Consider the following 72,089-nt stretch of genomic DNA (forward strand, 5'->3'; position numbering starts at 1 on the left):
GTTGTCCAAATGTTTCTTGAACTTTGTCAGTTGTGGTGCTGTGATCATTTTTCTGTGGAGACTGTTCCAGAGCCCAGACACCCTGTGGATAAAAAACTATTCTCTAATATGTAACCAAAACCCTCTCTGATGCAACTTCAGTCCACTCCCTCAGATCCTGTCACTGGTCACCAGAGAGGAGAGATCAGTGTCTGCCCCTCCTGTGCCCCTCTAGAGGAAGCTGAAAACTGCAATGAGGTCTCCCCTCAATCTCCTCTTCTTCAGGCTGAACAGACCACATGACCTCAGCCACTCATGCAGCTTCTCCTCAAGTCTCCTCATCCTCTTTATTGCTCTCCTTTGGATACTCTCGCATAATTTAATATCTTTATTATGTTGTGGAAACCAAAACTGCCCCCAGAACTTGAGGTGAGGCTGCCCCAGCACAGAGCAGAGCGGGACAATCCCCTCCATTGCCTGGCTGTGGATGGATGCTGTCCCTGATGCCCCCAGGGCACAGTTGGCCCTCCTGGCTGCCAGGGCACTGCTGACTCATGTTCAACTTGATCAGGAGCTGCAGGTCCCTTTCTACAGTGCTGCTCTCTGGCATCTCATTCGCCAGTCTGTTTGTACATCCAGGACTGCCCATCCAGGTGCAGAATCTGGCATTTGTCTTTGTTAAAACTTTGTATGGCTGGTGATTGTTCAGCCTTCATATTTGTCAAAGCTTATCTTCAGGGCCCTTCTGCAGTCCCCCTCTGCCTTCAAGGAAGTCAACAGCTCTTCCCAATTTAGTATCATAGTCAAACTTTCTTAGTATTCCTTCCAGTCCTGTGTTCAGTCATTTAGGAAGATGTTGAAGAGAACTGGGCATAAACTGGAGTCCTGCAGAGCCCCACTAATGTGCATCCACCAGCCCAGTGTAACTCCATTTATTATAATCCTTTGCCCCTGACTCGTGAGCCAGTTGCTCACCCATTGTGTTAATCCAACTGGTTGTAGTCCAGTATCAGAAGATTTACTGAAATCCAAAAAGATTATATCAGATGGCTTCCCTTGTATATGGACACTTCTTTCAAGGGTGCTCTTCCTGTATGGCTAGTATTTAGAGTGCATGCCATGGAAGTTTGGTGAGAGGCAAAGGATTTTGGTCTTCTACCATTCAAAGAAGTGCTTTAGCTAACTATACAGGTCATTATTGATTGTCTTAGTATATGGAAACCAATGCAGGCTCTTAAGATTTTTTCTTAAAATAGAAACACTTTTAAAAAGTAAAAATGTGAATTAATGATCCCTAATATGAGAAGATAATTAATTTTGAAAATGAGTGATTTCTCAGTTTGTAATTTGGCTGATGACAAGCGAATGATGAAAACCAGGGAGTCAGAAGAGCTAAACCAGCTAGCATTTGTTATCAGTCAGTGCCCCCTTCTGTCTTACTGGGACACCCTGGTTTTGACCTTGGCTTCCGTCTACATACATATTTAACTTAATCCTCACTTTAGATCTATTTCAAAGAAGGCCAGTTTAAGAGCAGATAGGAGGTAGGGAAAACTTTGGCTCCTAGATTTAGTACCTTCTGATCATAGGTACAAAATAGCTGCAAACCACCTGGCTTTCTGGCTCTTGTCTTTCAGTTTCTGGAGCATCCAGAATACCTGCTTGCCTTACAGGTGATCACTGCAAACAAATGCCGCTGCTGAGCTCCAAACCAGCTGTCTCATTTTCATGCATAACTACAAAATGACATATTTGCGGAGGGAAGTGACTTGTTTGTCCAGAAGAGAATGGGACCCTTGTCAATACATGCTGGGACCATTCTTTCAGACACAGCTTTGCAGCTGGAGAATTGCCCAACAGTAGTATGATGAAAAAGACTGACACTGGCTCAGTAAATTAAACCAGCAGACGGCTCTTAATCTTAAACCAGCATGCATTCAAATAAACTAAGCTTCTGCATACAGCTCAGCATAGCTGGCTTCTATTTTGCAGGACTACATGACATTCATGTAGGATGTTATCAGGGGCATGAAGGGACATTTCAGTTCCTGCTCAGTCTTCCTTGGGCTTCCTCTCTCCTCCTCCCCATGCGTCTATGAGCTCCGTTTCTGTTCAGTCTTAAATCCCTCTCTGAACTGTCTTTTAGGTGTTCCCATCTCTGGTCCTGCCTCTCAGCTGGATCTCAGACCTATCCCATAGATATCTTGCCTCCTGGATGGGATGGGCCCATTGGTTCATACAGCTCTACCTGCCTGACAGATTTTGGACTCACATTGCTGCCTTCTCTTCAGTCTTGTTTCTGGCCTGGTGTTGTTCAGCTCCTGACAGGAACTCCCAGATGGACCATGGATCAGGTTCATTGCTTGTCATTTCAGGGACTGCCAAAGTGCCCTGTGACCAGAAGCTGGTCCTACCTTCAGAGAGAGAACAACACAGTTTGGGATATGCTGAGGATTTTTTAAGAAGAAAAGGCTCTGTTTCATTGATCCAGGGTCTGAAGGAAAAAGTGAACTCTTTTATCAGCCTTTTTAAAGGATGACTCAGTTTTATTCCCAGCAGGTAAGGATCTTCTGTGGGTATGTGATGTGGGAAAACCCACAGAGCAGATTTGAACCTGCTGCCGACTGTCCAAGTTGGAGTTGACAATGCTGCTCTACGTACTGTGCTGATGAACTATCCCTTGTCAGCAGGTGGGCCATACTAGATGGTTACCTGGGTGGAGGTTAAAAGAAGCAAAAAAAGGCCCCTCCTTGACTTCAAAATTTAGAGAGCTGAAATCCAAGCTCAGCCCTTCTGGCCCAAGGAGTCAAAGCGGAGTTACTCCACTCTCTTTGGCTGAAGTGTTGGCAGTTTCATTGTCAAATGTATGCATAGTCATTTGATGGAGAAAGCTTATATTTGGAGAAAGGTGTATAATTCAATGCTTGATTTTATATAGCTCTATAACAATACTAAAATCTTAAGTTACAGACAGTTTGTTGTTTGCAGGTATAGTAGGTAATTACCAAGTTACTCAGATATAATTATACCTGTAATCTGAAAGGACAATTATTTGAACCTTTGACATTTCTGTGGCTTGGTTTGTACTTCACATGTAAAGCAGTCATATCCACCAAATTTAATGTAAAATATTTGTGTTATAAAGAAGTATTTAATTTATAATGAAGACTTAAAAAATCCCTCCATGGAAATAATGCATGAAAATAACTGAAAGCCCAGTGAGATTTTAATCTCTAAATACTTGAATATAGTATAATACATATACTAGGAGTGTTAGGATAATTTTCTAGTACATCTTTTTATATGTCCTGTTTAGGGGAATATACTCTGTTTGGCAAGTCAAAAGATGTGCTGGTGAGGGAGCATTTAGATTCAAACTGCTGCATTCACTGCTCTCTCTTACCCTGTGGGTGTTAGGAAGCTGTGCCTATTGTGGCAGAAGGAAGGCAGAAGAATGAAAGTCATAAATCAGTTGTTAATTATCATTAGTGCCTTCAAAAATTTGGCTTTATTATTAGAATTGGACATTATACTCAGAAAAAAAGGAATTACTGTATGAATTCTACAAACTATGCTCCTTGTAATTGTTCTATCTTGCTGTAACAAACTCCTAGAAAGGTTTTGCCTTGCAAAAATTAGAAACCATGGTAGAGCCTCTGTCTTATTAAGCCAGTTGGCATTTGCTGTCAAGAAACTTAACATCACCCACACAGCTCACATTTTTCTCATATAAAATTGCAAAACCTTCAAGGTAAATTTTGTACAGTTTAAACTCTGCCTGCCAAATATTTGCTACTGTGCAACAGAGGGTAAAAAAATACTTGAAACCAGGGAAAACAAGCAACTGAGAACATGACCTGCTTAAGAAATTAAAATATTTTGGGGAATATAGCCTTTTAATTTTATCCACATTTTTTATTCATTTTCTCTCAAATTCTAGGCAAATAAGTATACAAAGCCTAAGAGGGGATATTTCTGTTTGGTAAGGAAAAAATTGACTGGGGAAATAAAGAGATGAAAAAGACATTAGAAATGTTAATGAAAGATGTCTATGACTTTATCATAAGAGGTCAGAAATTGTGCCAAGAGTCATCTCTACAGTTTGAGGTAGGATGAGATTTTGTGGCTTGATTTTATAATTTTTTCTGTATTTTTTTCTTTTTAATGAATTATCAAATTCAGATTAGAATGGATAAGAGAGGTGCGCTAAGTAGCAAAAACCATTTCTATTCATTAAAAAGTAGGAAACTAGGACTGGTTATATTTTAGCAATTATTTTTATAGTTAACTTCTATTCAAACATGAAACAGACACGTCTTCTCTAATTGATTTACATTAAGACACAAGATGGCTTCTAATATTTAAATTTCAAATTAGATAATCTGAAACTAGCACTAAAAGCCATTAATCTTAATATTATCCTAAACTGACTGGGTTTAGAATTGAAAAATCACTTAGCTTATCGTATTCCTGTAGCAATTAATGGGTTCAGTAAAAATCATTTTGTGTGTAAAATGATGGAATCATAAAATGCTTTGGATTGGAAGAGACCTTAAAGATCATCAAATCACTAAAAGAATATAAAAAATCTTCATAATAGTATTTTCTAATTTTTTGATATCATATAAAATCAATATAACACACTGAAGAAAAACCAGAAGAATTAAAAAATTTACATGGTCTTCAATATATATGGAGATCACACTCCAATACTATTGTTCAGTAGGACATCATTCATGTTTCAAAGCAGTCCCAAGATTTCAAAGCACTTATTTTGGAAGGGGAAATATACCAAACCTAAATTATTAAACAAGCTTTGGGGTGAATGCTAAAGTAACATTTATATTTATTTACCAATAATGTATACTGGTCACAAATTTGAATAGATTGATATATGCCTGGTAGTCAGCACAGATGTTGTGACTTATTAATGAGCAGTGTTGTTGGGTATTATCATAATCCCTGTTTCCTTTTAAAATTAAGTTATTTTGCCTTTTTTCAGTGAGTGTTTACTGTAAAATACAATCTTGCTCTCTGTTTAGAGAGAACTAAGTAAAAACACAAGCTGAGGTGACTGCCTAGCTCCTTTATTTACCTCCTTTTTGTACCTATCAACTATTGGCTCATTTGTAGCAATCAAGCAGACCTTTTACCAGGAGAAGTCAGGAGGATTTTCTCCCCATTCTGGATTTAAGTCTGAGGATTATGAGACTCTCCTGGATGTTTAGAGATATAAGATTGGACCATTCTCAGCTGAGTTGGAGCTTCAAAATTGTTTCCCATTCTTTTTGTTGTCAAAGTGCTGTAAGTGTCAGGCTGCTAGGCAAAGGCCAAACCTCCATCTGTGTGTTTTTTTAGAAAGATTGGTACTACATTTTTGGAAGTGACCTTAAGAGACTCCACACGTTTAATTAAAATGAAGCTATTGAACCTAAATTCTAGAAGGGAGAAATTGAAGTGAAATAAATATATGTATATGCTTGTGTGTACACTTTATTGTCTCTTTTGGCAGTGTAATTGTCCAACTGTGGCATTTGAAGTCATCATGATGGATTTAGATATATCCATTATAAGTGTCCATTCCCCAGATTTGGGGACATGTAGATAAGAAAGTGATCAATAAACTGCAGTGCAGGATTGTTATTCAGAGAGATTTCAATGGGCTGGAGAAATGGGTTGACAGGACTCATGAGGTTCAGAAAGATAAATGCAAAGTCCTTCACTTGGGGAGGTGTAAATCCATATACAAGTCCAGGCTGGGGACTGACTGCAGAAATCAGGTTAGGAGAAAAGGTCCGGGGGATAATGGTGGAAAACCAAGGTGAACATGAGTAGGCAATGTGTCCTTTCACCAAAGGAAAACATAGCATACAGTGCTATGTGAGCAGGACTGAAGGTAGCAGTTTGGTGATGGTGGTTATTCCCTTCTGTTCAGCTCTTGTTAGCTTCATCTGCAGTGCTGTGTCCTGTTCTGGGTTCCCCAGGCCACTTAGATGACTGGCATGTTTGAATGTATGTGATGTACAAGAGGCTGAGAGAATGACATATTCTTCTTAGGATGAGAAGGCAAAGAGGAGATGTTGCTACCTTCAGGTACTTTAATAGCAGGCAATGCTCTAGAACAAAAGTTGCAACATATGAAATTTTGAACGTTAGGAATATACATACACACACACACACACATATATTAGGAAAAATTATTAGGAAATTATTAGAAAAATTATTAGGAAAAAGAATCACAGCAGGGTACTGAAACACTAAAAGAGGCTATGAACTTTTCATCTGTGGGGATATTAAAAAATTCACAAGGTCTCAGGAAGCCTGATCTGAGTTGAACAGTGGGTTGGATCAGACATGATCTCCACCTCCCACCCTAAATTTCTCTGTCTTTATGACTCAGCAAACTCTCAAATTGTAGATTTATGTTTCCACAGTTCACATGTTAGAGAATACCTCATTTATCTGACTCATGATGTAAGAAATAAGATGCCTTGGCTCTTTTGAAAAATTCCTGTGGCTCTTTGCAAGTTTAGGCTTCTGAGTACTTTAAGGCATATTTCCTGCCTTTTTTCTCCTGAAACTAATGTGTGATATTTCTGTTATCATTTCTTTCTCAAAAAAATTTCCAGTAGGAAGCGTAATCCCCTCTATATAAATGCAGAGTAGCCAAAACCAAGGGGGACCTGTCTGTCTGAGAGCGCAGAGAACAAAACATTGGGGTTTTTCACAGTTAAACACCCAGATGACAACTGGAAATTCATATGTATGTTTTTGGACACATATCATGGAGAAATTTAATAAATTCTTAGATACAGACAGCCTAATATTTCTGATTTGACTGGACAAGATCCAGTGTTACACATGATTTAGGCAAACATCACATTTCCTAGACCAGCACGCTTGTTTCTAGCTGTTCTAGCATACGGAAAATCCTGGCTGTGATATGGAGAATAAATTGCTGAAGTAGAGTTTTAATTTTTATGGCATTTCCTCCCAAATCACTCTTTATAAAACCTGTTTTCTAAATGAAATTAAGCTCCATAGACAGTGTTTAAGAAAAAGGGTTGAGAGGGTTTTAAAATGATCCCTCTTTCATACAAAAATTTACTTGCTTTCCCTAGTGTGCTGCAGGAGATCTAGAAGAATCTGACACCTCAACAAAATTTCAGTCCGGGCAAGTTTCAAAGAGATAGCTCTCTGAATTTAAAGGCTATGGATATGCAATTACTGTCATGTCCCTGGAATATTTCCAAACCCCTTGACAGAAAGAAGATGTGCAATGCAAGTGACAAACTGTAACAGTATAGAGTATAGATATGTATATCTTATCTAGTCACCCTTGGGTCCTCTTTACAATCAATACAGAGAAACACACTTTTAAGTCACTGTTCTTATCTCAGAGCCAACATTTAAAGTGGGAGAGGTGTGTGTGTCATTACCATTGAAAGTTATGAGACACAAATCATACTGAAGATGAAAACTCTCATTTTGAAAAAACTTGTTTGGTCATATTCCCCCAAAGCTACCCATGAGTAGAGAGATGTAAGGACTACCCAGAAGTTGGCTTTCCTTTTGTACTCAGAATGTAGTAATGGGAATAAAAAGGCTTTCATGACTTCTAATTTGCTCTGCAAAAGCTACTCATTTTAGAACACAGAAAAAGACAAAATGTTTTTGTCAAGTCATTCTGATCTGACCCAAATACATCAAACTGGTGCCACTGAACAATATTTTTCTGTTCTATGTTATTGATAATTAATGTACTTGTCTGGAACAGAAGCTAGGTCCTGGTTCAGAGGCAAATGTACTTGTCTGTAATGGAGCATGTGGGCCACTTGATGGAGCCAAGAGAAACAAGGTAGCCAGCCCGGCTCTTGCGGCTCCTGATCGTCCCATTAAAATGGGAGCTTGCCTGGCAGTATCTAAATCACGGATATAAAATAGAGCAATGAATTTCAAGAGTGAGAAAACTTAGTTCTCCCACTGTCTCTTTTACTGTTTCAGCTCCAGCCTCCAGGAGCTCCACTGGACCTTGCTGCTGTGGCTGCCCATGCCTAGTTTTGCAACACACTGGTGTTTTCCAAGCTTCTCCCAAAACTCAAAGCCACTCATGAAGGTGTTCACCAATGATAAATAGTAATAGGGCAAAGCAGTGTTGAATGAAGTATCGTTTTGTCATGAGAATGATATTTCATATGTACTGTTTCTAAAAATCCTGACAAAATCTTGAAAGAAATATGCAGTTTATGTACAGAAAGGCATTTTTTTAATTCAATGAAGTGGATAAGGACTGAACCAAAAACTACAGGATAAAAGATATAAAACTGAAATATCTTAAAATACTGCAAATGGTATTCAAACATTCATTCAAGATAATTTTAAAACAACAAAACCGCTTTGAGGATTATTTACTGCAAAACTGTTCCCCTTTTGAAAATATTCATTTGAAGGCAGAACAGATGTTCTTTTTGATCTCCTGGTTAGGTTTTGGGATTTAATTTAGACTTTAATTGACATACTAACCTGAGACATAGAAGTGGATTATGTGAACTGATTCATAGTCTGAATTCTGTGTTACCAAAGAATCTGGCCAAAGAAAAGCTCCTCTTTCTCTATGACTGCAATGAGATATCTTAAGTCCTGTAATTTCTGCTTTGGAGTGCAGATGCTTATATTGAACAACAAATGTTGATCCTTAATGTTGGCTCATTCTGTAAATATTATCTCTTAATACTTTTCTATACTTTATAATTTTTATAAAATCCTTGTCATCATCATCACAAACTCAACATACTAATATATACAATGTAATTGTTCAATAGTTTATGTACTATTATTTGACAATTCATGAGGATAGAAAAGATTCAGTTATTGAGTAAAAGTAGGCAAAATTCAAGCCTACCTAAAAAACATTGGAACAATATTGCTTAAATATCACATTCCATACTGAGAAAGGAAAGCTTCCTTTTTTTCTGAAAGGTTTTCTTCACAGTCAAGAGGAACATAATGAAATGAAATATACATAATATAAAAGAACACATTAGGGAAAGAAATTTGTGCAGATGCAGAAATCTCAGTGAAATCAATTAAAAAGTCCAGTGCTATTGTTATGTTTTATCTTTTTCCAACCCTTCATCTGGTTGTTGTTTTTTTCATCACAATTCATAATCCTGCTCATAAGCAGGAATTTATTAGACAAATGAACTGTCTTCTGAGTTCTTTGCAAAACTTCTTGCCTTAACCTGATTTATAAGTGCATGTTTACTTGAGAGGAAGCTCTGTATTCTTAATAAGGAATATTCTGTGACATTCCATACATCCAAGATGAGGGTTTACAGCTATTATTTATATTGCATTTAAACAGCATGCAGCCAGATCCCATGAAGAGTTTTATCACAGTTTGGATTAATAAAATAAGTATTTCTAATTATTCCATGGCTAAACAGTCAAAGTAATGCATGGAAATTTAAAGCAGTTAGAGAAATAAAGTACATATCTGCTAGAAATATTTAATACCAGTTTAATGTCTAACATGAACTTGATAGTGAGGTAGTTTGATTTTTAAACTCATAAAAATTCTCAATCCTACACTTGAGTCAAGAACATAAAAGAAGTAATACAACAGTAGTTATGGATGTTGTTTAAAAATATTCCATGCTGGCAATATGGCATTTATTTCTGTTTTTCTGATGTTTTTAAGAAAGCTTGTTAGAAGTTTTTTCTTTCCTCATTTTAGGATCAATTTCTGGAGACTAAGAAAAGGTTTAGTTTACCTAATTTCTTTTTAAATTAAAAATATCTACTTTTTCCTTTAGGTGAACAAATCAAAATTAGCAAACTATTTTAACTTTGCTGTCTCTAAGTTCATTCCACGTGCGAAAAAGTTGTCCAAGAAATTCTGATGTAAGATCTGTGTTTACAGAGATCTGGACAGAAGTTAGCTTCAATCCCATGTGCTATGAGCAAAAGGGACTGAGAGAACAAAGATTTTCAGTATTCTGGGCACAGCAAAAAAGCCATTTGAGCTGAATAAACAGAGGTAGAAAATTGTTTACTTTACAATGAAAGTTTTATTTGTCTCGGATGACTCACAAGATACGGTGTTCTTGTTTGTATGGTAAAAACTGAAATGAAATTCCAGCCTGAGAGCTCTTCGAAGCTCTTTCACACAAGTATTGAGCTCTATCTGGAATCTCATTAGAGCTCGAGTAGTACCCCTAACACAAACTTGTACAGTGATCAGATAAAGAATGATAAATACCTTTAATAACAAAAATTTACTTTCCTTGTGTAATTCCATAAAAAACTTGTTCAGTGCTTTGATAGCAGGTATATTGTTCAGCTAAACATATCTTTATTTCCCCTACCACTAGTATGTTTTAAGGACTGAAATCAATCTTTTCTACTGTTTTTGCTGATAATTGGTCAAGAAATTATTCCTCTCACAGATATAAGGAAAAACCAGATTTTTCTGGGAACTTATGAACAATCCCAGAATTTCTCATAATGCAAATGCTGATCAGTTGTAAATGACTGTTTTTTAAAAGCCAGTTTCTCCTTCAAAAAAAATTGACTTTACACCTCAGTTTGTTGAAGCTGCTTTTGCTGATCATCCTCCATTTGAGTGAGGCTGTCTGTTATCTTTCTTTGCCACCCACCACCAATCAATGGCTACCATTTTATTGTTGCTTCTACCTACTCTGAAGCATCTATTTTCAGATGAAGAAGGCAAGAACTTCATATCTTTATCCCAATAGTTCTATTCACAGTCTTCTCCCACAGTCCATTCCTGGTTGTCATTCGTGAAGGGGTTAGTTTTTCTGGTCTGTAAAACTTATCTTCCTGTCTTTGGTGCCTTATTGACCCCTACACCATATGAAGCAACAATTTCTTTAACACAGTAATTGGTGCAAAAGGAGGTGTCTAGTTTCTCTAACCCTTCAGGGTAATTTCAAGGTATGATCACAGGAGCTATTTCCCTTTCCTTACTTTATGGCTTCTAAAAGCAAATACCCGGAGAACACCAGAAAAGCATTTTCAAAGATTACAGTGATTTTCCTGTAAGTAAAAATCTTGATTATTGTTAGACTGTGTAAAACACATGCTTTTTTTTTTTTTTTTTTTGAGACACAGCAAGTTAAGAGAAAGAGCCAATGGAAGAGTCCTTAAAATTCCATACCTGTACTGGTGGCAAACCTTAACATTTGTCTATGTGGAGTGCTGATGAACCTCTTAGATAGGAAGTTGGAGATTAATTGTACAATGTCTCAGCTTTCTTGAATACTATTAGGTTTTCCCCTGACAAAACAACAAGCTGGTACTGCTTAGTGCTTTATTTCCTATTCAGGGAAATTATTCAAGACATCAAATATTCAATAGTCAGTTTTCAAGATGATAAATTGTCGTCTCCATTCATATGGAGTTCAGCACTGTTCAATAAGGTTTCAGAGTAAATAAATGAGAACTCTTAATTCCTGGTGAGAATTAACACAACAAATAGAGTAACTGAAAGGTGGGAGGTGGAAGAAGAGCTGTGTTTCAAACTAAATAAGATAGACCAGCGAGCAACTCAAGTGAGAAAAAGTGTATTTTTTATTTCTTATTAGACAGACTTCCATTAATGTATACAACTTCATCACACTGTAGCATGAAGGACGTAATGGCATTCTTATCTGTTTCCTTTTAGGGAAGTGTGAGGTCTCAGCCTTTCTGAGTTGGTGTTCCTAATCACAGAAACAGTGGTTTATGACCACTGTAAATGATATGGTTATTTCCATAATATTTACATATTTAATATGTAAATGATCTTTTTTTATTCCTGGCTCTATGGCATAATGGATTTAGGATGATATCTCAGCTCCTTGAGAGGTTGGCTCTTGCAGCTCCTGATCATCCCATTAAATAAAATAAATTCTGCAGTATTAATTGTATTTTCATTAGTATTTTAAAACAACATATTTGAATTAAAAGAAAATGCTTGGGACATGTACAGTAAGTTTTACTTCTTCCTGATTTCTTAGGATATTTTCTCTTGCTTTGCCAGCTGTATTGAAGCTTTCATCATATTCTCTCATAGACACTTAGAACTTGCATGTGAGTACCTAGAATTATCCAGGTAGAAAAAAATCATTGTTTTCATTTATTTCTCCCAAAATCATGTAAAATGCTAAAATGACTATTTAGTGATTCTTCTAAGCAAAGCAATCAAAGGTTCTTTATTCCATCATGTTCATTTTCTTTGCAGAAAAATTGTATCATTACTGTATTAAAATCCAAAAGACAAAACTGGCATTGACTGTAATAAGAAAATTTAATAGGAAATAATGATCTTATACATATAATAAATGAATGTATAAAGAACTCTAGCTTCAATTGAAAATAATTTAAAAATTAATTACAGAAGTTAGTCTTAAATATGGTGTTAGTAAAAATAAATACTGTTCTGTGAACACAACTTTCTCTTTAATCTTCAGCTGACCCTCTCAAGCTATGGTCATTTACTGTAATTAATTATATATCAGATAATTTTTGGTAAACTACTGACATGAGATAATGTAGTATGCAATTGTTAATTTCTCTATGATTTTACAGAGACAATTTGTACAGCCAACTTTAACCATGCACACTTACTAATTTAATTTTTTATTAGAATGGAACAGTTTAATTAGAGAACCAATACCTAATACTCTGGTATCAAGGAAATGAAATGTCATCCTTTGGTAAGACTCAGCTGCAGGTTTCAGAACACAGGATAAATGATCCCTGAAACACAGTATAATTGGATGCTGCTGCATCTCTTGTTTCAAGATATTAATACATGCTTCGGGACATGATGGACTTTCCTTCTATTAGTGTCTCTCTGTTAAATAGTTTGGAAAGGAAATTAGTGTACACCCATTAGTTTTGAACTCTCCCCGATTTTTTATTTACTGTCTGGGAAATTTCTTCACTCCTGGTCACTACTGCAAAGACATAATAATGAAAATTTTCAGATTACTGAACTGCCTTTTAGAGATTTATGGTGGCTGAGTAGAATTTAGCCCTACATCTATCGGCCTAGAGTCAGTAGTTAATAAATGGATTTTGCTTATTGCCTATTCCCAAGACAGAGTTTGGGATTAAAATGACAGAATAAACATAAAACCTCATTTGAAATTAGTAGAAGGAAATTAAAAGAGTGAATGCTTATTAGGAACTCAACAAAAATGTGTGTGGTAGATGAAGAACAAGAAAAGAACCAAAATAAATTTTATTTTAACAGGAGGGGAACAAGTAGTGTTTTTTTTAACAATTAAGATTAGAGATGTACATTGGACCCCAACAAAAAGAAAAAAAAGTCAATCCAAAGGAAAGGAAAGCTCATCAGAAAGTTTATTGTAAACTTTCTTTCTTAGGAATTATCTTTTATGCTTTGTATAAAGTCTCCCTGTCTCAGTATGCTTAGAAATGCTGGGAAACACCTTGCCTTATGCCTTTGGCAAGATTTAGTGAAGCTTAAAACTTTGGTGGGTTTGTAGTGTAGTTGGCAGCAGGGGACAAGAAATTTAAGAAAGGAGGTGGAAATTGAGAAGTTCGGAGTTGGGATTGATAGCTGAAATAATGACTCCAGCTTTTAAGGTTTTAAAATAAGACATATGAAGGAGAGGTTTCACATTTCAGAAGCATTTGCATACTCCAAAGCAAAGTCAGAATATGGATTTAGCCAGTGAACAAAAGTTAAAAACGTTTGGGAATTCAGCAGGTGCAATTCCATATAGAAATTTGTGCAACCACCATGAAGGAGCAAGGCACAAATACCAGCAAATGGTTGATGTTTTCTAGGAAAAAGAAAACATGTTGAATATATGCATTGAGAACATAGCAAAAACAAGATGCAAAAACATGTACTATAGAATCTAGAAAATTTGCAATTTGCAACAATAAAAGACTCAGAGGTGAAAAAATTTAAATTCAGAAAGAGTTTGAAACAATGCAGAGCATCAAGTTAGGGCAATTTTTAAAGTGTTAAAATGGCAGGATAGCTTTAAAGCTTTTGACAGATTCATAAAAAAAAAAAAAAAGAAGTGGAAAGCTGTGTTCTGAAAAACACAAACAGTAGGGGGTAGTTTTTCTTCTGTTTCAGATATTTCATAATATCTATAGGGATTTTATGGATTCATGGGAAGGGGTGATTCAGCTTGTGTTATAGGAAATGTAAAATGCCCAGCTCAGTTTGTGTCATCTGCAGTGTTTCTGTGCATGTCTGACTTATGATGAGCTGTTACCAATGCTGAAGTGCCAATCCTACCTAATGACACATGTCAGGTTTTTGCAGAGCCTCTGGCTGCCTGGTAGTTTGGGGATCACACGTGGTTTTCATTAGTATCATATTCATATTTATACCACATATTTATGTACCTGCTTTGTAGCAAAATGCATGCTTCATTGAAACAGTTTCTGACAACAAAAACTTTTGTTTTTAAGAAACTGATCTACCTATTTGGCACTGGAAATGGTTATACACATTGAGTAAAAAGATGGAAAGATGGATAATCATGAATGGTTAGGAAACAGAAAGAGAGGAAACTCGAGGAGAGGAGACTCGAGGAGAGGAGAGGAGACTCGAGGAGACTCGAGGAGACTCGAGGAGACTCGAGGAGAGGAGAGGAGAGGAGAGGAGAGGAGAGGAGAGGAGAGGAGAGGAGAGGAGAGGAGACTCGAGGAGAGGAGAGGAGAGGAGAGGAGACTCGAGGAGAGGAGACTCGAGGAGAGGAGAGGAGAGGAGAGGAGAGGAGAGGAGAGGAGAGGAGAGGAGAGGAGAGGAGACTCGAGGAGAGGAGAGGAGAGGAGAGGAGAGGAGAGGAGAGGGAGTTCACACAACAGCTATGCTTTCACAAACTGAGCTACCTGTGAATAGAATGCTAGCTCTGTAGTAATTTTTTCCCTCCTTGCTTTAAAAAAGAAGAAAATGAAAAGGTCAGAAAGGTCAATACAGAAAGAGCCACAATAAGTCCTCAACAAGAGAGGGTCATTCAAAGAATCTAAACCAAAAACTATAAAGGACTGGAAGTATTACAAAATGAAGTTAAGCCACTGTGAAATAAAGGAAAGAGAAGCAAAGGTAGAGAATGACAGGAAGATCACACCAGAGGTTAAGATAAATTATAAGAAATGTTTCAAGTAAATAGAGAACAAAAGGTCAGCAAAGGAGAAGACAGGAACTCTAACAGATAAGAATAATTTATTGACATAAGGTTTGACAATGCTGGGAAGAAATAGATGAATCCTCTTTGCAGTGTTCACTGAGAAGGCCAGGGAGCAGAAGCTGGCAGAGATAATAGATGTGCTTCCACCTGTCTCCCACTGGGAAAGAAGAAGTGAGGACAGAAATCAGGATCCCTTCAGAACAGGTCACCAAATTACAGCTGCTACCTCCCTGGCCACTATCTCTCCAGCATTTGTGCTTTTCTTTGTATCTCCTGCCATGCAATAGACTCTCCCAAAGTTTTTCTTATCTCCATGTTGGCACAAGTCAGCTCTGACACATACTATGAATTCGCCACAGAGGCTCAAATCCCTTAAATTTGTAGTTGCAGTAGCTGTCTCCATCTGCCTGCATCTTACTTGTGACTTACAAAATAGTGACTACTTTCGTGAATTACAATCTGTCTTCATAGTAGCCATGTTCTGCTTTCAATGAATTTGGCAGAGTGCCTTGAAAGACACTGTTAGAAAGATGGCACACAAAAAAAACGATGTTAAAAACCAGCCAGGATTACAGACCAGATGAGGTCTGTTATTTAGAGCTGTTATTTATAGGGAAGAATGAAGAATAACCCCTGAAGTCAATGGTGATGATATGTGGTTTGTTTCAGTACATGTGTAAGGAGTTGTTTGTGATGGATTTCAGTACAGAAAGATGTAAAGAAAATGTCTACATTTCTTTGTTTCTGTTGGCATCAGGAGAAGATCAGAATTTTAAATATTTGCAAAGCTCTCATAGCAACCTTGCCCAAGCCGTAGAGATGCCAGTGAAATAGGTGCAATATAGTTGCATTAAATATCTCTTTCTTACTAAGGATCCCTGATCTTATTGTACTCTATTGTAAAAAAAAATCCCCAAAAAACCAAAAACCAAACTAAACAAAACCAAAACCAAAACAAAAAATCACTTAATGTTTAAAACATCAGGCAAACATTCAGCATGACAAGAAGTCACTCACAATTTTTTTAGTAAATGTGAGATTGGATTTTTCCTGGTTTTTAGGATCTTTTACTATAATTTTTGAGCTAAATAATTTTTTTGAAAAGTCATCATAATCAATACAGCATATATAGTTTACATTTTAAAAAAAATATTTTATTTTTTCTCTCACTTTAATGGTTCTGATAAGTCAGATAATTTTCAAACAGAAGAGCTATTAATCATTATAGAAGTTAACATTAGGAATTTACTTTTTAATAAATAACAAAAAAAAAAACTAGTGAAAAGAGAATGCATAAACTATTTAAGTATTTCAGCACTATTGGTATGTTCAGTTTTAGAGTAAATATGTAAACATTTATTTTCCCTGTTTTCTATTCATTTCTGACCTCCGTTCTCTCAACTACCCTTTGTTTTCTTGCTTATTTTTTATGGCACCTGTGTTTAGCTATACCATATATGTTGCCTATTAGATTGCAGAAATATTTAATTTGACTTCCAAGTAAATTTTAACTTTACTGTAAAGTAACTCTCAGACTTTTTGTTGGAAGTTCTGTTTTCTTTTCAGTTTTCTGTTGTACAGAATTACTGAAAACCCGTTACAATTACATAAAAACGGAAATGTAATACTGATATAACTGACAAATTTAAGGTGTGATTTAAAAAAACCAGTCTCTCTAAACCTTATTTGAAATTAGAAAAACATAAAAAAATAAAATCAGATGCAAGCATATCAGCACTTTTTTTTTCTTGTTTTCTTTCTTATTTAGGTACCTTCATCAATAGTGAACCTTGCAGCTGTCTTCAGCATATCTAAGAGCTCTTGAAGCTCTGTCTATAGCTTGGGATTTCCTTATACAAGGAAAATTATATATGCCTAAGTATCAGTGATCCTGGATTTAGCCTTCCAAAGATAGTCCTTGGTGTCTTCAAAGAGATTATGTTTGTAGATTTAGGGCATTCCAAAATTATGTTTACATCTTAACTTGAGTCAGTGCTCTCTGTTTCAGAGGGAAAGAACTCCTGGAGCAATTGCTTTCAAAAATTAAAATGAAAACCTACAGGAACTCAGAAAAAAAAACCAAACCTGTGTAAATATTTTTCAATTTACATTTAACATATCATGAAAAAAAATGTCTGCTGGGCATGACTTTATACCAAAAACCTGTGAGTCACAAGGTTAGTGGTTATCTTCTGTGCTGTGCTTAATCATGCTGCCCTGATGCTTTAGGGAACAGCAGAAGAGATTGCAGCCCACCAGAAGGAGGGGTTTAGTAGGTTTTGTACTGAATGCCAGTCAAAGGCAGTCAGACTGTGTCAAAAATGTATACTTTGACCTGGGATGTTCCACCATCTCTTTTAGACATATGACACAATACCCTTTTCCTCTTCTGTACCAGATCTTAGCTGAAGTTCCTGCTGTGGTTTTAGGATCCCCATTGCAGGAAGATTGTGGACAAACAAAAAACTCAATACAGAGAAATAGGATTAATCTGATTTTTTTTAAAAAAAGGAAACACATGGATAGATGCCTTTAGTCCTGAGATGATAAAACTCTGACAAGATCACAGCCACAGTGAGAGGGAATTGTTTTTAGTGCTGTTTAAGTCACAAATGGTCTGTGACACTTTTAAGTGACCATAAAGGAAGCCAGAACTCATCTCCACGCACACTTGGAAACTGGTGAAGTTGCAGGGTAGATACTGCTGAGAACCAGTAGGAGCAAGAGCTTCACTGGGAAAACCAGTGAGCCACAAGCAAAATCTCTCATATTACAAAGTCTTGCAAAGTTTCTGGATACCTATTAAATATTGCAAGGAAATAAGCTGATCTCCAAATCCACTGTGGATAAGATACAAAAATGAGGTAAACTTGTCAAAGAAGTGTGTTCTGACTGAACATAAACAGATAGCATTATTTATGTGTAGACGAGCAGATGTCCAGATAGACAGTAACAAATGTTTTCTAAGCAATAGAATGTACTGCTTAGTAGGCATCATGGAATTTTTTTCCAAGAAAAATTTTTAAAGGATAATTCAGAGAGAACTCTGTTTTGAATAGTGTAGAATTAATAATTGATGTTGCTTGGGGACAGGGAGATAGATTTAATGGCTTATTTTGATTAGAGTAGATATTCTATTGGATATATCCTGGGAATAATTCTATTGTTGCAAGGTAAGTGGCAAGAACTGATCTACCATTCTTTCAAAGTATTCTCCATTAAACATATCACTGTATGTTCAAGAAATGACAAGCTTTTTATTAAATACTTAGATATACTTTTTGTGTTTTGGTTACTTTCATGGTGTTCAAATTTTTAAATTGGGATAGATAATGCTATGTAAAGCAAACCACCTATGGTGAGAGTTTTTAAAAACATTCATCCCAATGGTAAATACCATCAACTATTGGTATTGTGGGGGAACAGTGATGATATCATATCAATTCATAATCATGGAATCAGAAAAAGCAGTGTCTGATTATCCATCCTACACATTTTAAAGCAGGCAATTTATAGATATATACACCAACACAAGAACTACCAGCCCTATATTTTACTAATGCTTTATTTAATATGCACTCACACGTAAACAACCTTTTGGAGAAAATTGTAACACGTTGTTTGCATGTGATTTCATTGCCCATTCTTTCTTTAGCATGATTAATTTGAAAGCAAAGCCAACAGAGGTATGCACTCAAATTAACCATATGACCAGATAAAACATTATTGTGCAGTTGTTCAATAGACTTGCACAGCCCATGTCCCTCTGGTGTAAATTTGATGCTGCACAAATTGCACACCTGCTTCTGTTAATGGTCTACCCGAATTTTAACCACAGAAAATCCATATTTTTGTTCAAGTAAAAGAATCACAGACCTGGATGTTGTTACAGAGCTGTTTTGTCTAGACTATCTCTCAGGAGTTCAGAAGTCTGTGGTTAAAAGATTTGCTGTTATCCAATTTCTCCCATCCACTTACTGTGTGTAGGAACTTAGTCTCTACCAGGATGGAGGTGGTGACCTCAGTGCACCTGGGTGCCTGAATCTCCCTTCCACCAGCCAAGGGAAGGGAAGGGAAGGTGCGGGAAGGTGCGGGAAGGTGCGGGAAGGGAAGGTGCGGGAAGGTGCGGGAAGGTGCGGGAAGGTGCGGGAAGGTGCGGGAAGGGAAGGGAAGGGAAGGGAAGGTGCGGGAAGGGAAGGGAAGGGAAGGTGCGGGAAGGGAAGGGAAGGGAAGGGAAGGTGCGGGAAGGGAAGGGAAGGTGCGGGAAGGGAAGGGAAGGGAAGGTGCGGGAAGGGAAGGGAAGGGAAGGGAAGGGAAGGGAAGGGAAGGGAAGGGAAGGGAAGGGAAGGGAAGGGAAGGGAAGGGAAGGGAAGGGAAGGGAAGGGAAGGGAAGGGAAGGGAAGGGAAGGGAAGGGAAGGGAAGGGAAGGGAAGGGAAGGGAGGGTGCGGGAAGGGAAGGGAGGGGAGGGGAAGGGAAGGAAAGGTGGGGGAAGGGAAGGGAAGGGAAGGGAAGGGAAGGGAAGGTGCGGGAAGGGAAGGTGCGGGAAGGGAAGGTGCGGGAAGGGAAGGTGCGGGAAGGGAAGGTGCGGGAAGGGAAGGGAAGGGAAGGTGCGGGAAGGGAAGGGAAGGTGCGGGAAGGGAAGGTGCGGGAAGGGAAGGTGCGGGAAGGGAAGGTGCGGGAAGGGAAGGTGCGGGAAGGGAAGGGAAGGTGCGGGAAGGGAAGGTGCGGGAAGGGAAGGGAAGGTGCGGGAAGGGAAGGGAAGGGAAGGGAAGGGAAGGGAAGGGAAGGGAAGGGAAGGGAAGGGAAGGGAAGGGAAGGGAAGGGAAGGGAAGGGAAGGGAAGGGAAGGGAAGGGAAGGGAAGGGAAGGGAAGGGAAGGGAAGGGAAGGGAAGGGAAGGGAAGGGAAGGGAAGGGAAGGGAAGGTGCGGGAAGGGAAGGTGCGGGAAGGGAAGGGAAGGGAAGGGAAGGGAAGGGAAGGGAAGGGAAGGGAAGGGAAGGGAAGGGAAGGGAAGGGAAGGGAAGGGAAGGGAAGGGAAGGGAAGGGAAGGGAAGGGAAGGGAAGGTGCGGGAAGGGAAGGGAAGGTGCGGGAAGGTGCGGGAAGGTGCGGGAAGGTGCGGGAAGGGAAGGTGCGGGAAGGTGCGGGAAGGTGCGGGAAGGTGCGGGAAGGTGCGGGAAGGTGCGGGAAGGGAAGGGAAGGGAAGGGAAGGGAAGGGAAGGGAAGGTGCGGGAAGGGAAGGGAAGGTGCGGGAAGGGAAGGTGCGGGAAGGGAAGGGAAGGGAAGGTGCGGGAAGGGAAGGGAAGGGAAGGGAAGGGAAGGGAAGGGAAGGGAAGGGAAGGGAAGGGAAGGGAAGGGAAGGGAAGGGAAGGGAAGGGAAGGGAAGGGAAGGGAAGGGAAGGGAAGGGAAGGGAAGGGAAGGGAAGGGAAGGGAAGGGAAGGGAAGGGAAGGGAAGGGAAGGGAAGGGAAGGGAAGGGAAGGTGCGGGAAGGGAAGGTGCGGGAAGGGAAGGTGCGGGAAGGTGCGGGAAGGTGCGGGAAGGTGCGGGAAGGTGCGGGAAGGTGCGGGAAGGGAAGGTGCGGGAAGGGAAGGTGCGGGAAGGGAAGGTGCGGGAAGGGAAGGTGCGGGAAGGGAAGGTGCGGGAAGGGAAGGGAAGGGAAGGGAAGGTGCGGGAAGGGAAGGGAAGGTGCGGGAAGGGAAGGTGCGGGAAGGGAAGGTGCGGGAAGGGAAGGTGCGGGAAGGGAAGGTGCGGGAAGGGAAGGTGCGGGAAGGGAAGGGAAGGTGCGGGAAGGTGCGGGAAGGTGCGGGAAGGGAAGGGAAGGGAAGGGAAGGGAAGGGAAGGGAAGGGAAGGGAAGGGAAGGGAAGGGAAGGGAAGGGAAGGGAAGGGAAGGGAAGGGAAGGGAAGGGAAGGGAAGGGAAGGGAAGGGAAGGGAAGGGAAGGGAAGGGAAGGGAAGGGAAGGGAAGGGAAGGGAAGGGAAGGGAAGGGAAGGGAAGGGAAGGGAAGGGAAGGGAAGGGAAGGGAAGGGAAGGGAAGGGAAGGGAAGGGAAGGGAAGGGAAGGTGCGGGAAGGGAAGGGAAGGTGCGGGAAGGTGCGGGAAGGGAAGGGAAGGGAAGGGAAGGTGCGGGAAGGGAAGGGAAGGTGCGGGAAGGGAAGGGAAGGTGCGGGAAGGGAAGGTGCGGGAAGGTGCGGGAAGGGAAGGGAAGGGAAGGGAAGGGAAGGGAAGGTGCGGGAAGGGAAGGTGCGGGAAGGTGCGGGAAGGGAAGGGAAGGGAAGGGAAGGGAAGGGAAGGGAAGGGAAGGGAAGGGAAGGGAAGGGAAGGGAAGGGAAGGGAAGGGAAGGGAAGGGAAGGGAAGGGAAGGGAAGGGAAGGGAAGGGAAGGGAAGGGAAGGGGAAAGAAAAAACATAAAGAAAGAAAAAGAAAAAGAAAGAAAAAGAAAGAAAGAAAAAGAAAGAAAAAGAAAGAAAAAAGAAAATGAGTTGCAAGGTAAGAGATTGGAAAAGGAGACAATATAGTAAATGAGGTTTCTGACTTTGATATGTCCACTCAGGAATAAATTTTCTAACTAGAAAAGACCTTGAACTATCGGGTTTCACAAATCAGTTAGCAATTTTCCTGCTTTTTCTCAGTAATTATATTACAGCTATTACTCTGTTCTTTCCATCCAATGATTGCAAGCACTGCCCATATATGAGCAAACAAATGTTCATCTATGCTGAACATTTCTGAAAAAAAATTCATATTTCACAGATGGGAAAATGGGAAAAATTAAAATACCTCTTAGGATTTTCCATGAAGTTTGTTGTAGAATACCAAGGGGAATCTGGTTTTTTCTAGTCTTTAGCCTTGCACAATATTTTCTGGGAAAATTTTTGGCAGACTGAGTGAGAAATATTGTCATCATACAAATGGATGGAAATTTCCAAGGAACAAGTTGTTTCTGTCACTATTACATAGGGGTAAATAATTACAAAAATATACAGCCTCTACACAGTTACAGTCTCATCTTTCTTGATTTTTTTGCTTTACCCCATCATTAATTCTCAAATACATTACTAGACCTAAAAGACCAATTCTAATATACAGACTAAAAAGGATGAATTAACATGATGAAAACCCTTGCTATGTTGCTGTGCTCTGACAGATATTTAACCTGAGGGGGAAAAAAATTAAATGGCAAACTAAAATAATTTTTCCAGTTTGAGTAAATCACACAGAGAGGAAATAATGCTTCTTGAAGACATAATCTTGAATGCCAATATTCATAAATGGAGAAATCCCAGGGTAAAATTTTTCCTCAGCATTTCAAGGGATGGAGGCCTTCCTGCTTCAAGTAAGGCCTCCATCCTTACTTGATGTTTCTGGGGAGAAACATCCTTACCTGGATGTTTCTCCCCAGAAAATCAAAACTATCTATTTGTGGGCCTTTTGCATTACACAAGCAAACTCCTTGTGTTTCAATGGGGATTTAATTGCTGCTGTCATTATGCTGTAACACTGAAGTTGTTGAAGTTTCTCTCCAGAAGCTGAGGGTAAATTGGGCTGATAGGATGACTCTGTGTGCACCTGGCAAGTGGATCATCCATTTCTTCACTACAGAATTCTTGATCATGCAGGCAAAGTTGTCTGTAGATGTCAATGTACTCATTTTCACTTCTATTAACTGTATGTATTTAGAAGAAATTAATTATTGTAGTAGTTATTTATTACTGCAAATGAAATCTTACTTAAGTTGGAGTTTGTCTTCCAGCATTCCAAAAACCAGCAAGCATTGAAGAAAAAAAATATCCTGACCAAACTATGATTGCTGGTACAGTCACCTTTTGTTATCTGAGTTCAGTCCTTACAAAAGATCTGCCCCAAAATTATAAGTGTGCTCATCGCACATGAATGTTAAAAACCAGCAAATAAACATTGCCAGAGGTGTCTGAACTTGCATTGGCAGTGTGTGTAAATCACAACTGTAACATTTGCTGAACAAGAGACATAGCAGAGTTCCTACCCTAGTATCAAAATAAGTAGCACGCAAACAGCAATTTGATTTTTGGAAGAGTAGTGCTTGATAGAAGGTTTATTTTTGAAGTAAAACCACTATGCTTAATTACACTTTTGCTTTCAAAATTAAATTCAGACATGAAGTTTGTATTGAATCATGTCTGAAAGGTCATACTTCAGACATACAATAGTTTAGTCTTTCGTTTAGGAAAAACATTAATGAACTCTTTTACCTTCTTCCCCATTTCCCAAAACACATAATGTCTTGCCTTTAAGGTCACTGATTTAGTATCAATTAGCATGGAAATCAGTCCACAGGTGCAAAAGTTATATGTAGAAAGGATGATTTTCAAATGGGTGTCTGCAAACAGAATGACCATGAATGTCTTGTTTCTACAGCTAACTGGTCTGAAAGTTGCTTAAATTTCATACAGCCTACTTGTTGTAGAGACATATTTGGGAGAAATGTTGATTTTTTCTTTACTACATACTCCTGCCAAGATGTAACTACTATTGACAGCAATGTAGAAGCAGATCCAAGGATACTCTGAGTTAAATATTAGATCAATATTGGATGGAAAAATGCAGAACTTAGGTATTTGCTGCAACATAGATAATCAAAATTACATAGGGCTTAAAATTCCTAGAAAAATGATGGAGAATTTTAAAGGTTTTACATATTGCTTGAATTAGGACCTGAATCCTTGCATTTTTCTTCCCATGCCATGATAAATTCAGAATAGTTTACTAGCAGCAATGACACATTTGTGTTGTTACACAAATAAATTTTAATTTAATTTTTTTTTCTGAAGTCACAATTAATGCTTTCTTTTGTAATGGCTTTTTGTCAGATTTCATGAGTCACCATCATTCAAATCTACCACAGAGTGATGGATAAAGCTGGTTAATCTCTATTACCTAGAAATTCATGGCCTGAATATAATAAAAACCATAACTTTCTCACACACTTCTGATAGATTTGGGTCTCCTCTGTGTCACGCTTTCTGAAATAGTTGATTTTTATTTTAAGATTGCTTACAGGCTAAGGGCACAGGAACAATCTATTTAACTAGATGATCTTTTAATATTGCATTGACAAAGAAGTTGCTCACTATTTAAATTAGCAAGCTACACTTTCTTTTTTGGAGCTGTCAATATGCTTACACAGAACAGCATTAATTGTGCCTGCATTGTGTTGGCAGCGTAGACTATCTTTAGACGCGTATACCTATCTGATGTTTTTATCACACAATGTGTGATAAAACAAAAGGAGCCTCTAAATCATACACCTTTGAGAATCACAAAGGATCCAAAATCTAGGCTTGGGAGCCTATGACCCCTGTGCAATACCTGAAGAGAGTTGCATGCCTGACAAGACTTTTGTGAGCTGCTGAGGGAGGACACTCCTATCAACAAGGCAAAGGGGAAACGTTAAGCCTGAGGTATTTCTGAAACTCCATCGTCTCTGGAAATGAGAGATAATAGAAGCAGGGCTGCAGATAGATTTCTCTCTTCCCTCAGGCTTGAAACCTGAATGTACATAGAGCTATTAATTCAGACAACAAACGAGTTGACTCTTTCTTTAAAAATGCAGTTATTGATGTTTACAGCTTTGAAGAGCAAATGGGAGTCTTAGATTTAATATATCCTTAGCCTTATAAGTATTCTAAGTTGTATCTTCTGGCACTCTATGTTCTATGTGGCTGGCTGTTGCTAGTGTTCTTAATAAAGTATTTTAACCAGGCAGCACAGAATAAGAAGTTTAGGAGGCTGAGAAAGCATAACAGGGGAAGTGAATGGAAACAATATCAAGCTTTCTAATGAGTGAACTTTTCAACATGCTAGTTGAATAAGTCTTGTGACCCCAGGATTCCCTGCATTCAGCTCAGGATTAGAGGGCATCAGCTTCTTCTGGCGGGGTGGAAATTGCCACTTCACTTAGTTCAACAAGTAAGGAACAGACCTGTGAGCAGAAGTTTGATTTGAATACCTAATTCAAATTGTGGCAAATTTGGCATAAAGAGAGGTAGATGCTTAAAGACAATGATAGATGATAATTTAGATAACACTACAATGTTAAACTTTTGTGTTTGTTCTCTTCTAGTTGTCTTGGTACTTATTTTGTATCTGGTATTCATTCTGTCCAAGTATCTGGCTGTCAGGCAGTAGGGGAAAAGTAGGAGAAAGTAGGGGAAAAATATGACCTTATTTTGGGACTCTGCTATTTGTCCTAATTTTCAACATTTAAAATTAATATTGGCTAAAATCATTGAATCTTGAGCAGAACTATCAAAACAGATGTGATTGATGTCCGCTCTGTATTTCTGTCCTACTTTTGGCTAGGACAGAGTTAATTTTTTTGCGGTTGCTGTGGGGGTAGGCCAGATCCTGGAAATGTGTGGGTACGCCTAGGCTGTTTTTCTAGATCACACTCTCACTGGGGGGCAGGGTGTGGCTTCAAGTGGAAATAAAAGGGAACTGCCAGCATTTTTGTTCCTTTTTTTTTTCCTGTGGAGTGAAGTGGTGAGCAGTGTGGCAGGGTGACAGAATGACAATGGTTCAACTTGGAGGGTTTGTCCATCATTGGTTTTTGTTGTCTCAGACTCAGGGAAAAAGCCACCAGCTGTGGTACTCTGCCACTTTCTCCTTTGTCTCAGGAAGTCACATGGCACTGGCCATGTAACAGCAGGGAGGTTGGACCTCCATAAATATTTTTTGCATGTAATCACCCTCTTTTATACAGTTTTCTCATTAATATTGTTACTGCTACTGCTTGTTTTCCTTATCTCATTACTTTTTTTACAGTAAATTGTTATTTCAACTGATAATCTTTATGTCTCCTTCTCACTGAAAGGAGTTGGGGGAAAGGGAAGTGGCTGCTCAGCCCTTAATTTCAAGGTGGTTTTATTCACAGGTACGTAAACAGCCTGCAGCTTTTCTGGTTATATGAACATGTGAGAATTCTCTGAAGTGAAGTGAGTCGGGGTGTGGGCAGCATCATCTGTTGCACAGGTCCTCTCTGCATGTGTATGGTTTTGCACAGCGATGTGAAGTGTCTAAAGACAATTTTTTACTGAATATTGTGAGGAAATCTTTAACCCAGATCAGTTTTGATGGTGGATTTTGTCACCTGAGAGCTCAAGCAAGTGGTCTCTTTCAGTGTAGTGCAGGAAACTAGTTGCTAAGAGGTCTGAGACCTATTCAGCTAGATAAATGAAACAGTCCATTAGTGACATTTGAGACACATTTTGATGGCCTCTCATCATCCTCACTTCCCTTCAGGATATGCTACCACACAGTGCATTGAAAGAGAAGCTTTACATAAGATCAGATGGACCTGGAGTATTGAAATGTAACATGCTGAGAGGGAATGATGATATCTGTGTACCTCATGCAGCATCAAACAATACAGCTGGATATATCTAATGTGATGTGACAGCAAATATGGAGAGAGTGCAGCAGAGTCAGTAATGCCACCTAAATTATACTTGCCTTTGGAAACACATGAAGTATCTCTAGTGACTTCTAGAAAAAATTAGATCAAAAAGACGAGGCAGATCGACATTCCTGGAGCAATGATGTATAACCTTGAAGCACAGTAGCAGTTAGTAGACTTTATTATCCAAACTAGCCACAGAATAATAAGCATGAATGGAAGTTAAAGAAGATTGGCAAAGCGCTATGTCCAGTGTTACGTCATACAGATGAATGAGTCAGTACTTGTGGCGCTTTTTCTCTTCACAGAAATTTATTACTCTTCAATGCAAGCCAAAATAGGTATCATCTGAAACAAAGCTATAATATAATTAAATTAGAATAAAAGGGTTATTTTATCAACATGATGCTTTGTCACGAGAGAAAGCAGTGTTGAATTACAGGTGGCATGCTCCCAAATATATTGAACCAAGAGATCTTGACAGCAGAACAATGTTGTTTATGAAAACACAAAATCAAGGGAGGTGTGATTAATTATGCCTGTTCTTGGAAGATGTCAGAATTGATTAGCAGATAAATGGCTGAATGATTCACCTCCTGCAGGTCAAACTGATTGCACAAAGCTGAAATTAACATACTTAATGCAGGGGTTGCCTCAGCAGTTATCCCACTGCAGGAAAAAGCATGGGAAGGTGATATAAACTACTAGCAACCCCTCTAGCTTGGCTTGTGCCAGGTCTTGATTTCATGGGAGATCAGAGTTCAAGGAACATTATACCAATCATCCTTCATGCAAAAAGATTTTGATTTTGATTTTTTTTTTTTAATTCAAGAATAAAAGTAATTTTGGGTGCCTCCTTTTACATCTTTGCTATTCTTTCTAACCCAAGTCTTCAAAAAGTCAAAAAGTTAAGTTAATATAAAAATGCCGAAAAAAACCTATTTAAATGAAAGAAAATGGGATATTTGGGAAGGTAAACAGCAGATAGACCAGTATATCTGGAGATTACTCATTCTAATGTAGAGTAAATAGTATATAATAAATGTTTAGGAAATAATGCATGAATGTGTTGAATAGTAAGGGTTTTGGAAAAACCTTGGAAGTATGAGAAGATCTATAAACTTATAGAAAGATCAAGAATTGTACCAGTCTTCCAAAAAATATTATTTCAGTCAATTTTATATAATTATCAATTATCAATTTTATATCATTATTAATCGTAAGTTCTAGCTTATAATATCAGTCATGATAGAATTGGAAAAATACTGCAGTTACTTCTAGTTATTTCCACTTTCTTTTTTATAGAAATGCATATGGCAATCCGTTTTCCTGATTGTCGTGGTTTTAAACCAATAACTAAGAAAATTACTTATTTCTTGCTGTGAGATATGGATTAGAACAAGAGCAAAACAGGCATAAAACTTAAAAGGAAAAAAAAAGAAAAGTTTATTGACAAACTACAATAAGAACACCAGAATAAACTTCCAGAAAAACCTTTTCATCCTTTGTCTACCCACTATTCCCTTGTTCACATGACAAAAGAGACAAAAACTTTGGAACTTTGATGGTTAAAACAGTCCCAATTCTTGCTACAGTCTTTTCACCAGTCTTTATAGAGAAACAGAAGTTTCTTCCTGTTAATTTATGGAGTTTCTCACAAGAAAAACTATTTTTGTTATAGTTTTCCATTGCTCTAATGTTAGCTGCCCAGAGCTGCTGTTATTAGAGCCCACTCCTCCCATTTTCACATCACTCTCAAGTGTGTATGGGCCATGAGTCTAGGGATGGCATTTTTAAGGGTAAGTTATTCAAAGGCAAAAAGTCTTCTTCATCTGTTTCTGTGAGCTTCACTAGAAAACAGTTTTCTCATTGCCTCTCAAGGCTTCAAATCCTCCAGCACTTCACTGTGCCATAATTACTTTACCTTTTTACTCAAAACTTACACTTTGAACACTCTATTCCTCCCTATTTACTGTCATGAATTAAAGGAGTGTTTTCAAGACCTTATTGTCCATTTCCATAGTTTTAACAGAAAGATATTTCAGCTTAATTAAAGCATCTTCTTAATTCTCTACCTTTTCTGAAGCTTCTTTTCTTTCCTGTCACTGGTAGTTTATAAAGTCTCTTTTCATGTTGATCACTCTCTTTTTCTCTCTCTGGATAAAAAGATTAATCCACAAGTCTCATCTGGGTAATGAAAGAGTTAAAATCTTGCCCAGGCTGTTGTAGGTAGTTCTGTGGCCTCGGACGGTGCAGGAGCTGGAGCCGTCTGCGATGGAAAGTGCCTCATGGCTGCTCTGGAGAGTGCAGTCGCCGCGCCCAGCCCGCTGCAGGTCCAGAGTCTCTCTCCTTCTTCACTCAGCAGTTTCTTTTCTGAATTTAGTTACAGCAAAAAAACCTGCAGCCGAGCCAGAGATCGGCTCGTCCCGGCCCGGCCGGAGCCCGGAGAAAACCTTCCGCAGGGCCCGCATCTCCCGGCCGGGAGACACTGGGCCCAGCCCAGTCCCCGCCCGGCCGCATGGCCTGGGCAGGGAACGGGAGGCCTGGAGCTCTGCCACCCTTCCCAGCCAGGAAACAAAGAGAACCAAGAGAGCTCTGGTTTTACACTTTAAGGTAGGGTTCACAAGTTGATCCCACTTTTCAATGGCCTAAACTGCTGTCAATTCTCAGCAATGACCGATAATTGGTCAGGAGAAAAGACTCCAGGCAGTTCCCAGCAACTTAAACTTTCTTAAAGGTAAAGTAACTCCATGACACTGATACACTGACACTTCAACCTTATGTGACTCTTAGTTTCTTTAGGAAGGTACAAGAAAATGCATCATGGTAAAATACTCAGATAATTTTATGTTGAACACCTTAAGAAAATGCAGAATGTCAGGTAACAATTCTATATGAATTTCAGTGTTTTATATATAAAATATAAGACCATGCATTTTGCTGTGAAGATTTAGAGACACAACAAGAAGACTCTCACTGAGATTAGGTTACCTTCTGTTTTTGATGGAAAGCCTCTTAGAGCTGCAGGGCTTCTTTGGGCACCAGCTGGAACTATGTTTGAATGAAGAACAACCCAAAAAAAAAAAAAAAGAAATATTTTAATAATGTACAGAAAACCAGAACTGTGATATTTCCAGATTCTGAGTTACTTATATTAGCAGTTCAGCAGTGCTCTTCAACTGCAAGAAAGCATCTCTACACACACAGACACACACACTACAAAACCTTGGCTGACAACAAGAGAAGAAGGATGGCATTGCCATTAACCTGTGCATGACATTTAGGAGCTTCAGCTTCAGAACAACTTAACACAATGTTTTCTAAATAGGGTAATTATTAAACAGAATTGAAAATAAAACAGTTTTTAAAAATTCAAATGAGGAAAAATACGTTTAAAAAATTGTTCTGATTGTAGTACAGGTGAAAACTTTGTTACAGACTGGGTAGTGGTAACTTTGTTATGAGCTGCATTGGTATAAGTTATTTTTCTCATAGACAAACAAGGATTCTTCTGCTGTGTTAAAAAAAATCCTATGGCACAATATTCCTGTGTCCTGACATTCTCTAGGGGGCAGTTTTATGTTTTGTCATTGATAACAGAAACAGTAACAAGACTATCCAACTGATTTAATTTGCTCTGGTGAAGAAGATTTAAAGCCACTAAAATATATGTGTTGCAGGATTTTGGCTCTTTCCTGTGTTTTAAGTTTCCTCTACGTTTTAGTGCTATGATTTTCTGAGAAGGGTGTAAGAATATCAGTAGGGACATGCTTGGTGGGGCTATAACTTTCTTCATTAAAAAGCCATGCTGTGAGTTCTTTTGTCTGATTTTCCTTCCTCATCAGGGTAGTGAGCTAGACGTTTGCACAGCAGAAATCCAGCACATTCATAGCTGTCAGACACAGAGGCAATAGAAATGTCAGCTGATAACTAAACATCAAGCCTATCATTTTTGATTCTCTTTAAAGAAAATACTGGCAGAGATTTCAGGGGAACAGTGAACATTTAGGGACTTCACAGTAAAGACACAGGAGTTCAACCAGCTCAATAAGCAGCTCAGTAGCAGTATTTCAAGGGTCTTTAAGATTGGTGTTTTTCTTTTACACTTGGAGGAATTGCTTTATTTTTTTGGTGTGTGTTTTTCTTACTTATTTGGAACATATTGTTCTTTTCTCTGGTTCTCAAAGCTTTGCACATCTTCCTTTACAACCAACTTTTCATCTTCAAAAACATTTATCAGAGCAACACTGAAATCCAAAAAATTTGCTGAAGGGACAAATCCCTAGAGCTGCCTTCATCAGATTGACAGCCCAGCAGAAACCTGCACTGTAAATTAGTGAGTTTCTTCTCAGGAGCCAATCAAGCACTGATCCTAAAGACATAAAATTAAATGAAAAAATAAACCCCAGTCTTGAAGAAGTGAAAACAAAATACAGTAGATATCTTCCACCTTATTTTGTCTTGATGCATGTTATTACTTCCAGTCAGGTCTGCTAGGTACTTACCACTGCAATAAGTGTTTCTGATGCATGAGCACCAGCAGAGGAAATGCTCAGAGCTGATTCCACCAGCATAAACCCATTCACAAAAGGGCCTGATGACTCCATCTTTTTTTATGACACCTGGCTACAGGTACAGACCTTTTCTGAAACTTTCCCATCTCACTCTAAGTAATCTGAAGCCATCATTCAGAAATCAAGGTTTCATCTTAGTAGCTAGAGTGCATTTCTGCTTCAGTAGCACTGAAGTCCTTAGTGGCTCTTATCTATCATTTGACATCAAGGTGGCAGTCAGGCTTTCCCACAAGTTCTATGGGAAAACAAATTCTTTCCCATGGGAAAGATCTGGAAGAAACTTTTTCAGATTGACATTAGAGTTTTGGGGGTTTTCTCTCATTTGTTTTTGGTTGGTTGGGGTTTTTTTGGCTGTGGTTGTATCCTTTTGCTTCTGAGAACTGCAACAATTGAGTATAATTGTGTTCACCCTCTCCTTTGCCTCTTAAACCTGGCAGAATATCTACATGAATAATTTTAGGTCTCTTCTGAACCCCAGTTTGAATATAAACAAGCTAGGAAAGCCAGAAGTCTTCTATAGTGAGTTTGCAATATAGCCAAAGGTATAAGTATCATTTAATTCTATTTATCTGGCTCATTAAAGCCAACTTTGAATGACATCCACACACATATAAATGAATGAATGAAATATACACACATATAAATTGTGTCAAACAATATGAATTACTCTTGACACATTTTCATTCCAGAAATGACACCTGCAATGAGGTACTATTGAGTCCTACTCAGCACTGAATTAATTATTCTCAAAATTCTTGCTTTTAGAGAAGGTGTTCCCAGAATAAGCAGATAAAATCAGTAAGGGACATGGAAACCTAAATCCAAATTGTATATTTTCTTTATTAGTGAGATAGTAGCTAGGCAGAAACTCAAGAACAAAAATGGCCAGGGCAATTTTTAGTAATATAATTGCAAGCTCTATAGCTATACATCTTTGTGCAGCCTTTTGGCTTCAGTTGTACCTCGTCTTGGTTGTAAATATAAATATAAACATTTGAGAAAAGGAAGAGACTGCTTGAGAAATTATCTTTAACATTGGGTCTTCACTTTGTCAGTCTCCAGCAGTGAACACTGCAGAACAGCAGCAGGTTGCAGAATGCAGATAATGCAGAAACCAAATGCACTTTGTCCTATTTTGCTGTAATCCTATTAGGAGCAAACAGCAGGGCAGAAGAACAATGTAGGTGGCATTATACCAGATGCTTTTGTCCCCTCCTGGAAGACTTAAATTTTATAATGTATCTCTTATCAATTTAGTAAAATATATCTATTATTTTTTTCTTTACAGATATAAAACAGTTTTAGTGTTCCAAACCAATATTTAAATTTACTTAGTAATATCACAATTTTCTGGATAGAAGGAAAATCTAAGCCAACCTTTCAGAATTGTTAATAAAGTTCTTTAATTTTATCAAGTGAAGAGGAATCCTCTAAATCCATGTGTTAGCTCAGTGCTGGGATCAGCCAGAATTGTACACAAACCCCTTTGTCCTGTGAGCTGGTTAGCTAACATGTTGTTAATGATTGGCTTTTTCTGTCTTTCCAGGAGGAGCTGAGTTACTGGGAGTTTAAACTTGCTGTAAGCTCTGTTTCTGCAGACAAATCACACCATAATTCTACTTGTAATTTGATGTCAAAAGAGGTAAGTTTAAAGTTAAAAATGGACAAATTAATTAGTGCACTGCTTTTCCACACTGCATCTTTGAAATGCCTACATCAGATAGGAGCTTGTGGAGGATGGGAGCCAGCAGCATTAAGAGGACAAAGATTTGGAAGCGAATCAGGGGCATGGAACTGGCTGGAAATTCCAGCTTCAAAAAAAATCTGTCCTTAGATCCATACATATCTGAAGCTGTTTCACTATTATATTGAAACTGAGGAGCATTTATAACTACTGGAATAGGGACTTTTGTCCTCTCTGAGCTCCAGAGGAAGAAACCTGCGGCTAATAGGGTGACAGGCTGTTTTCTCTGGGGATCCAGCTGGAATGGGAAAGGAGACACTGTTCTTGTACCTGCTCTCTAATGGCCTCCTGTGCAGACAATGAAGAGAGAAAGGCAGTTTAGTGTGCTGCTAAGAAATGGCTCGAAACCACTGGAATAATTTTGATCTGTCAAAAGCTCAACAGATCTCTGTTGCATCTTGTGTCTGAATTTCAGCTGATAGCACTGTGCTCTGAAGTCTTTACATAGCTGGAGCTGGTCTGTCATTTGGAAATTCGCTTGTAATTTAAGACTTACAGGGCAGGGAGGCCTCACAATAGATTTCATGTGAACAGAAGCAGTGAACACAATGCACCCACTGGTATAATGCAATTATCAGAATTTCAGTGACATTTGAAATAGTGGTTTTAGGCACCATCTTGTCACATTTAAAGTCTTCTGTCACAGGCATTATATACCCAAAGAAGCAAGAAAAGACTTTGGAAAAGTATCATTAACTAAAATGAAAAGACAAGAGAAGAGAAGAAAAATGAGAAGAAAAGAAAAGAAAAGAAAAGAAAAGAAAAGAAAAGAAAAGAAAAGAAAAAAGAAAAGAAAAGAAAAGAAAAGAAAAGAAAAGAAAAGAAAAGAAAAGAAAAGAAAAGAAAAGAAAAGAAAAGAAAAGAAAAGGAAAGAAAAAAAAAAAAAAGAAAAGAAAAGGAAAGAAAAGAGAAAAGGAAGGAAAAAAAAAGAACAAAAAACAAAGGAAAAGAAAAGAAAAGAAAAGAAAAGAAAAGAAAAGAAAAGAAAAGAAAAGAAAAGAAAAGAAAAGAAAAGAAAAGAAAAGAAAAGAAAAGAAAAAAGAGAGAGAAAAATAAAAAAAATAAAAAAACAAAAGAAGGAAAGTTGAAACCAGTTTTAGCAGGGTTCTATTATATCACCACAATAATTAGGAGCAGCAGAACACTGGCAGATTAATGTGACAACCCACTGGAAAGGAAGGAGGCAGTTCAGTTGGATCATTGAATCAGTGCTTAATGCCTCAAATCCCTTATCATTTAAACCAGTGTGTAAACTACTTTTGGCATCAGAAGGAAATGTTATGGCGATTTCTTTAGTAGCAACTAAAAGCTGGACCATAATTGGCTCTTAGCAGTAACTCACACAAGAAAGCACAAAAGAACTTTGCTCAATGATAATGCTAAGAAAACTATGCTAACACAGTAGCAGAATAATTCAAAATCTATCTAGATTTGGTTCTCAAATCTGCTTCACCTTCAAAAATTCTCTTTAAACTTGATCTCCACATTACAGAGCTCTCTTATTAATATAACTGTTATTTGTGCTTGTTTTTCTAAATGACTTTTTTCAGTAAACTGACAGTTATGGCAAATACTAAGGTTGACTATGAAATTTGAAAATGTATCCTTTGTTGCATATATGACCTTTATAGAGAAAAATATCACTCATTCCATTTTACTTCCAATTTTTTGCAGAGTAGAGGGCCATGGCACTAAAGTGCTCAGCTAAAAAGATTTTCCAGGAGTAGCTTAGCAAGAAGCAAATCCTGTCTGGAAACCTCTAGTCCCCTCTGCTTAGAACAGTTTATTAGATTGGACAAGGAGTCACAGTTAGATGCCTATTGCTGCCATTGAGAAGATGGAGTCTTGGGTTGGAAAAAAAGACCCTGTTTCCTACAAACAGGAAATAATGTTTTTCACCTTCATTTTTTCACATTAGAGAAGCCAAGAAATTATAACACTAAAAATTTCATAATCTTGCTGCTGCCTATAACATGTGGTATTATCATGCAAACTGTGGTAAGCATTCTCATGCCATCTTTTAAAACTGCGATACATCAGAGAAAACTGTACTCAGACATATTGATCCAGAAGTATTTAACTGGTATGTCTTTACCAAATTACTTCCCAAAAACTGTGCAAATTGCATTGAAAAGTGCACTGTATACTCCAGAGCTTCCTATGGTGATGTCAAAGTCTCTGCAGCCATAGCAAAGGATAAAGCTGGGTTTGCAGTGGGCCCCAGGTAAAGACAGAGCTTTAACCTAGCTGGAATCGAAGAATCCTTCACTGATCCATCATATTTGAGGCATCTGAACAAGGTTTTGGGCCCCTGTTTTACCTATTAGTTTGCACACCTTGGTTTGATTTTGAAGGCATATGTATATGTATTCTTATATCTAAATTCCTGTTGAACAAATAAAATTGACCTAAGACAAATAGTGGCACTTGAAAAAAACCCAAACTTGAGTATTTTTCAGCTTTTGATTCCTTGTGACAGCAAGAAACAAACTTCCATGTCTATATACCATTACCAAAACATTCCATATTCATGCATAATTTGCATGAACAAACTAATTCAGCAGTGTCAATGATTGCACAACTAAATACTATTGAGCGTGTTCTATGTTGCTTCTCCTTCTCATGTAAAAGGATTTGTGGTCTTTGCTAGTTTTCTTCTGGATGCTTTACTGGTATGGGTACAGAACATGAGTTTACATTAATTTAAAACAGTATTACTAAAATGAGTACATGTATAAATAACTAAAATACTAAAATGAGATTACATGTAGAGAAGTTGTTTTTTTTTTTAAGTTAACTCATTTAAATTTGATCCCTAGGCAGCTTCAGCTGAAAGAAGTCCAATTTAAAATGAGTTTTCAATTGTTCAAAATCATATGTTAAATTGATCATATGTCAAATTTATCACTATTTTTTAGAAAAATAAACACTCAAGCTAGATTTTCCTGTGCCCTACATCTAACATGGATAGTTTAGCTTGATACTTGAAGCACTGGCATTCAGTGCTGGCAGTAATTTCCAAGAGAATGTTCACTTTGTGTGGCTGTAAATGCCCACTTAAAGTAGAGCTCCATTCCTTTTGCCATCTGTGATCAGATTCACAAGTCAAAGTCTGTCCTAGCTTACACCGTAGAGATTTCTTCTAACACTGGTGGACAGAGGTCCTAAAGCACTATAAAAATGGTTGCAAAATATTATACTCAGGGCTGCTGGTTAGAATGAAAGATAGCTGTGTATGAGCTAGTATAAGAAGTTGTGTTGTTTTGGCAGCACAACATTGGAATGGGCTGTCCAAGGAAATGGAGTCACCATCCCTGGAATTGTTCAGGAAATGACTGAGTGAGGCGCTTGGTGTTATGGTTTAGTTGGCTTGGTGGTGCTCAGTCAAAAGTTAGGCTCAATGATCTTGGAGATCTTTTCCAGTTTTAATGACTATGTGATTCTAAACCCACTTTATTGTGTCTATTTGAAGCCACTGGTGGATCAAATCTTGTATAAATTCATTGAATGGTTTGTACACATTATAAATGTTTTCTCCGTTCTGTTTGTAACACAAAGAAAATAGAAATATTGTCACATAGTTATAGAAATTTTTAAGTTGCATGGTGTCTCTTGAGATCATGTTGTCCGGCTTCCCTGGTCAAGCAGGATCAGACAGATCCAGCAGTCCTGGAGTTTGTCCAGCTAGGTTCTGAGTATCTTCAGGGCTGGTGATGTCACAAGCTATCTGGATAGCCTATTCCAGTCTTTGTCTGTCTTCACAGGAAAAGTTAAATTTTTTGTGTTAAGATGGATTTTTTATTTTTTTTTTCCCTCTTGTCCTGTCAGCGAGTAACACCAGGAAGAGTCTGGCTTCCTCATCATTCCTTCACATATGGTATTTGCATACCTTGAAAAGATCTCTCCTGAGACTTCTCTTTACCAGACTGAAAGCTCTCACCTCTCCAGTTTGTTTAAATGTTTTCCATCCTGTTCCTCCTCCATAAAGGGTAAGTCTTGGTCCAAGATTTCTCTCTGGCCTCAGGGGCACAGCCAGGATCCCTAAAGGCCAGTTTTAATAGTAAAGACCTTTTTAAACAAGGAGGGAGTTTTTCTCTCTCAGTTAGGCTGATTGAGGCAGAAAGACATCTGGGGTTGTCCCTCTATCATTGCCAGGAATTGCTTACATGGGTCAGGAACTAGGTTAAGTCTGCTAGTGTTTAACAAGACCTTACTATAGGCTTAGTTCATCAAGAAAGTAGAATATTCCTGATGGAGCTTCCACTGTCTGCTATGGGCTATACTGGAACCAGTTTATTATTCCCTTCAGATTTCAGGCAAAGGGCTGATAAAGGCATCCAAAACAGCCTGGGGACCTGACCTGAAGTGTACAACCTGCAGTTGTACACATACAAACGATTAAGGAAGGAGTGATGATCGATACAGTGTGAATTATTAGTGGGTAGCTTCCAAATGAAGGAAGTTAATAAAAATAGGGTCCAATTAAGTCATGCTCCCTGTGTCTTATCTCTGCCTGCATGCCTAATGCAATGGCTGTTATTCAGGTAACCTGTCTGGAAAGTATAAAAGGAAAGCAAGTAATTTGTTGCCCCTTCTGGAAGAAATTAGGTAGGAAAATGATTAGAGAAAACTCTACTGGAATACAAATTATGATTTCTGTGGAAAAAAATGAAATCTGACATACTTTGTGTTAAAACTTTCTGGGAATAGAACTGCTGAATATATGTGAGACTTTGTACTTTGGGTGCCAGAATATATGAGGCTACAATTCCTACGTGTTCCAACCAGTTAAAAATGAAATCACCATCTCAAGAAATGGTTTCTGTAACTTTGTGAGTGCAAGCTTTTTCCTGAGGGAGTTCACATTGAAGCAACATTCTCCTGAAGATGGTATGAGAAATCTCTGGAGCTCTTTCCACCACCACTGTCAAATGAAAAAAAATTCAAGCAGTAGATACGGCTTTTAGATGGAGGATGGAAATGCTGAAATAAATAAGACTTCTGGTAGGTTGAGCCTGGTCTCCCATGTAATTACTGTGAATTTTATATATTACCCAACAGTAAGAATAATTTAATTTATATAATGCTGTTGGACAAATTTGCTGATTTTCGTTAATAATAATATAATTTATCTTTGGTTTTTAAATACTTCTGCTAGGAAAAAAAAAAAAAGCCAAATTTTTCAGAACTTTTGTTCCTTGGACTTTCAGAAGGAAATAAAATCTGTTGTTTCAATCCTTCTTTGCATTTAGTCTCTTCACCCGGGTCTCTATTGCAAAGATTTTAAATGCACTGCAGACATAGGTTTGCCAAGCAGGAAGAGGGAACCTAGAAAAATGAGTGTTTGTCCACTGACACAGTGCATGATCTCCTCTCTACTCCTGTCTCCAAAATATCTCCCCTAGGAGAAGTATTAGAGAGGCTTTACTATACTTTTCCCAAAACTCTTCAGGCATTAACTTATGATCTTATGATTTATCTTTATTTCTATTTGTTTTACTGCATATGTAGTTGAAATACTGTTGAAATTTCCAGAAAAGAAGGAGGGATAGTTATTCTCTTAAGAAAGTATATGTTCTGCAAATAAAGTGGCTGACTGGTGAATATTTTCTTGAATTTTTCATTATCAAAAAGATGTGGAGAATATGAAATTGTGGGGAATATTAAAATATTTTATATGTGTAAAAGTTAAGATCTACATGTGTCTCTTTTAATTAATTGGAAGATATTATATTTCTCTTGCTCTGAGAAGAGACAATGAATGATACACAAGCATTTCAACACTAAGTACCAATGGATTTGCCATATAATTAAAGAAATAATTTGGTTATGGATTGTGAAATTTCTGCCAGATCTGTTTTTTGCAAAGAATGCTCAGGAGAAGCTATTTGCAGAAAACTTTAAGCATCAAATTGGTTTAGAAGAAAAATGTTGAGAGCCAGTGAGTCTAGCAATGTCTTGGAGAGAGTTGAAATCTAGGAGAAGAATCACTTCATGGATGGAAAGCAAGATGACCTATCACTCTGTTAATGGGCTGAGAAAAACTTTCTGTGAGTAACGATCAAATAAATATTCCGCAACAAAATTTAAATTTACTTTATAGTTTAAGGTCTTCCTATGACTATGTTTAATTCTAGGACTTCTTATGAAATAGTTAAATACTTTTTTTTTTTTTTTTTAGTATCTGTTCTGCTATGGCTTCTGTAATGTGCCACAGCTCCCACAGGGCTGTAGGAAAATATCTGTGCAAATTCCACATCCACAATTTATGCTTGAAAGATCTTATCTGATGAGAAATTTTGAATTCTGACAATCTTTAGGATGTGACTATAGGAAACTCTAATACATCTTTATCCTAAGTATGAATCTGTCTGAGTTTGTGTTGTTACCTAACAGCATACTCTTGGTACTATATATCATTGAATAGCAGGTTTGGAAACTCTGCTGTTCCATCTTTTATCCAATAATTAAAAAATGCACTTAATAGTGGCCCCTCTCTCTACTTTTCTGTTATGAGTGAAGTGTGTCACTCCTTCCACAATATCTACCCAGTTTGAGTTCATTTAACTTGAACATAGTCGAGTGGCTTCTGCACTATTGCATTAGTACCCCACTGATGCATATAAAAGGAATGAGAATTATATTTTCAGTTGATTTCTTCCTTGACAAGCATTTCTAATTTACCACTTGTCCTGTTTTTAATCAGATTTGAGTTTCTGTCAGGCTGAGATGCCTTCTGTGTTTAATGTTGCAAATTGTTGATTAAGGCCTTTGATATGATAAAAATTATTTGGCCCTTATTTTCTCTTCTTTTTACCTCTGATATTAAAGAATTATGCTCAATATGGAATTATGAGGCTGGCAGTTATATTACTAAAGTCTAAATCTTTATTTTATTGTTTGTACGGCCTTTATTACACCAATACAATAGTCTTCATCACACTAGTGCAATCCTTTACTCCCTTTAATGTTCTAACCGCTAAACCTTTCAAACTCAAAATAAATTTTAAAAGAAGAGAAAGAAACAAGAAAAAAAAGCAGTTTCATTGCAATCAATATCTACAAAAATGTATATCTTCCTTTTTCATTGTAATGCAAAAGATAAAATGGTTAATTTGATACTCTTCATCTCAGTTAAGTGCAGTCCAACTGATTATTTATGAGTGCCATGTCATTCTTGCTTTTGGTAGAGGTTATTTCTACCCATCCTACCTTTGCTCATCAACTAGATTGGGACCTTAAATACAATTGAATGTTATCCTAAATTTAACTACAAGTGACCTTCTGGTGTTCCTACTGCAGGAAATTGTAAATTACCTTCCATTTTCTAAAGTTATCAAAAAAAATCTTGACATTAAAAGTTTAAAAATCAAAAATGCAACTCCCCAAGCCCCTAGTCTACTGCTAGTTTTGCTATTCTACTTGCAGTTGATGTTTCCTAACTTTTTCTTTCACTGATTTAAAATATTCACTATGGTATACGGTAAAGTTATACTCCCTCTCTTTTTATTTCATCTTATTCTGTAGTCAAACAGTTCTTTTTTTGCATCAGTGATTATTACCTTCTGCTGTATGCCCAGAGAGCAGCACTGTCCTACAATCCCTAGACTATTATAAGGAGCTGTTATTTGCACTTGGTGTGATAGTATCTGAGCTCCTTTGCTCTGCTTTCTCTGTGTTTGCTTTAGCATGATCTCATGTGTTCTGAGTACAGGTGATAGGGATTTTATTCACCCTCTCACATGAGCTTTTTCCAATGACATTAATAGCTCTCCATCTTCACAGTACCAGATCAATTGATACATTCTTGACTTGGTTTTTAGCATTACATTGTGCTGCTGAATCACAGTTATCCCATGATTACCTAATGCCACAGAATACCATTCTCCTTGATTACTTCCAATGGATAAATTCCACCTCAGAGCAGAAGTTCTCAGTATTAAGTGGTGACCTTTCATTTAATTCTCTTAAGTAGCATTTTTAGAATATACAGCACTAAAGACAGACTGTTTGTTCAGTATTCTGAATCTCCTGATTCTCTGCAATATGAAGACTATCACTCAGCTTTCCATCATCTCCAGATGTTGTCAGAAGACTTCCACTCTTTGTCCAAGAGTTCCACATTTAGCAGAATTTGCAAGTGACCTCAAGCTCTACTCAGGAGCTCTGCTGATAAACTACATACTCAGATTGTATATTTAAACATACTCATTTTTCTCTCTTCTCCCACCCTCCCCACAATGAGTCAGTCTCTTCTCCGTCTGACAGGATTTTATTAATCCCTACCTTCTTCAGCTGCACTAATAAAATGTTTCACATGACATCCCATAAAATGATTTGTAGTAATCCAGAGAGATTAGATCAATTGCATCTCATCTGTCTGAAAATTTATATAGCTCTTCATATGAACAATAAATAAAAGTAAGATTTGTTTAAACGAATGTCCAAATGATAACAAAGAATTGCATATTAATGTAACTCCTTCAAACCAGAACACACAACTGTTCGTGTCTTTGTAAAACTTCAATGAAAAAAAAAATTCTGCTGCCAAACTCCTTCATTCTTCAATTTGTTGAATACACTGAAGTAGAGCTGGAAGGGGAAAAAAAAAGATTGCTCTTCTTCGTGGCATATTTTGATGTTTGGAAAACTGTTCTCACTCTGGCTTAGATCAAACCCCAGAAATTTGGGTTTTGCTTGGAAATAATATGGGGTTTTGGCACTAGGAACATCCACCTGTCTGCCTGTCCTGCTGCTCCTGGAAGACCCAGAGCTAGTGGTTATGGCACCCAGCAGGTGCTTTATTGAGGAACCACAGAGATGAGCTGGCAGGACACCAAGAAAAGTTTCAAAGCTTGTCTGATGGCAGATTTCCAATGGGATTTCATCACAATTGGACTATTTTAGCACAAAATTTGCATTCCGAGGAAGTAAAAAAATTGCAAAAATAAAACATTTTATCTGGATTTTCTGACTAGCTTTAATGTTAATTATTTTTGCTATGGGAAAAGCAGATAATCTCTGTGTGTGACACAGATTGCAAACTATTTGCTGTGTTGGGACTTTGAACACACTTCTGGTGTCTCCTGTTGGGTTTTGAGGGAACTAAGTACCTACCTGTCCCTTCCCAGCTTCACTGTGGCTTCACCCCCACCCTGCCCACAACCCAGGACCCCATGTCAGCCCCCCAGGGCCACCAGTCCCTGTCTCACTGGTGCTGAAGTAGGGCTGGTCTCCTGCTCCCCACAGCCTTGCCCAGCCCAGACACTGGGACAAAAGACCACCACTACTACCAAATTAAGTTGATGCTACACTGCCTGCTTGATGCTTTGATGAGGCATGCTTTTAACCAGCCTGGTTTTCTGGCTGGGTCATAGCCCTTTCTGCTGTCCTGGGTAAACTGAGGTCTCAGCGCTGGCAGCAAGTCTTAGGTGGTTGGTAAGGTCCATATTTATCAGAACTCTCACTGTAGGTGAGAAGGAAATGGGTTTGGTGAAGCAAAAGCGCTTTGCCAGGGTCACAAGAAGAAGCCCCTGGGTCCTCACAAAATTCAAACTTTTCTCACAAATTGCAGTCTTAAAACACATTTTGGATTATAGCATGCTCTGGATTTATATGGTTTGACGTAAATGAATTAATTTGGTTTGGAAGTCTGGTCATAAGGCAAAATTGAGGGCATAAAGTACTTACACTGTAGCTCAATGAATATTTTATATTTTGATAAACCTAAAGAATTGGCCCAGGATTTAAGTATATAAAAATTATTTCTTATTATTGCCTGGTGTAAAGACATAGTTGTCAGTGAACTAGGATTATTAACTCTATGTAAGTGTCTGAAATAAAGTCAACTTTCAAATTTGAGAAGAACTATAAATATAATATTCAGTGTTTAGAAAAACTTAATGCTATGGAGTTGACCCATCTAAAAAAACAGTAACCTAGCTAGCTTTTTCAAAAAATAAAAAAAAAAACTTTTCCTCAGTTCACATAACCTTCCCAGTTCAATTTAGTGTGATCAAATTTATGAGCTGGAACACTGGGATGAGGAGGAAAACAGAACTTTCATAGTGTTGAAAACCAGGCCAGAATATAAGACAGGAAAGTAAGTATTTCAGCTGGCATTTCCTGCAGAAAGGACATAAACTAATGGGTAACTAAGTAGGTTAATTGTAGCTTTCTCCTTTTTTCCTCATATTTACAAACCTTTCTAATAGGTTTTACCTATTTCTGTTTTTCTTTAAATTAAGCTGATGATGACCCAAAAATATAACACAGAAGAATGTCTGCTGCCTTTTAGTGATAGTTCCTTCAGTTGGAGCTCTAGAATATTCATACCCAGCTTGGATCTCCATTGTATTTCTTTGTAGTAACATAAAAATTGTACTTTCAAGGCTGCAGGAATCAGTTTGAGAGGAACCAAGATGAAGTGTCATTTCTCAGATGTTTCCTGAAATATTTCAGTCATTTAGAAAAAACACATTAACAACAATTATAGCCCAGAATGTAAAGTTTCTAAACTGAAACTTGCAAGCAAAACAATATTCGGGGCTTAGCCCCAGATTCAAATCCAATTCACATTTCAAAATAATGATTTTTTCTTGTGCAAACAATTTCAAATGCACAGTTACAAAAATATTTTTTATCCTACCTAACATGCATGGTATTTAAAGCTTATGCTCCAAGACACAAGCGAGTCATTAAGCCAGAGGAGGTATGATGAAAAGTGCCCTATCAGCAATTTATCTTGTATTTTTCTGTGCTGGAACTTCTTGGTCCTTTTTAAATGATCTGGTGCTAACCACTGAGACAGGATGCCGAGTAAAACAGGTTAATGGTCTGATCCAACCTGGCAGTTTTTGTAAAGTTAAGTCACAAAGGGAGGTGGCTTTATTTTATAGATAACAATGGCAATTACATGCTTGTTAGTACATCTTGACCTAGTTTCCCCTTGATTTATGCAGAAAGTGACAACTAAAGCTAATCTACGACAAGTATTGTTAAAGCACGATTATTGTGGAGTTCTAGACTAATTTAAGAGCAAACACCTCTGTTTCTGCTGTCTCCAAATATCTTTGTAAGCATCTATACATGTGTAAGTTTTCTTTTGTCTTTGTATCTCCCAAAGTGTGGCAACACTAATGGTATCTAGGCTCTGTGTTTAACACACAATATATATATACGGCCGTTTATTACCCTATCTGCCTCTCTAATGTATTTATAAACTCAAACAACTGCTGTATTGGGTGTTACACAACATCTTAGAAACTGTGCCTTTGAATGAACATGGTATTCTTCTCTTCTATTCTTTTTTCTAATACCTGTTCCGCCCCCCTTCCCCCCCCGCTTTTTCCCCCCTTCACTCTAAAATATATCCCATTTGGATCTCTTAGCTGAGAAAAAAGTGAATTAAGACTTTAGGAGTTGGCTTCCTGGTATTGCTCGCTAGCAGGACTGTGAGGTCTGAAATATTTCTTGAACCAATCTTTCTGTGTATTTATTCTTTTTGATCAGCTAGTGTGACCTGCAGAGATTCTATGTCTCTCCAGTGATTTTCTGTCTTTGCACTCCTGAAACATAAAGAAGTCAGTACCATTAAATAAACTTCTAGTGTTCACCTCCTGTAGATTTCAAGTGCATCCTGTCTTAATGAATTATGTTTTTCTTAAAGTGTAAGCTCCTCTGGCTATAAACTGTGATGCTTTATGACTTTAAAAGTCTCGGATACATTTATTTGTCTTTAACAAAAGCCAGCTTGGCAATGTGTTAGGTGGCTAAACCTGCAGTGCATGGGGAGAGGCGGGCACTGCCAGCTGGGATGTGCAGTCCAGAGCACTGGGCACAGAGCTGCCCGAGGAGGCTGGGGGGGACTGCAGAGGAGATAACTTGCATTTTGCTCCTCTGTTGACTTCCATACCCGGCTGGGATTGAATGGAGAGATTTACATTAGTCTGAAGTCCTTAGCCTGGTCATGAGAGCTCTCTGTAAGACAAGGAGGGCTAGGGCACGAACTTATTTCAGAAAAAGCTACCAGTGAAGATGATATTTGAGTGGGATGAGTTTATTCACTTTTGAAGGTGGGAGGCCTGGGTTCAAAGCCTTCTTTTGCTTAAGGAGGTGTATTTCACACTTAACTGAAGCTTCTTCAATCACTAGCTGTTCTGGGTTGACCTTTTTTTGAACTTCTTTCATTTTGCTATAAACAATTCTTTGCCTCAGAGACATGGATAAAGGAGGAATGCCTGGATCACAGAGCAGTACCCAGCTAACTCAGGGGGAAGAAAGCACAGCAGAACTGCCAAATGAAAGTAATAAAAATCAGAATATTAAGGCTCTGTCTACATTAGTATTTTGGTTTTGTGCTGTAATGCAATATTGAGACAAATCTCTTTACTGCTCCTAAGAGTGGTTTGGTTCAAAAAAAGGTTTAGGTACAAAAAAATGAGACTCCTTTCAGGGATAATAACATTAGAAACTTTGCTTCAGTTGTCCACCAAATGCTGTCTAACCTCTCATGGGAAAATAATGTTCCCAGGCAAAGACTGCTTCTTCCAGCAGATTGAAATCACATGTGGTGGGGTGCCAGGTCCAGGAAACTCACTAGCTTGAATTAACCCCCCAGACTGCATTTATTAGAGATGTAGAATTCACTGCTTTCATCTTCTTCTGCTTTTCTTGTGCAGAAGCTTGGATCAGCAGATAAATAAATTTAAATGATATTGGGCCATAAATGAAAAGTTAAATTTTTGAAATGGATGGAAAAAAGAATTCAGCCATGAAAAAGGATCCTGCCTAGACACCCCTAATATAAGACTAATTTTAGAAAAATATGCAGAAAAGAAACTGTTGAGATAGAAGCTATTGAACTGAGAGGCAATGGGAAATAAGAAAAGTTTTAAGTATCATTAACTCATTTTAATGCAATTTTGTTTAGTTTATTTGGTTATTGAACTAACAGCCCTGAACACAAGATAACACATAGCTTTTCATTGAAGATATACAGGCTACACATACACTCATGTTCCAGCTATTGAAAGCATTGCTAATAGAATTTCTGAATGCCTTCAGATCATTCCTTTTGATATGTACAGTGCCATCAGGGGAAACCACAGTAATGTATTTTTTAAAATGCCTGAATGGCCACTTGTAAATAGTTTCTGTTGTTAAATGTAGTTCTGTATTCACATGCAAATGAATTACTTAATAGGATATATTTCAGTAAAATTGCTATTTTTTGTTAACAATTGCTGTTTTACCTTTTAAGGTACTCCTTTAAGAAAAAAAAATCTGGCAATTTAAAATAACACGGAAAAGTAGATCTTGGACTAAGCCCTATCAGCTGTTAAATGAAACTGCTTTTCAGTTACATTGAAATGAAAGTCCGTCTACTGATAAAAACAGTAGTATTAAAAGTATTGTACTGTATTTTAGAACACTCTAAAACAGATATTGTAATCTAAAATTACATCTCTAATAATCTGCTTTATCTCCTACTTTTGACATGATTTCAGCAGTAAATAAGAGAAAAAATATATAAGGTAGAAACAATGTGTAGAAAGTCATAGTTTCTTGGAAATTTGGATTAATTATAATGACATTCAAAAACTCAAATATCTGATTGTCTCAGAGAATAGTTGACATGTTTATTTGATAAAGGCTTTGGAAGAGGAGTGCTCAGCATCACACTGCAGAAATATTTCCAGGATGATTAGAGACTTGACAGAGGCTTGGGTTAACAATATTTTCAGCCAAAACCAACCAGTTTAATGCAGTAAGGAGAACTGCAGCTCTCTCCTTGAAAGCAGTTCTTGACTCAGAGGTGCCTTACTCTTAAAATGACATCCAAAACCTAAGATGCATGGGAGAAAACAACATGAAAAGAGATCAGAAGTGCAGTACTGAGCAGGGCAGCCCCTAAACCTGCCTGATAGAAAATGCTGGGAAATTTCTGAAATTTTATCACAGGCTGAGAATTAGCCCTTGTCTCAGGGCAACATGCTGACATCCCTGTCTAAGCACAAGGAACATAAAATTATATTTTCTAACGCCTGTGTAACTTGAACTTTTATATTCACGCAGTGGAGTGGGAAGGCATCTTTCACGTGAGGGCAATGTAGCAGCACTAAATCTGCCTGTGCTAACATGATACAGCTTTGAGGGTGAGCACAGCGTGCATGGAAAAGCACAGGATCCTTTTGGATATACTAAGGAGCTGAGTGAGCTATGTACAGCAGATTGCAAGATCCATATATTGAAACATTACAGTCACAATATATGTGGAGGCATCACAAACTAAAATTTGCCATGAAAATGTGCATATCTACTTTTACAAGCAGGTTTTTACAATTAGTACATTTAATGCATCTTGTGATCAACAATGACAATTGGCATTCGGCTACTGGAAAGTTCAAATTTGCCAAACTCTGGACAAATTACTTTTAGTAAGGAACAACAAACAGAGTCTTAGCTCTTGGAGGAATGTAAGTTAAATCCTAGGAGAGGAATTTCTACCAGCTTGCCATGTCACTAAGCAGGAAATGTAATGAATACTTAGATGCTTCTTTAGAAATCTTTCACACGTGGTCGAATCTGACCACAGCTAACAAGCCATACAGCATCCAGACATGAAGATTCAGATACTTCAGATCAGAGAATAATATGCCAAAGGGTTCAGATACACATCATATCTCCTTATTTCAATCTAAACTTCCATGAGTTTAAAGAAGATTGAAATAAATGGAAAAGTTTTCCTTCTGCATTAGTAACAAATTACCTTTGGCATCATGGTGATATTTAAAAAGCCAAAACTCTCTGTGTTACATAATAGTCCAACCATTCAGTGAAATCATTTTTGTTCTGAAAATCTTACAATGTAAATGTACAAGCAATGCTGATACATAAAAGGTGGGGAGGGACCAGAAAAAAAGAGATGTGGGAAAATAATACAATACCATTCAACATCACTCTGTTATAAAATGGAGTCATATTTCTTATCTCTGGTTGGGCTAGGACATAACTGATAAAGACATTTCTAGGTGGCAAGGCTATTGTTCAGATTTCAAGATACTGGCCTGATTTCAGAATTTGAGAGTTATCATACTGTGTGTGGGGCTTTTTTCCTGTAGGACTTTCCTTTAAGAAATCTACATTTGACATAGAAATAAAACCTTAGCATGCTGTAAAATGTGACTAGTTAGCTGATTTAGGTTAGTTTTCAGTAGCTTTTCTTTTAGAAAGAACATGGGGTTCGAATAAGTCACAGATAGACCTAGCGGAGGAATATGGGGTATTGTTAGTTAGAAATTTGCATTACAAGTGGGCTATTGATAAATGACAGGAGACAGGAGGTGTTTCTGTTAAAGGTAATGTAATGATTAGTATGCATTGTGAAAATCTGCAAGTTCAATTTTGGAAGCAAAGAGGTCTGGACAATTTTTCTTCATGATTAGCTAAAATTAATCTTGGTATAGGAAACTTTAGTAGGTCATCCGTTCTTACAAGATTCAGTGCGCTTTAGGTTGTACTCAGATACTTGGACTGTATAATCCAATCCATTTATACATACATACATACATACACATATATTTAAAATAAATCAGTATATATTCCCTCAGATTAACTGTTTCTTGAAGATTTCTCACATTTTTTTATACTTTTTAATCTGAAATAAGTGAGGCTGGTTTGACTGTCTGACAATAGTACTTCTCCTGTGTTAGTTACCCTGACTGCCTAGTATGCACTGGTTTTCCTGCTTCTAGAGCCCTTCAGCCAACCACTGGAAAAGAGTGAGCACAAAATCTGCACTTCAGTGTGATGTGCTTGAATGTTAAATAATAAGCCTATGAATTAAATTGGATATAGTAACTTCACATTTATTAAAACTGCAATAAAACACACACACACACACACATATATATATATATATTAAAAAAAATTAAAAACTACCAAGGTCCCTTTTATCCCCTTTTGTTCCTGGTAATCAAGAAATTGAGGACTCCTTCCCAGTGGAGAACCCTGATTTCTTTAGACTTTTCCAATGTTTTGTGGTAGCATCCACGGGTACATCTTTACAAAGAACTTAACCTGTATTTTCTTAGTGTCACTCTTCAATAAGAGCGTTTGATCACACCCACATCACCACCTTTCTCTTTGTAAATGTCATACTGTCACTTGCTTTTCTTGGAGTCTAGGCAAGATTAGTCTTTTAGAAGATTAGACCCATCTATATTTACCAGCTAATGGCCTAATCTTCTTTAAAAATAAAAACAATTTGGAATGAAACACTGTCTTTCCACTGCCCTATGTAAATTTTTCTCATATCTTATAGATGTATATCTTGAACACCAGCTAAAAAGAGGAACACAAAACCCCATCATATCATATCTATTTCTTAATTCTGGGAATGGATCCTTTTGAATATAGTTCCCAAAATATTTCAGTGAGAAAAACTCCAAGTGAACGAGTTCAATACTAATTTTTTTCCACCTGTTTCTTTCAAAACCTTTCACTGAGTTTTATATCAATACATACATATTTTATTCACTCAGATTTTTTTTCAGAAATAACTAGTTTAAAAAGTTGCAACTCCTTATTCTAGGTAATATATGTAAAAGAGTGAATTAATGGATTTGCACAAGTAGTAGTTATGCTGGTATTTTCTAACTCATTTTGTTTCTGACTTTTTTGCTTTAATAATGTTCTTCTAATATAGATTTTTTTATGTGTAATATATTTTATTATTTCTTCTTCTTTTCCCTAATATTTATTCAGCTGCAGTCTGCAAACTGGCTTTGTGTGCTTTTGTGTCTTTAAATATTTGCTCTTACAGGAAAACTCCTAGATGTACATTTCTGGTGATGATTCTAATGAGGTACCCCAACCATCAGGGCACAGCTCTGTCAGCAGGTGCTCCATACAAAGCAATGTTCAAGTTTGCAGGTTATTTTCACAATAGTGTAATTTTCTGTAATGATTCAGCTTGCAGTGGGGGAAATACTGGCAGAGGGCCCAGAGAACTTAAGCGTCTCTTTTTCTTCAGAACTAATACTTACAAGTTAAATACCATGCTTTATAATATAAATAAAAAGTTAACATTACCAATACTCGTGACATTATACTGGCAGTATTTTTATGGTGGTAAATTTTTGTCATTTAAAAATCCTAAAAAAACCAACAACAAAGGCCTATTCCTCACCCCCAAAAGTTCAAGAAGTCATTAGACTTGTGATTACAAAAGCAGAGATGTTCGACATCAATTTTAAGCTTGCTAGATTTGCTTTCAGGTCTCTCTTTTCTTTCTATTTTTTGGTTACAAAACAAGAAATAAAGCTTGAATAAATTATTCACTCTTTTGAATTATGTGATGGCTGTGCACAATGGCCACCCATTAAACAGAGGCCCCTTCGTGTGCTTGCAGCAACACATACACTACATAAAATCATAATGTATTACATAGACATCATAATTTGTTTTTTTACTGGGGATGATAGGTTTTTAAAATATTGTAAAAAAGAAACACATTAATTCGTTCAGTATTAAAGATCCTTCATAATTATTGTTTGCAAAATAGAGTATGAATTAAAAATCAGTAATTAGAGACTTTGAATTTTAAACAGAAGTTTAAAGAGAATGTTATATATCCTCTTTCCAAACTTCACTATTACAAATTCATGTTTATACTATGAGAGCTTGAAAAATTTTAGTTACAAAAAAAAAAAATCTAAGCAAAATAATTTTGTTTAAAATGTCATTATGCCAAACAAAATTTTATTTAAAATTAAGCAATCTTTCTTTAATCAATAATTTTTTGAATTTTTGCAATTTTTCTCAAAGAAGAGGTATGACCATCTAAGGTTTACAACAGAGTTCACAAATTTTTGTCATCTCTGTATGCTGGTCCTTAGAATAATTGCAGCCCTGAGTCCAAAAATGAATTCTGTAAATGATCTTTGCTGGAAAGCGTTTTTAAATGATCTTGCAGCAGTTAAGTGTATCAATCATCAGTCTACTTTTTGACAGTGTTCTTCCTGGCAAAATCAATATTAAGTCACACAGGTAGTACCCTGTGAGAGATTTCCATTTTGTACCCAGTGCCAGGAGCTACTGCCAGGGAGCAGCTGCGGTGCTGCTCTGCGGGGACAGGGCAGCCAGGATACAGGAGCTAGAGGCAATGGAGAGGAGGCAGACAGGGCCAGTGAGATCATCAGTCATAAAACACTTCATGTTGGAAGGGACCTTCAAAGGTCATCCAATCCCTCGGCAATGAGCAGGGACGTCTTCAAATAGATCAGTTTGCTCAGAGCCCTGCCCAACTTGACCTCAAATATTTTCAGGGATGGGGCATCTATAAGCTCTCTGGACATCCTGCTCCAGTGTTTTACCATCCTCATTGTAAAGAGGTTTGTCCTTAAATCCAGTGTAAATCAACCTTCTTTTAGTTTAACCAATAATCCTTGTCCTATCACAAAAGGATAGGACAGGGATTATTGGTTAAATTAAACCTAAAATCTGTTTAACTAAACTTAAACTTGCTGTAACATTGTAGAAACATGTAGAAAGTGGTTGTATAGCCTATCTCCCTTTTCTTTTGGCATCAGCCACATGCCAGTCACCCCAGTGAGGAGCTGAATTCAAGCTGGCATACCCATGGTGGTGTTGAAGGGAAAGTGGTGTCCTGACAGTGAGTCAGGTGTGTGCAGCTTCTGTCTGCACAAAGACAATATGCTCCAGGGGCCACATGCAAGGAAGGCCAGACCTGAGAGTGTCCTTCAAACTGAGGTGTGAGGGCATTCACCCTGTCAAGGGGGTTATGATCCCTGTCATATAGCTTTGTGAAGCTCATGATTGAACAAACAATTAAATGTACTTCCCTTATGCTTCAAAATTCCCTTATACTTAAAAGCTCCAACAGAAGTTCTGATAATAAGAAAGGAGCACAGAATGAATTAAAAACAGCAGATGGTCAACTGGATTAAAAATTTTGACCAACAAGGCTAAATATTTGAAACTAGGTGATAAACATCTCCATTGACAAAGTAAAAGTCAATTAGTTACAGCAATTTGTTATAAAGGAGGTACATTGATGATGAATGTTATCAAAATGGAATGTTTCAGATAAGTCTGAATAGGATATTCCCAACAGGTTAAATATAAATTCTTTCTCATGTCTCTTCATTTCGTAGACAAGATCTTTCACTGGTTCATTTGAAGAAGGTCATATAGAGTCAGTAAATGTATGCTTGGAAAGGCCAGATGAGAACATGATCCATTGTCTTTTTTTTTCCCATTGTATGTATGCAGGAAACTGATCCAGATGAAGATATCTAGACAATATAGGAATAGATGCAATTTTTATTTACATCTAGTAACATCATTGTAGAGTGTCTGAACTGAAGATTCTTGAATTAATCATGTTTTTTCAAGTCTTTAATGAGATTTTAAAATGTTTTTTTTTAAATTTTGTGTTTGTGAAGACTATATGAATGTCTACTCTTTATGAAATGTATTTATAACAACTTCCTTAAAAAGCTTTTTTCAGGTTCAAAATTTTCTCTGAAACCATATTTTGCATGAAGAGCAACGGTGATTAAGAATTCTCTTTGAAGTTGAACACTTGTGGAGAAACAAATGAAACATTTTATGCACTTTTCACTGTGCTTTCAGCTAGCCAAAAGTAAAGAATTTGCAGATGGTTTTCAAGAAGGTGGGAGGGAAGGAATAATTTATCTCATTTAGAAATAAAATTGTGCCATAATGGTGAGATTTTAATGATAGATTTTGTTTTGAAATACAACAGAAATAAACATTATTCAGTGCACGAGAACCCCTAGGTTTCACGAAATTTGAAGTGAAGCAGCTTGAAATCAAGAGCCAAGATAAAGAGCTGCTGCTAGGGAATGAAATAGATATTTATTGCAATGCTTGTCCTGTGGTAGATTAAGGTGCTGCAACCACAAGAACACAAGCATACCACTCAGTGGCACAACATATAATTTGTTTATATGGGATAATGACTCCTGTGCTCATATCCAGTTCTGATATGTCTGTTCCTTGGCACCAGCACACTGCACAGCCATGCTAACACAAGTCACGGGTTTTCTTTGGCTTTGGTGCATCTCAGACACCACAGTGGACCTGAGGAAAGAAGATTCACACCAACCAAATCCCATCTGGCAGCCCCAGCCTCCGACTGTAGCTGCACTTAATGCCAGACTGATACAATGTGCCAGACATGCAGGTACCAAGTGACTCCTGAGAGGTACCTGTTTTCACTCTATTGATGCACAGAAACAGATTGGCAGAAGGAGCTGCAAAAGGCTTTGGTACTTATGTTGCCACAAGTTGATGTTTGCAATTTTCCCCATCACCATCACCAATCACAATTCACTGGCTGTGTTACCATCACCTTGCAATCTCCTGCCCCAAGCCACTTCTAGAGATACCAAGCTGCTAATAGTTTGTCTGTTTCCTTACTCCTTTCCTGCACGTACTTACACTGCTAGAGCAGGACAGATCAGCCCAGCCCACGTCTGATTCAGCAGTGCTCATAGGGCATCCCTATGACCTCTATCTGTGAGTGTTTGTGTGAGCAGAAACCTGTACCACCTGCCCAATGAGGACTGGGCAGCTGTGCTCAAGGTCCCACCTGCCTGAGCTGTGCTTTCAGTTTGGCTTTATCTTCCAAAGGTAAATATGCCTGTCATCAACACACCTTTTTGTCCTGAAGATAAAAAAAAAAATTCCCTACCAGTTATATGCATAATTTAAAAAGTTATTTAAAGAAAAGGCAAACCACGGTCCTTTATAAAAAGCATTACAGTCTAGCAGGTAATCTAAAGCTGCCTAGCAATTTTCCTGGTTCTATTTTTACATCTCCTTTTAAATTGCTTCAGACAAATAAGATCACATTTAGGTACTTTGTGAATTTTGGTTTTGGGTAATGTATTATGAGAAGAGGATAAATGGCTTTCAAATTTCAGTCATAGAAAGAAACATTCTGATTTGTAACATAGTAGTCTTTATATCTGCTAGATTTTATGAGGATTTTTGTGAAAATAGTTTCAACTGCAGCCAGCCTGATACTTCATAATAAAACAAGAAGATTGATTTTAGTGATCTGAAAACAGAGGGGTAATTATATTCTCATTTTCGTGTTCATGATGTGCACAATTCTGCTATCAAACTTTAATGGTTGTTGCAAGTGCAAAAACATATGCAAGAACATAGAGAAAACACCACATAGCTCTTAGCTTTGAAACTCATTGTCAGATAGCAAATATTATCACTATAAATCTTAACTTTCACAGTCAGCAAGAGCTGCAGGCTAGACTAGAGAAAAAGACAGGCATGGAACTGTAGCTGTGCATTAAAAGCCACACACTGTACATTGCTGAAATATGTATTGTGATTAAATTAATATTGAACAGTGAATTTTATAGCATTTTCTGATTTTCTTTTCCCCAGGCACAAATCAACACTTTTCTAGCTGCAGTATCCTTCACAATTAATTTTCTGTAGCGTCAAAAGAGGTGTGTTCAACACTCTGGGAAAAAAAAGGCTCTCTGATATGGTGGCAGCGGGGTGTATATGGTTTCATAACAACATTAAAAGCTCATCTTTTCTACTCTCTCTTTCCAGGAGTTGCTGTGGGAAGGGTGACACAGAAGTGAGAGTGCAATCCCTGCGGTCTGTTTTCAGAGAGTTGTGAAAAAAGACCATGTGGGGGAGTGCAGGATATACTAAGTAACATCTGTTCCTAAATGGATGCAATAACATCCAACCTGCTTAGCACAAACAAAAACATGTCAAGTTAAATAGGTTATCAGCAGGACTCTAGGTACAGCATGTGGAAGTCATGAAAATAAGCAAGTGGATCACTAACATTTGTGACACCAGTCAGCTGCATAAACAGGCTGGTGCATTCCCGGTGACATGTCCACTTACTAAAAACACAGGGAAATGTGGAATACCAGACATTTGAAAAATTACAGCAAAAAATCATGTGAAATTGTGATTTCCAGTATGTGTTTTTAAGAGGCTAGAGGGCAGGTAAAGTGCTATCTCTTGGGTTTTGACCCAATCAAAATTTTAAGGCTAAAGCTGGACGGTTAAAACCACAAAAATAAGAGGAGTGCAAAGTTTGCAACCAGACAGCTGGACTGGAATTTGAAGGGGTAGTCAGAGAGAAACACTTTGGCCACGCCATTGCCCATATTAGTGCTCCACGTTAAATCCTCCCTGCAGGAAATACCTCAAACACATCTTCTGCTTCAGCCATTAATTGCAAGTCTTCATTTTTCCAAACCAAGCTGTTCTAGAAGGAAAAAAATATGATTTTTGTGTCTTTCTGGAGCAACTACAGAGACATGTAACATGTTGGATAATTAAATCTTTTTTACAGTAGAAAAAAAGACAGCAAGGACACAAAAAAGAAAATTTACCAGTTCTTTTAAGAAAGGAAAACCCTGCCTTCTATCAGAAATTAGATGAGGGTTTGGAAGCTAGTCTTATACTTCCCTGCAGGGGGAAATAGTTTTATACTGCTTTTCCAACAATTACATTAAACATAAGTCTGGCAGCTTCATCTAGTTTTTCAGTCGTTCTTCACTCAGTGCTACACACTGAGCAAAATTTGACTCACTCTACTCTGTGCTTTTAGTGGGTTGCCATGAAAAACAGCATGACATTTTAACCTAACAGCATGAGAGCGAATACAGTCATGCATCTCCAGTGGAAACAATATAAAATAGGAAGCAGATAATATTTCCAATGCTATATGCATGATACTGCCAGCATCCTGTGCCATTTACCAAGTGCTTGTAAACATTACAAAATAGAGAACACTAACCCACAGATTTTGCATTTTTAAGGTTTGGTTTTATGGAGCCCCTGTGCCTGGCAGCAAACTCTGCAACATCCAAACTGTTAGATGCCAACTTGTTTTGATTTGCTCTTTGGTTTACAGCTGGATATTGCTAAGTGGGTGCAGACTATCGGGTTTATTACTTTGGCTCCTTCTTTATTTGCTTTGTTTGTTTGTTTGCATGCAAAGGAAACAATTCTCTGTTTGGCTGTCAGTAAATCTTTGGGCTGGAGTCTACAGTGTGACAGCCCTAGGTCTGAATTAATTAAGAGACAAGATCTGATCAAAGAGTGGCTGTAGAAGAAGAGGAATCAGTTTGCTATTAAGAGACTGCCTATGAGAATAAGACTGTTAATGGGAGATGGTTTTTTTTGTGTAAGAGGGATGGAAAGCAGGAAGGGAAAAGCAAACTAGCCAAAGCATGTATTTCAAAGCTTTTGTAAAACAAACTCCATGCTTTATTGTGAGGAGGGAAACTGGGAGAAGTATTCTTAAGCATTACAGTTAGTGTAAAGTGTCTAATCTCATTTTGAAATAATATCTTACACTTCTTAATTTCTTAAGAATAGTTTTGACATGAAAGTCCTCTTGAAATTATTTTTGTTCTGAAAAATACAGAAATTCTTTTGGTTAAATGCAGAGCAGCTTTCTTTGGATTTGAGGATAAAAATAGGAAAGAGAGAAAAAAAGAGAAGAAACATGGAAGTAGTATATCTTTGAATAAATCCAGAAACACAGCAAAAATTAACCTACATTTGCAAAGTTCTTCTAAGAGGTAACACACAGTCTCACTCGTGTATATTTTCATCTGTCTGGAAAGACTGGATGTTATTCTGGGTTGACTTGTTGATTAGACAGGAGCGCAGGCGATATTCTGGTCAATTCCTTCAGTGGCAGGGATGAAAACTGAAAGGAACAGGAAAACCCATGTTATAAATAAGTGGCTTAAGGACTGGTGCTATCAGTGCAATATTGGGGTTTTTTATTTTTTTTAAATTTTTTTTGTGGGTTTTTTTTTGTGTTTTTGTTGTTTTTTGTTGGGTTTCTTTTTATGGCAACAGGCTTGCTAGAGTCAGATGGGCTTCATCTGTCTAGCAAGGACAAAAGGATTCTAGCCCATGAGTTGGCAGGGCTGATTTGCAAGGCTCTAAACTAGGTTTGAAGGGGGAAGGGGATGGAAGCAGGCTTTCCAGAGAGAAGCCTAAGGGTGGTAAGCCAGAGTTAGGGTTGAATTCAGCAGTGCAGCTGAAGTGCATGTACATGGGTAACAAAACAAGAGGAGCTGGAAGCCATTGTATAGAAAGAAAGCTGTGACATTTTTGCCAACATGGAAATGGGGTGTCCTGACTCACAAAACTGGAGTGCTGCAATGGGTGGCTACAAGCTCCTCAGAAGAGAGGGGTGAGGGTACAGAGATGGAGGTGTGACTCTGTGTGTTAGGATGTCTCTTGTCACTACAGAACTTGAAGTCAATGATGATAAGGTTGAATTCCTATGGGTAAGTACGAGGGGGAAGGCCATGAAGGCCAACATCCTGGTGGAATTCTGTTACAGACCACCCAATCAGAATGAAGAGGTAGATTAATTACTCTATAAGAAGCTGGAGGACATTTGAAGATTGTCAACCCTTGTGGGAACTTTTAACCTGTCTGGTATCTTCTGGGGACTCAACACTTTGGAGAAGAGGCAGTCTAAGAAGTTCCTTGTGTAGGGAGGACAGCTTCTTGTCCAAGGTGGTGAGTGAATGACCAGGGTTGGAGCTCTGCTAGATCTGCGTTTTACTAATAGAGAAGGACTGGTGGGAGATGTGGTAGTTGGAGACTGTCTGGAGCACAGTGACCATGAAGTAATAGAGTTCTCAATATTTGATGAAACAAGGAGGAGCATCAACAAAGTTTCCACAGTGGGCCTCTAGAGGGAAGACTTTGGCCTCTTCTACACAGTGACTTGGAGAGTACTTGTGGAAGCAAGTACTTAGAAACAAAGGGATCTGGGAAGGATAGACATCAAGAAAGAATTCTTGAAGGTGCAGGAGCAGACTGTCCCTATGTGCCAAAAGATGAGCCAGTGGGGAAAATGTCTGGCCTGGATGGGCAGGGAGTTTTGAGAGAACTCAGGGGGAAAGAAAGGCTTTCCAAAGAGGGAAAAGCAACAAAGGAAATGTTTAAGGATGTTGTTAGCTCATGAAGAAGGAAAATTAGAGAGGCAAAAGCTCAGTTAGAACTTAACCTGGCCACTTCTGTGAAGGATAATAAAAAACGTTTTTATAAATGCATTATTAGCAAAAGAAAGGGCAAGGAAAACCTCAATTCTTTATTGGACCTGGTAGAGATAATAGTTAACAAAGATAAGGAAAAAGCAAAGGTACTTAACACCTTCTTTGCCTCTGTTTTCAACAATAAGACAGGCTGTCATAAGGACCAGACAGGATCCATCCTGAGGTGCTGAGGGAACCGGCAGATGATCAGTTCTGGCTAACTTAGTAGGTCCCAGATGACTGGAAGCTGGGCAGTGATCATCCATAAGAAGGGCAGAAGGAAGGTACCTACAGGTACCTACAGGCCTCTCAGCCTGACCTTGTTGCCCAGCAAGATTATGGAGCAGATCACCTTGAGTGCCATCATGCAGCACCTACAGGACAGCCAGAGCATCAGACCCAGCCAACATGGATGTAGCATGGGCCAACCCTGCCTGACCAACCTGATCTCTTATGTCTAGATGAACCCACATGGTGGATGAGGGAAAGGCTCTGGATATTTTCTACCTTTGACACTGTCTCCCACAGTGTCAGCTTATTCCTGGAAAAGCTGGCAGCCCACAGCTTGGACAGGAGCACTCTTTTCTGGGCTCAGAATTGGCTGGATGGCCTGGCCCAGAGAGTGGTGCCACATCCAGTTGGTGGGGAGTCACTAACGATGTTCCCCAGGGATCAGTGTTGGGCCCAGTCTTGTTTAATGTATTTATTGATGATCTGGATGGGGGGATTGAGTCCACCATCAACAAATTTACAGGTGACACCAAGCTGGGAATGAGTGTCAATCTGCTGGAGTGTAGGAGGGCTCTGCAGAGGGACTGGGACAAGTTGAATTGATGGGCCAAATAGTGATATGAGTTTAACAAGATTAAATTCCAGGTCCTGCATTTTGGCCACAACAATCCCCTGCAGCTCTACAGGTTAAGGACAGAATGTTTGGATGGTGCCCAAGTGGAAAGAGACCTGTGGGTACTGGTTAACAGCAGCTGAACATGAGCCAAAAGTGTGCCAAGGTGGCCAATAAGGCCAGTGATATCCTGGCCTGGACCAGGAATATTGGCCAGCAAGACCAGGGAAGTGATTTTTCTTCTGGCACTGGTAAGGCCACACCTCGAGTGTTGTGACCAATTCTGAGACCCTCAATTTAGGAAGGATGCTGGAGCATGCCCAGAGAAGGGCAACAAAGCTGGTGAAGGGTCTGAAACACAAGTCCTGTAAGGAGTAGCTGAGGGAGATCAGATTGCTCAAGACTGCTCCTGGAGAAAAGGAAGCTCAGGGGAGGCCTTATCACTCTCTACAAGTCCCTGAAGGGAGGTTGTAGTCAGGTCAGGCTCTTCTCCCAGGCATCCAGAGACAGGACAAGAGGACATAGTTTTAATCTGCACCAGAGAAAGTTTAGGCTGGACATAAGGAAGAATTTCTTTACAGAAAGGGGGGTTGGGCATTAGAATGGTCTGCCTATGGAGGTGGTGGAGTCCCTGGAAATGTTTAAGAAAAGACTGGATGTGGCACTTAGTGCCATGGTCTAGGTGACATGGTGGTATTAGGTCATAAGTTGGATGATCTCAAAGGTCTTTATCAATCTGTTTCATTCTGTGATTCTGTAAAACAAATTACTCTTCCACTACTCATGGTATATACAGCAACCTTAAATCTTGTTCTGAAAAGACTATAAAGTGGTTCACAGTCGGTGCCAGGCCTTCTCAAATATAGAGGATTAAAGTCTGAGGTCTGTTGGCAAGGTTTTCTCAAAAAAGTGGAGTAGGCTTCATTTTCCATAGTTTTCAACTTCCACAGCGTAGACAGTTAGATCTGGATGAGATTGGTTCACCTTACCTTATAGATAGTGCAGAGAGACTTACAACTCATCTTACCCTGCAACAAAACCATGGAATGATTAGGTGAACTCTTAAAAACCATAGCTTCTTCCTCCCCAGTTCATTACAGAATTAATGGTCAGGTGTAGGCATTTGCGTTAGACATATGCATTCTGTTTAATGAATCCTCCTGTGACATTTCTGAAATCTCTCAAAGCAGTGTCAGTCTTCTCTGTTCTAGCCAGGGTCATGAGTAGCCACAGTTTGTCACTCCTCTGGTGAGGGGCTACTGAGCCTTTCTGGACAGCAGACATGGAGGCACATTACTGGATTTGGCTGAACATGCCATTAGAAAGCTTACCCAGTTGAACTTGGTAGACCCAGAATAGAGCACAATTTTTAGGACAGAATAGTATCTCTTTAAATATTTTGTGAATTTGCTACTGATTGTTACCAGAGCTCATGTTTAAGGACACTCCAAGCTCCAACTGGTTTAGAGGTGATTAGGACTTGTCTTTTGCATATTTTCAATAAGCATTGTCATTCTGATCCCAGCATGAGACTCATATTAAGTTTGCTTAAGGAGTAAAAAAAAATTAACACCTCCAATGTTTGCACTAACCCCCTTCCATCTTCAAGGAATGTGACAGCAGTACATCTCTCAAGTTTAGTCACTGGCCTGGCAACAACACTGTGATACGGATGACAAATTTTCTTATCTGTGTAACAAGAATTACTTTTTCATCAATAAATCCTTTGGGTTCAATAGAAGGATAAATTAATTTTGTTGATGCACTTTATAACTGTATATGACTTGGAAGTGCTAAAATTGCTCTGCCTTCACCTCCAAAGAGGTTTTACCGTTGTACTTGTTAGCTTTCTTTATAGCTCTTAATTTATTTTTTTTCCATTCCATGTAGAACTAAATTCAAGAATGCTGTAAGAAAACCCCACAGGTTAGGAAAAATAAAAGCATTATTTGGAAGGTACAGGATGGCAAGGATTCTTTAAAATTGCCTGAAGAATGGAGATTTGGGACAAGCTCACCAGCAAAACTCTTGGTAGCATCATATGTAGTAGCCAATGGGAAGAGAAAGAAGGAAACTGCTGCTGTAGAGAAGAATAGGTTGAACACAGCAGCAGCACAAAAAATTTGCTTGCTGATAATGATGTGGATAATGTGTTACAGTAAAGAAGAATGAAGGACATAGGAGAACAAAAGGCTGACTGACAAATAGTATACAGTCCCTTTATCAGGGACCAGTAAGGTGAAAGCAGAGATCCTCAACTGGAGCTTTCAAGAGCATTTTAGAAAAAGATTTCAAGGCATTATTATTGCCAGAAAGGCAAATGACAGCTTCATTTGTTGTCCTAAATGTTAAGATGTCTCTAAATGCAAACTGTCTTCTTTTCTACTGGGAAGTGAAACATCTGATTTGTAAGATACATATCTTCATTCTACAAATTACTTTGTGAAATTAATTAATTAAAAAAGGTCATGGAAATTCTACATAAATTCATTCTGTACAGAATTTATTTTAATTTACTAGTTAACCTTTGATTTCTATGATAATACAAGCTATATTAAATGCAACTATGGTTAAATTATGGTACAAATGTTGATGATGGTGAAGATATTAAATATTCCTGTACTGTAACAGCTACTGAGAAGAAATTAACAGCACTGTAGCTGAAACTAAGGTACCTATTTTGATAGATGTGATCATCAATCAGGTTTCATAGTTGCATTAACTGTTCCTCTGCCTTACTATCCTTATAAATAGATATTTTGTACAATTTCCTAAGCTCAGTCTCCCTTGCTGCAAATCAGGCAGATTACATAACTGAAATACAGTAATTATCCACATTATCTTCTCACAGTAATACAATATAATTTGAAACCGGAGTAAACTTGTTGTTTTACATTTCAGAATTAAGAAGTTTGAATGAATAGAGATTAATACTGAGAAGTCATTGAAAAGTAAAGTCAAAGCACAACATGTAAGAGTTTTTTTCTTTTCAATTTTTTTTCAAAGTGAAGTGACTACATTTGTAGGATTTTCACACAAACAGACACAGGAGACCATGGTGTTATGTGAAAAATAGGCATGTTATTTTTTCAGTAAAAAAAGCAAGTTTTACTAGTTGATGCCAGAACCCCATCTTTTGAATCATATTACCAATTCATCCACAAAATGATTGATTGTAAACATTTCAGTAACAAATTACAGAACTAGCCCACTATATTTGGGCTTGACACAGCCCATCCAAGATAATTCACAATTCAGTGTGGAAGGAAAAGAAAATTTCAGTACTACATACAAGTAATAAAAAAAGAATAAGGGTTTTCTTGTTAAAAACACAATGATGTGATAAACTACAGGAGAGCAGGGAAAATGAGCTATTTTTTAATCCATGTTGATGAACCAGGCATGGTTAGAACACTGATGAGCAAGTTGTTTTTTTTTTCAAGAACTGTTAGAACATTTCATGGACAGATATGATCATTGATCAGGTTTCATAGCCTCAGTAGTTATTTCTTTGGCTTTTTGTCCTTATAAACAGATACTGAATACAATTTTATAAACTATATCTCACTTGTTGAAAATTAGGCATATTACTGAGGAATATTAATGGTCCATCTATTTTCACAAAAATTTAATTTGTACCTGGAGATACCCTGTTGCATTTCCTTATATTCTTCTCTAAGCAAATCCAATTCACTTTTAAATCTTTTCTGGGTTATGTTTTCAAAATCTTGCTTCTCTGTTGTTATTTCAATTTATTCCAAATTTATTCCAATTATTCAATTTATTCCAACTATTGGCATCTTTCTTAGTGTGGCATCTAAAGTGGAAACTTTTTTTCCAGCTTAGGCCTACCTTGCATGGAGCAATGCAAAATAATTGCCTTCCATAAGATAACAATGACACATAATTATGGGGTTTTATACTTAGCAAAGTGGCCATTGACTTTTTCTGAGTCATCTATGGTTTGTCTGCTGCCTGGTAGAATATTCTCTGCTTCCTTGTTTTTCTGTCTTGTTTAAAAAAGGTTTCCTAAGTTTGTGTCAATTACTCTTATTTCTTTCAGCCCTTTGCTTTTCTGTGTTATATCTCTATATGGGTACAAATTTTCTATAGGATTTGGTCTTAGAGACAGGGACAGGTTGCGTACCAACCTTAGATTTTGTAGTACTAATGGCATATAATTTTCTCTCTTTTTTTCTGTATTAAAGTTGCTTTCTCATTTGACTTAATAGTGGCATTTGTCAAAACAAAGCATTTGTTAAAAACTAAAACTTTTTCTGAACTTTTTCTTTTCCTGCCTGGGGTCTATTCTAGAAATTCTCTAAGATGAAATTTGCATTTGTTTGAACATTTTTATTGTTCCACTGCTCACACTTGTTCCCCACCTTAAAATCGCAAACTATTTCACTGTGATCAGTATTATCCATTGTGGTTTTCTACATTGTGAGTTAATGTCTTATTCAAAATGTACTGTAAGGGAGCTTCTCTTAATTGTTGCTTCCAATTTTTTGAAACCCATTTTTTTCAAACACATACTTCTGTGTATTTCTTTCAAAAACACAGTGGTAAAGTCACCCATTACTATTTTTTGCTTCACCTGGAAATTCACAAAAAACTAATTTCAGCCACAATTTTCATTAATTTTTTATTAGGTTTCTGTATCAAGCTTGTCTTGTTTTGTTTTATTTTCAACCACATGCTTTCAGCAGATATTTCTCTCAATTCTTTAGACACATCAAAAAGCCTGAGATGATAAAGGTTGTTCAAATGCTGAAACTAGAAAAAAAGCATATGGTGCACTCATCCGTGCAACCCTCTTCATTTTTTTTAAAGTAAAATTTTATTTCAGGCAATCCCATACAATCCTGGACCTTATCCCCAGAAGATCCAGAAGCTACCAAAGCAGAAACCAGAGACGGCTGTGCAAACTTCTTTCTCGTAGCTACACTTGTCAGAAGGGGATGTCCCATGTGCATGAAACACTCCAACAAATGCTCTTTCGTATTGAAAAGGGTGTAGAGCAGATCACTAGTCAAAACAATCCAAGCATTCAAAGGTTGTTTCTTTTTAGTAGTCACTGAAGTTGCAGTTCAGGAAAAATGGTCTTGGGGGACAGCAAAAGAGAATTCAGAAGTTTCAGCTCCTGACCATCTTTCTGTGTTAGAACATCTCGGGAAAGGTAGTAACGTAATTCCCAGATTAGCTCTTTGTGAATGGTGAAGGACTGAAGATGTTTTGGTTTTTTTATTGTTTTTTGTTTGTGACTGGTGGTTTTGGGTTTTGTTTTGAGGCTTTTCCAAGAAAAAAAAAAAAAAGCTCATTTCCAATTCTCTTGCAACACTTTTGGCCAAGAATCACATCCTTATTCTCACTGTAGCACAACATCACCACCAGTGAAGTTTGATGTTTGTGGCATTCATGCCACCTATTTCCTTGCTTTAATACTATTAATTCTAAAATAGACAGTCTTTTCTCTTTGTAGAAACAGCCACATTTTTTCAGCCTGAGGATTCACCTGGTCCAATAGCTTTGTTCTAACAGTGGCAAGCAGCATATGCTTGAATAAAATGTAAAAATAAAAATAACCTAATAAATATGCTTCCTTTAAATGCCTTACTGACTTCTGGCAATCAGCAGTTTAGGGATTCCTGCTGATTATTCCTAATTGCATTAGACAGTATGTATGTATGTATGCATGTATGTATGTATGTATGTATGTATGTATGTATCTATCTATCTATCTATCTATCTATCTATCTATCTATCTATCTACCTTTCTTTCCTGCCAGTCTGTGAATTCCAGTGCAATCATGTGAAATAGTGTGAAAATGGGAGGATCATTCACAGAGGTGCCTTGATGCACATAGTATGAAGCCACTTAGGAATTGTCACCATGTAAATGGCTCTTTTTTTTTTTGGTTGCTGTACAAAACAACAATACAAACATAGGCAAGAAAACCTCAGCTGCTTCATAACAAGAAAATAATAATCAATGGGCATGGAAAACAAATTAAAAGAAGATTAAAGATAAAAAGTGTCTTTTTAGATTTAGCTGTTTATGCATATCTATATATATGTGTATATATATATATATATATAAATACCTTTATAATTGACTTATACTTTACAGTTTCAGCCAAAAATTATTGTAAAGCTAAGAAGTTACAGGATGCATGTAATTTGAGAAACTTCAGGGAAAGATGCCTTGAGGTTCTGAGCACAGTCTGTGAAATAAATATTTTAAATCATGAAGCACCCTAATACTATGGAGATGTGAGAATGCAATTGCTTCTCTTCCGGTGCACCGTTTCCTGCTGAACTGCTTTAGCTTTGCTGGTTAAGTTGTAAACTACAACATCCTCTGGAAAAAGTTATAAAAAAACACCAAGCAAATGATAAAAAAGAACAAATGCAACTGGAATGAATGGAAACTGAGAATTAAACAGCTAGGCGAGATTCTGCAAGAGCCTGTGTATTTTTTAGCTGGTGCTGAGCATTCTTGACTCCCATTACAGACATGCAATTCCTAATGAGCTTACACCCTATTTTAAACACTTTGCTATGGAAGTGTTCATCACTAGATAATCTTATTCTTGTAATGACTGCCAATACTGCCATTATGCTAATGAGACAGCTAGAAATAAAAGGAGATAAAAGGAAAAAATTATAACTAAAATCCAAAGCAGTTTTAATGCTTCTAGTTTTAGTTTAATTATGTTCTTCCAAAGAATTATGACTGAATTAGGCAGAAAGGAGGGTAAATATTGCAGATTAAAGAAGAAAATTCTTTAGTACTTGTGTGAATTCTCATTTGTGTTTTCTTAAGTAAGTCTCCATCCTGAATGATTTCCCTGAGAGACATATTTTGGTCTCAGAGTACTTGGATAAACCAGATGTCACTATGATGGTTAATAGGGAAAATAAAATGCTAAAGCTAAGAGAAATCTTAGGAGTTGAACTGTTGGAATAAAACAAGAAACAGAAAAAGTGGAGTGAAATAGAGTTAAAATTATTTCCTTGAAAGATTAAGTGAGGAAACAGATTAAAATAGTGAAGTATGATTCAACATAGAATCATATGATTCTATGATCATATGAAATAATATGAAAGTGAAAAGATTAGGTTGGTTCTAAGATGTGCACCTGGCTTTTATGTATTTTATGTTAAGTATTTTTTGGTTAAATACTTTAGAGAATATCTTCATGAATCCTTTGGACACTAATAGAGCACAAAGTCCATTCAACCTTGAAACTATGTTGGGAGAACCATTGGTGGTTTTTATTTTATGCCATAAAGAAAACATTATATTGGTTTGAGAGTAATCTTACGTTAATTAGAGTTTCTTTGTTATCAGGAATGCTGTTATCTAACATAATTAGGATTCTTAGATGCTGCTTCACTTCCTGCAATTGCCTGCATCACCTCAAGAGTGAGGGATTTTGAAGCACACTTTGGCTTCATTCTGACAGCTGCTTCTAGATGTCAAGACTGACTTGGGAAAGTCTCCTCCTTAAAGAAAGATTTTGCCCTGAAGAGAGGTCACTCCAGAACCTGATTCTTGTTCATTAACTTCCCTTCCAGCAACTTTTCAAGACTCAAAACTATATATTGACTTCTAACATGATTTTTTTTTTTAATGACAGCTTTCCAGGTGGTGATGACTAGTCCTGAGTCATATTCCCATGATGTTTTTCATTCCATGACTTCAACCATTTCCAACATCCTAGCCTGTCACATTCAGAAAATTTGGAAAGCTTTAGAATATCTCTCAAGAGTAATTCGTTGTCATGATGACTGCACAGAGCCATAAAAGTAAAATGCTGGTAATAAATAAAACTTGCAAACATCATGAAAATTGATAAAATAAACATAGACAAGTAGGAAGGCCTTAAATAATGGCCCATTAAATTATTCTAGGTGAACTTAAATAGAAAGTTAGAGGCAGTTGCCATATTACAGAACTCCCCAGTGAATCAGTTTTGATTTCTCTCTCATGTTACTATCCTGAACGAGGTAAAGGTTGCACTAGGACAGTGATAAATTGGGGGGGGAGGGGGGTGGGGAAAGAAAAAAGAAAAAGTAAAAAGGAAGAGAAAAAGATCTTGAAAAATCTTGGCAAAACACTAGAAAACTGTATGTCAGAGAAATCCAAACAAGGTAAAACTGAAACAAAGTGTTTGAAAATAAAGGTTAGAAGATGCAGTTGTTATCAATGTGCATTTCATCAAAATCTGGTTGTTTTTCATAAATAGGTTTAGCTTAATGATATGCAGAATATGTGTCAATAGTATTACATAAATTTCAAAAGGCAAAATCTATAATTCTTGGGAGTATCACCAGTATGAGAATTAGGGTAGCTAATAAGAGAAAAGGGACAGTTTTCAGGAGTATAAAAGCTTGTTAGCAAGAAAATAATCTGATTCTCTCATCTGTATGAGATAACACTGGAAATAAAACCCTTAAATTGCAGCAGAAAACTTGTAGACTAAGAGGAGATAAGAAAAAAATAAAGACAAAAATAACCCAGAAGCTTTGTTGCGATAGACATTGAACTGCTGTTGTCAGGGGAAATGCTGACTCTCTACTACCGGAGGTCTTAAAAAACTGGTTAGATAAATATCATCTAAATGTTATGTTGTCATTAAGCATAACTGTAGTAACATTGTAATTCATAGTTTATGCTGTAGACTTCTTAGTCCTTAGATTAGTTTTAGATATACTTTTAATTAGTGATCTCAGCTGGAAAAAATATGTAAAAATATGTATTGTTAATTGAATTATGTGTTTCAGGTAATAGAATACAGGTTCTGTAGCAGGAAATGTAAAACTAATACCTGAAACAAGAAAAAAACACACCTGACAGCAGCTATTGAAACTCAGGAAAGTTCTTTCTCCTTATATTTACACTTTTTAATGCTGTCCAGTAGACAAAATTCTGAACTAAATGTGACCTGAGCAGGATCTGAACAGAATTTAATCCAAATTTAAATTCTCACCTTTAGGGTGAAAAAGATGACAAGAAACAACGGGGCACAAAGACAAGAATTAGGATGTGTAACACAGGAAATAAATCAGATTTAATGACAGAAGATTGCTGTTCAAGCAAGAGAAAAGTTAACAATGCTAACAAACTAAACTGGTGAACAGACATGAAATAAGATTGCTCTGATTTGGGCACCAAGCAGAGAGAAGTAAAAGTCTATATTTTCATGCCAGAGAATTTAATTTAATCCAAGTCACAGAACAGTTTTTAACCTTTTTTGCAGAAACAAATTCTTCAGCATGGAAATGCCAGTGAAGACTGAACAAATGTGTCTCCTGATGTTACACAGTCTTCAGCCCCCTCTTAGTCCACCCCCACAATCCTTCATTTGGGAGAAATTCGAGGCAACCCCTCCTACTGTCCTTTCTCTTCCAATCATGGAGAAACAGATTCCCAGAGAGATATTAAGCAGTCTCAAGATACTGAGTTAATTTAGTTTGTTTATTGTTGTGGGTTTAGGTTTCTTTTCCTACACTGAGAATGCACTTGTTTTCAGTAAAGAAATTCCCTTCCCTCACCACCTCCAGTTTTCTTTAAGTGAGGCCATTTGTTTTCAGTAATGCTGAATTTTCTTCCCTCCTGTAAACATGTTCAGTTTTTGCAGCTAGAGTACAAACAGCAAATGCTCACCAGAATCGCTCACCTCTACTTTTTCTCTCCTTCCCCCATACCCTCAGCTAAGCTCCTCCAACAAGCCCAGCAGCAGCATGCATATGTTATACATTAAAAACAGCCAGAGAAGGTAATATTCATCTGTATGCTGCCTGCACTGACAGGAATTGCAGATTCAGAAAAATGATGTTTATTTTCCTGAGCTTCAAATTTTCTGAATTTCTCAACAGATAATAACATTATGAAAAGTTGCATGGTTGAACTTAATAATTTTTTTTCTCATGCTTTCCAACAATTATTGCTAGTGTGTAACTAGGAGGATGCATCTAACTGTTCCTCCTAAAGGAAACAACATTTTCTATGTCTATATGTTCATGTATACTTTATGTTTCTTGTTTAACCAAAATTGGCAGTTCTGAACAATAAACACCCTTTTAGCAACTGATAGTGAACAGTGCACCTATTGTCTAATCAAGGTGCCAGAAAGCATGAACTCCTGACAGAAATATGTAATCTTTATTTTGTGTTTGAATGTTATATTCCTGCGGTGTTCAATAACCTTTGTCTTACAAAAAGACTGCATATGTGCTCTTTATGCAAAAGCTTTTCTTTGTATTTTTAAAATTGGCAGCAGTGGGAGTTTTGCTTTTTTCAGGATCTGGTTTAAGGAATACAATAACTAGGCTCTCAGAATGGAGCAAGATAGGAGAAACAAATATGAATATATACAGAAATTCAAAAGTCATCTGCATTGTCCATATTCTTCTATAGAAGTGCAATGAGAGTTTTATTGCTCCCTTTAGCAGAAGTAATGCCATTCATTTTGCAGTGCTGCTTCTGACTATTTGATGTCTGAAAACATCCATCCACAGCTGAGGGAATATTGAGCAGAAAAAACAATGGAGATGTTGGATGTCTTCTCTGTAGCACGGACTATATCTGAACACCTCTTTATGCTCAGGCTATTCAATATTGCATTTCTCAACCAACAATGGAAAATTGTTTCTTCTTTGTATAAGTTTCATATTTGGTTTTGAATGAGCCAGGAGACAACCAGTTGTGCAAACATCAGTATCACTGATAGCATCACTTGTCTCTGAGATCAGCTCAGTAATCTGATTTCTCACTGTCTGCTGTGACTGGTACAACAAGTCTTTAGCAAATAATAGGAGGAGCAGGAGTCCAGAGGTCAATTTATTCTGGAAAATCTATCTATATTTGATTGAAAATTATCCATTTGTCTATGTAAGTGATAAAAAAAATGCTGTAAAATCCCTAAATCCAAGTTAGTGGATTAGTTGTGTTAAATTTAAACTTTTTTTTTTTCTGAAATGTGTTGGTTTTACTTACAGTATGTTTGCTCTTTTCTTTCTCAAGATGCTGAGCCAGGTGAGATCCTGATTATCTGATCTGGTTTTGTTTTCATGTAATAGCTTATGTTCATCTTTGAAACTATGATCCATCTTCTTGAAAGCCTTCTGGCTGCATGATCACTATACTACAGTTTTCCATATGATTTTGCAGGATGTTACTCTGGTATTCCCCACCTCCACATCCTAAATCTCATCATTCAACCACTTTCTTTTTTACCCAGTCTATCATCTGCTGAACTGAACATCCCAGGCTGGGAATGGCAAATGGGGTGATGTACTCACTTATGCTGGGGAAAGCCTACTTCAAACATCTTAAAACTGGAAAACTATGTCAGCATTTATCACATGCACTTTTAAAGTCCTTTTGAAAGTTAAATCCTAGCAGGAAAATTCTTCACAAGTAGGTTATATTAGAAGTTCAGGACAGAACAGATGATTTGGGGGTGGGGACACTACAGTCCAGACACTGTTTCCCACCATTTCTTTAAAAATAGCTCTTCCTAAGACTTTGCAACTATTCTCTGTTTCCCTCTTACTGTAACCTAAACTGTTCTGTTATGAAATGAATTTAACTTTGAAGAAAGGGAGTTTATTGTTTCAGCAATCTGTCCTCTCAGGTAAATCCTTCAGGTATTCAAAGCTCCTAATGACCTCCCTGGTTTAAATTACCCTACAGAAATAGCCCCTTGTGAAAGCACCAGGTAAATTAATTTTCAGGCCACATAAACTTTTAATATGTGTTAAAGATGATAGGATAATATGGGTTAACTGTGAAGAACTATGGGTCTGTGAAGAAGCTAATTTATTTCACTAAATACTGTCACTGTTCAGTTACTATATGCTGTGATTTATATGCTGATTGAGGAATCAAGGTTGAATGCTGTGTCAAGATGCCAAAAGTTCATATGAACGAAATAGCCTATTAGGGGGAAAAACTGGAAATTTCTACTGTGTTTTTCAAGTACCTCGTGACCCCAAGCTCAGTAATCTTTTGAAATCCTTTAGAAAGGACAATTTCTTCACTGTTATCATGATGTGAATTATTAAAATTTAATTTCCCAATGAAACTTCTTGAAAAAAACTGTTCAGTCTTGAACTATATTGAATGCAAGACATGTAACATATTTTTAGTATTAATTTTTCTTTGATCTGGTATCAGATGTATTTTTAATTAATCAGGAAAACCATTCACTGTAAATGACGAACGGATCCCCCTTGATGCTTTTGTGCATGTTTTTTGCATGTGTTTATATTCCACCATTGCCATAATATTCCACGTGGTGAAAAAATCATATAATGATTTTTTCAGATTTATCAGATAATCAGAATCAGATTCATTATTAATCTCAGAATGAGATATCAGAAATCAGATAGTTTCAGATATTCAAGAAACTCCAGAGTGTCCATTGGGAAGTACAGGCAAGAAGCTTCTGAGAAGTATGTGATGTTGAGGAATAAAAGTAAGGTTTTTCAGGAAGAAATGGGAAACATTTCTGAGACAGTTTGCTAGATTTCTTTGTAGAGGTTTCTCTACCTCTCCTTTGCTTTAAGGTACTGGGAGCCTGGAGCATTTGAGTGAGGCTGCTGTTATTCTTCAAGTCTGCTTATATATATATATATATATATATATATATATATATATATCTGTTAAATAACCAGCTTCTGCAACTCCTATGTTCTAGGCAAAACAGCAGCTTACTTCCCATAGCACTTCAATTTCTATATGTAGTTGGGTTATACTGCACCTTCCAGAAAATGTGGTTGTGATTAATTTCTTTTAAATATTATTGTGCCTCCACCAAACATTGCACATATTTTTCACTCACTACTAGAGCACTGGCAGGTTCTGAAGAAATAAAGAATTCAATCTTTAGGTTCAAATAAATCTCTCTTTCTCTAGGTGTCTGCTAGGTGTCTGTATGTAGGCTCAGTGAAGTGATGTGTCTTTGCATCTTTCACTCCGAAGCTGGGCCTTGGTACATTCCTTTATGCATGATTTCTGGCACTGAGAAGAGGGAGGTAACAGGTAACAGGAGGTAACAGTAATTTTATAGGAGGCAGAAAAATAATGTCTGCAGCCAGGGCTAGTTTGTATGGGCTAGATGCTTGGTATAAAAGCAGATACCAACATAGGAGAGGTGCTCAGATCTCCCTGAAAGGTTTATCCATTAAGGTCTTGTGTGAAGAGTCA

Source organism: Pseudopodoces humilis, chromosome 2 (genome assembly GCF_049639895.1).
Source record: "Pseudopodoces humilis isolate 2021_Gansu_Grassland_sample_001 chromosome 2, ASM4963989v1, whole genome shotgun sequence".
NCBI classification, from domain to species: domain Eukaryota; kingdom Metazoa; phylum Chordata; class Aves; order Passeriformes; family Paridae; genus Pseudopodoces; species Pseudopodoces humilis.